Source organism: Cibotium barometz, chromosome 12, assembly GCF_041138505.1.
Source record: "Cibotium barometz isolate CiBa-2024 chromosome 12, ASM4113850v1, whole genome shotgun sequence".
Classification (NCBI taxonomy): domain Eukaryota; kingdom Viridiplantae; phylum Streptophyta; class Polypodiopsida; order Cyatheales; family Cibotiaceae; genus Cibotium; species Cibotium barometz.
The window spans coordinates 35913022-35985110 of NC_141057.1; positions in this window are offsets into that span (position 1 = coordinate 35913022).

The window sequence follows — 72089 nt, forward strand, 5'->3', positions numbered from 1 at the left end:
ACATCAATCTATTAGGGTTTTCTCTCATGTGTGTGTGCTCTCTCATTATCTATCTTTTATCATGGTATCAGAGCCTGGTGCTCTCTATTAGGGTTTTGTGAGTGAGCAAAGAAGAGGGAAAATTCTGTTTTGGAGCTATCCATTGGAGCTTGGAGCTTGGAGCAAAGAGAAGCTTGGAGCACACACCTACTCAACAGATCTGAAAGCTAAGGACCACGGGTAAGAAAAGCTAAACACCCTTGAGCGGATTACAGGTGATTTGACACAAGAAAAGAAAGATTTGAGTTGCCCAAAGTAAGTGGAAATTCTAGTTTTTTCAAGCTTTAATGGAAAACTTGAGAGCTTGATTGAAAGAGGCAAATGCATGTAATAGGTGAAGGACACATGTATGTGGCATTGGTGAATGGAATAGCAACTCTTATGCAAGCCCTTGATTGATTTGGAGCAAATCTATGCATTGAACAAGAGGGAAAATCACTGTTGGAAGCCTCACAAAAATAGAGAATACAAGCCACAAATTGGAGCCATTGGAGGGTCACTCTATGCACATTGAAGTGATTAGTTCATAGCGCAATCTCTTATATCTCCCCCCAAACACTTGCCACATTCAACCAAGGTTGAAAATCAGTGCAGAAATCCATGATGGAGTAGAAAAATCATATGAAGCTCAAATGGATGTATAGCTTGCATAATAAGCTTAGCAATTGGTCCCCACATGTGTATGTACCTTTGGATAGAACCCAAAAGCTCCCATTTGGCTGTAATGAAGCAAAAGGAGCTAGATTAAGTAGGATTAACAGGTTTGTTAACTGTGATTAGTGAACAAAGAGCTTCACAATCATCAATTACTCTCTCCACTTTCCTAATTGGGCTAATTCCTCGCATATACGGAGTTAGAGGACATTGATACGAAGCCAATAGTACATGGCCCTAAGATTTGGATGCATATCGAATGAATTGGAAGCGGATTAGTGCCAATAATTAATACTTTATAGGTTTCGGACCAAAACATGGAGCTATTTTAGGCATATAATTAGTACTTGATGACCTCGGATGATGTTCATATGCAACATGGAGGATGTATGGATGTCAATTCATATCTTCTACACTTGATTTGATCATTTCCCAGTGATTTAGATGATTGGAAAGCTAGGAAAAACCCATCACAATAGGGCATAGTGGACTATTCGTACATAGTTGAGCTCAAATGCTACGTGGGTGATCTTGTATGTATAATACAAGCTAATTGAAGAGTTTTGGAAAGTGGAGGACTATTTCAAATACATTTCTTAGATTTTGTGAGTAGCGCCAAGTTGTTTTCAACTTTTGCAAACAGTGTTTTTGAGTCCAAGAAGTTATTGTCATAAAAATTGTGGGATGCATGGACATCATTGGTGCTGAGGTATATGTATGTATGTGTATGTCTGAGTTGATTGTTGGAAATCCTTAGTGAACATTGTGTAAAGTAAAATGAGTGACAATCTTGATAAAATTTTTGGTGAGAAGCTTGATAGACACAACTTCCGCATTTGGAACTACTCTATGACAAATTTCCAAGGCAAAGGACTATGGGGCTTGGTGTTAGGTGAGGAGACGGAGCCAAGGGTTCCATGCAACACCCGCCCAACTTACAGCACATTGGAATTGGACAGAGAGGGCCTTAAAAGTGTTGCATTATTTCTCAAATTGTGTAACAAACACCATGTTATGCCGCCATATATAGGACACACGTATGCATGGGATACTTTGGTGAAGTTGTATGATACAACTATAGCACTAAAGAAGATGTAATTGAAGTAGAAAATACATGGTGTGACTCGCAACAATAGAAGCATAAATGATTATGTGTAGGAGATCAAAGAATGTGATGATGCACTATCATCTATTGGTTCCCCCATGGATGACGATGATTTGGTAGCCATTACATTGAATGGCTTGGGTAAGGAGTACAAGGCATTTGAAACCTCTATCAGGGTTAGAGGTGGGGACTCCCCATATTTTGATGAGTTGATTTCATTACTTATTGTGGAGGAGATGAAACTTGGTTTAGGTTCTTCATCTAGCACCAATGAACATGCACGAGATCAAGCATTTTATACTTATTAAGGTGTTAGAGGCTAGGGGAGATTCAATCCGAGAGGACGTACAAGTGGACATGATTGGCAGAATAGGCCACCACAGTCTCAATAGAATTTTCAGCCATCATTCGGTGCTAGAGGTGGTCGTGGTTATGCACCTTAAAGAGGTCGAGGTAATGCTCATGGAAGAGGTCGTTGGAAAGGCCAACAATCATCTATGCAGCATGTGGATTGTCACAATTGTGGAAAGTTTGGTCACATGGCTCATGATTATTATCATAAACCGAATGATTTGAGAGGGGGTAGAGTACATGGTGGTAATTTTGCATCCAGTAGTCATGATGGTAGTGCAAATCATTTGTTTTCAACAATGAAGCATGTAGTGGGTTCTATGATGACACATGGAGACAATGATGATACATGGTATATGAATTTAGGAGCGTCAAATCACATGACTTGCCATGGTGAGTGGTTTGAGCACATGAAACCAATGGATGAAAAAGGATATATGGAGACAGGTGATGACACTCAACATGATATCACTCATGTTGGGAGTGTGCCATTGGTGATGCATAATGGCGAGGTGAAGTCTATGTTAGGTGTTTTGTATGTGCCTTCCATTACAAAGAGTTTGGCTTCTATTGGTCAAATGGTTGATCAAGGATTGCAGGTATGATTCAACGAGCATGGTTGCTTTGTTTTGAAGACTTTAAGAATGGCTGTAGAGTTATTGCCTAGGGCAAGAAGGAAGGCAGGTTATTCAAAGTGGATGTAGGAATTTCAGAGTTAAAACTGGCTATGTTTTCTAAAAACCATAATGTGGTCCAAGATATTAAGATGTGGCACAAATGTATTGGGCATGTGAACATAAAAAAGTTGAAGAATATGCAATCAAGAGGCATAGTTGGTGGGCTTCTTCCCAGATTCAAATATGATGGAAGTATGCATGTATGTGATGCTTGCCAATTTGGAAAGCAAGCAAGGTTTCCATTCCCTAGAGAAGGCAACATGAGTAGCATGCCACTTGAGATTGTTTATAGTGATGTATGGGGGCCTGCACAAAGTCCATCCATTAGTGGCAGCAGGTACTATGTAACCTTCGTTGATGATTATAGCAGGATGACTTGGATCTATTTTCTCAAAGAGAAGAGAAGTGTTAGCAAAGTTCATGGATTTTAAAGCATTTGTAGGAAAAGCAATATGGTTGTTGGATCAAATGCTTGAGGACAGATGGAGGTGGTGAATACACCTCACATGCATTTGAGGACTTCTTGAGGACAGATGGAGGTGGTGAATACACCTCACATGCATTTGAGGACTTCTTGAGGAGGAAGAATGGCATTAGAAGGGGCCTCACATGCAAGTACACTCTCGGCAAAATGGTGTTGCTGAGAGGAAAAATAGGGTCATTGGTGATGTGGCTAGGAAAATGTTAAATGAGAAGAGCATGCCAAACTTTTATTGGGCAGAAGCATGTGCCACAGCAATGTATTTGCTTAACAAGACACCTACAACTACCATACATGAAAGTACGCCAGAGATGTGTCTTATTGGATATAGGTCAGATACTGGGTATCTAAAAGTGTTTGGTAGCATTTCTTATGTGAATGTGCCAGATGAGAAGAGGAAGAAAATTGATCCAATGGCAAAAAAGTGCATCCTTTTTGGATATACACAGGATCGTAAAGCATACAAATGTTACAATCTCGATACGAGGTAAGTGCTCATTTCATGAGATGTGGTGTTTGATGAGCTTGCTAGTTGGTACAAAGCAAAAGATGAGGATGCCAGTGATGATGATGTGCATGTGGACTTGCCACAAGCAAGTTCTACTTCTATGTCTGGGCCACAAGAGTCAAGTGGTAGCATTGTACGTCCATGGTCAGGGTGTTTGAGGCATGATAGTGGAAGCACTAGTAGTAGCGCTATGGACAAAGGAAAGAAGAAAGTTGAAGGTATTGGCACATTATTAAAGGATATGAGTCATCTAGTTCGGAGAGTTTGGATGAGGAACTTGGCATACCAGTCTTACGCACACTAGTAGGTGCGAAGTAAGAGAGATATGTACCTCCGCATACTAGAGTGACGGGTGTACAAAGTGATTCACAAGCTTTACGGAGATCACAAAGAGTCAGGTATTCAGTTGACACGTGGTTTTGCTATGCACTATGCATATATGACCTCTTTGGTAAAGCATGTGGAACCTACATGCTATGCAAAAGCTATTGGAAAGCATGTATGGGAAAAGGCAATGGATGAGGAGATGGACGCATTGGTTCATAATGATACTTGGGATTTGGTCACCTTACCACAAGGCAAGAATTTCATTGATTGCTGTAAATGGGTTCATAAGGTGAAATGCAAGTTAGATGACTTGATTGAGCATCATGAAGCATGGTTGGTTTGCTAAGGGTTATGCATAGACCCAAGGCTTGGATTATGATGAGACATTTAGTCCAGTGGTGAAGATGGGAACTGTGAGGTCAGTTATTACCATGGCTGCAGTGAATGGTTGGGAAATTCATGAAATGGATGTCAAGAATGCATTTCTAAATGGCGATGCAAGAGGAAGTCTTTATGGAGCAGCCAGAGGGTTATGTACACCCAAGGTACCCCACTCATGTATGCAGGTTGAAGAAAGCACTTTATGGGATGAAATAAGCACCTCATGCTTGGAGTGATAAGATAAGACGATATCTTATCTCTATTGGTTTTCAGGTTTCTATGGTAAATTCTTCACTATATGTGAAGAAGACAGATCATGGGATTGTTGTGGTTGTCATCTATGTGGATGACTTGATTCTGATAGGTGATCATGCTATAGATATTATGCATGTCAAGAAGGCATTGTGGACAGTTTGATATGAAATACTTGGGTGATTTGAGGTATTTTCTTGGCATTGAAGTGGTCAAATATCATGGAGGAATATGGCTAGTCCAGCGTCAATATGCCTTGGATATGTTGGCTAGATATGGGATGACTGGGTGTGTAAACCCATGAGTACACCATTGGAGCAAAATGTGAAGTTGAGGGCTAATTTTGGTGAAGAGTTAGAAGATCCATCTATGTACAGGAAGATGGTTGGCAGCCTCATTTACTTGACTATTACATGGCCAGACTTGAATTATGATGTGGGGATAGTGAGTTAGTTTATGCAAAGTCCTAGGAAGCCTCATTTGGACGCAGTGAGATGGATCATGTGTTATGTAAAGACCATTGCACGTTATGGTCTTCTTTATGAGCATGGTAAAGGCTTAGATGTATATGGCTACACAGATGCAGATTGGGCAGGTAGCTCTTATGAGTGACAGGATATCTACTAGTGGTTATGCCTTTACATTTGGGAGTGTTGTGGTGAGTTGGAATAGCAAGAAGCATCCCACTGTTGCTTTATTGAGTACAAAGGCTGAGTACAGAGGAGCAGCCATAGTTGCATGTGAAGGAGTGTGGTTAAAGAAACTCCTAGGCTGATTTGGGTGAGCCTATTGAGGGCAAGGTTGTCATACACTATGACTACATGAGCAACATACAGTTGGCCAATAATCCAGTTTTTCATGCGCGGATCAAACATATAGAGGTCCACTATCACTTTGTCAGGAAGAAAGTGTTGGATGGTGCAATGGGTTTGAAGTATGTGATGACTGAAGAGCAGGTTGCCGACATATTTACGAAGCCACTTGGGAGAGAGAAGTTTGAGTACTTCCGTACCATGTTGGAAAGATATGCAATGAGCTTGAGGGGGAGTGTTGATAGCCCAAGCTCATCTTCATCTATGGCTGTACATCATGAGCGTGAGACGGGCTGCTGAGATTACAAGCTCGATGATAGCTAGAGCCAAGCACGATATGTGCTGGCATGGTAGACAACAACATGTGTGTGACAATAAATGGCTACGTCCAGCTGGCCACAGTGGAGTAAGTCAAAACATCAACTACGTTCGAGCAAGCCTAGAGTTCGAGCGATGCTTTTTTGAAACGTTGTGTAAAACTCTATTCGTAAAATTGATTTTTACATATTGTCTTCACATAAACAAAAACATAGGATGATCATTGGTCCTTTCCATTCACTCATGGAAGTTTTGAATATGTATTCAATAAAGATTAATCCTCAAAAGGAACAAAAGATTAATCCTCAAAAGGAACAAAAGTTTTGAATACATATTCAATAAAGATTAATCCTCAAAAGGAACAAAAGCAAGTCATTATGGGATAGACCATGTGCTCTGGATATTCCATGTACTCAATATAATAACACTCCATGCTAGTTCTAGCTCAATATTCCATGTAGTACTCAATATTCCAAAAGATTCAAACATCCTTAAAACACCTCATCACTGTCTTCACACTCGTCATCCACCCACTATTAGACTACAAATGCGTGAATGTTCCTTGCTTTGTTGATCATATCACTTGTCTCTCACCATGGCTCTCTAGCCATTCCTTCCGCATACGTAGGCGAAACACTACAAGAGCGACAAAATTCAAAGAAGAATAAGTTTATATTGGAAATCAAGGAATACAATGACCAAGAATATAATGATGTTAAGTCAACCATTCTCTTGTACCGCAATCACAAGGAAAATCAATCATCTAGGTTTAGGGAAAAAATATGCCATGACAAGAGCCATTTTTAAATCCACCATAAATAAAGCATGTCACGAGACAATGTACATAGTACTGCAAAATAAAAGTAAAGTGTCTCACTAATCATAAAAGGGATTAGAAGTGGGATTTGTTGAATAATCATCCTCCCCAACCTCTTTGTCATCCTTATGAGTTCTCTTGCCAACAAGGGATGCTTGCACTAGTGGTAACACATGTGTATCCATTATGAGTGCATCCACATTAAAAGAATAAGTGTATCCACATCATGTGTATCCATTATGAGTGCATCCACATGTGTATCCATTATCATTACACATGAGTGCATCCACATCATGTGTATCCATTATGAGTGCATCCACATGTGTATCCATTATGAGTGCATCCACATTATGAGTGCATCCACATTGAAAGAATAACAAGATCTACCACTAGCTTGACATGACTTCATGAGAGGGCTTGTGTCGCAACCCATCTGCAGAGGACTAGACCTCTCAGCACACATAGCAAACTCAAAATCATAGAAACAAAACCACATGAGCGCTCTAGTGTGCCCCTAGCACCCTGAAGTGGTGCACTCATAGATGAGAGCCCATGAGTCTGCTACGCCTCTGGCATGTAGTGGGTCCACATGTCATCGCTCGCTTGCACATGATGCATCTCAAATAGGGAAAGGCTCTCGGTGGGTCCACATGCATCGCTCGCCGCCCATGAATATGGGCGGCGTGGCTCCACTGTGACATGTAAACACCAACATAGAAGTACAAAGCTGCACAAGAGCAGACACTTCATGTAATACTGAAATTTATTCCAATAGAAACCATTTTCAATAATAGAGATGAAGCGGATGTACGTACTAGCATGTCCTCCCCATAATGTTTAACAAAGCCATACTCGTTCTTGTCCAACACCACCACTCTTCTCATCATGTGGAGGTCTTGGACTTTGACGTACCTCTCGATCCATGTCAAGTAAGGACCTGGCAATGTAGCATAGTATTTAAGATCATCATATAAACCAAGAAAAGAGGCATACACTTTGATGATGGGCAGCAGGTTTAATTTTCTTAGACTTTCCCACTGTAACCAGTAATTGTTTAACAATGTATTGTTTTATAAATTAAAGTTTAAAGAGGAGTGTGTGAGTATCTGTATTCTAAAGCAAAAGTTAAGAAAGGTATTCAATTATGGGTGGGGAACAAGCCCTTGGTTAGAGGCTGTGAAAGAGAATGTGTAAATGTGAAAGAACCTGTGAAAAGGTGAGAACGAGGTAGAGGAGGTCGTGGACGCGGCCAAGGAGGTGGCTGAACAGGTAATCAGAATTATGGCCAGTAGCAGCAACAACAACAGTCCCAAAATTCACAACAATAATAACACGCAGGTGGAAGAGGCCAATTCAGAGGCAGGGGGAGTCAAAGAGGTCATGGAAATTGGCAAAGGCAGTATAATGATACACATGGATGTGGTAAGCCTAGACATGCACGCAGGCAGATTGTTATAAGAAGCAGGCTGACATGCAAAATGGAAAATTGCAGCAAAACAACTATGCATCCTCGAGAAGAAATAATGAGGATAATAAAAGGTTGTTTGTTATGCAGCATGTCGTTAATGCCATGTCTGAAAATGTTGAAGCAACACATAAAGATAATGTATGGTATGTTGATTCAGGTGCTTCGAACCACATGACAAGTCATGGGGGTGGGGAGTGGGTTAAGGAGATGAAAAACCTTGAAAGACCAGGTTTTGTGGAAACAGGGGATGACACTGCTCATCCAATTGCCCATGTTGGAGATGTGCCATTGTGTATGCAGGATGGCAAAGTGAAGTACCTTATAGATGTACTTCATGTTCTGAACATAACAAAGAATCTGGTTTCAGTTGGCTAGATGATTGAGAGGGTTTGCAGGTTTGGTTTAGCCCTGATAGGGTTGTTATGTTGAAGACTTTAAAGACAAGTGCAGGTTGGTTGCAAAAGGCAACAGAGTGGGCAGAATGTTTCCATTGAATGTAAACATGCTTGAAGTGAGTGCTGCGATGTTTGCAAATGGTTGCAAACACAAACATTTGGCATAAAAGAATTTGCAGAGAATGAAGTCTATGCAGACGAAAGGAATTGTGACAGGGCTGCCAAAGTTTAAAGTTGAAGGTATGCAGAAAATATGTGAAGCATGCCAATTTGGAAAGCAAACAAAGCATGTATTTCCACGTGATAGAAATGCAAGCAGAAATGCACTAGATGTTGTGCATTTAGATGTATGGGGTCCTACGAAGACCATGTCTATGGGAGGCTGCAAGTATTATGCTGCAAGTATTATGTGACATTTATTGATGACCACACAAGGAAAGTGTGGGTATACTTCATGAAGGAGAAGGATGAGGTGTTCACTCATTTTCAGAATTTCAGAGTTATGGTTGAAAAGCAAACAGGGAAATATGTAAAGTGCCTAAGGTCAAATGGAGGGGGAGAGTACTTCTCCAATGAGTTCTCTGAATTTTTTAAGAAGAATGGTATTCGGAGACAGTTTACATGTAGATACACTCCGTAGCAAAATGGAGTTGCTAAGCGAAAAAAGAGGCACATTGCTGAGATTGCGCGAGCATTGATGGGAGAGAAGAATATGCCGCATATCTATTGGGTTGAGGCTGTTTCTACAGCAGTTTACATCATGAACAGGACTCCAACTGCAGCCATACATGATGTAACTCCAGAGGAGAGGTTTACTGGCAGAAAACTTGATTTGTCTCATCTAAAAGTCTTTGGATGCATTGCATATGTGCATGTGCCAGATGAGCTGAGAACTAAGCTGGATCCAAAAGCTGAAAAATGTGTGTTTATTGGGTATTCCCTTGAGCAAAAGGGATACAGGTGTTATAACCCTGCTACACGTGAGTTGAGGGGGTAAGCAGGGATGTTGTTTTTTGATGAGATGAGCAGTTGGTATGCTACTGGAAAAGAAGCTGTTGGGGCTGATGTGAGTGGAAATGTGGTTGCACAGAATGCAAGTAGCAATCACAGTCTTTGAGTGGACCAGGAGAGTCCTCATCTAGTGGTTCAGTTGATAGACCATGGAGTGGCAGGCTACGTCATAATACCAGTCCTGCAAATGTGATTAGTACATCACATAAAGGCAAAGAGAAAGTGGTTGAGCCCCTTAGTATGCCTGACATTTCTGTAGGGCATTCTCATGTTGATGGAGAGTCTAGTGGCTCAGAGATGAGCCTTGATGAGGATCTTGGGATACCAGCTATATGAGAAAACCTGGTGTAAAGAAGGCTATGGAAGCCATGAATGCAAAGCTGCAAAGATCTGGGAGAGTGAAGAATCCTGTGCAGAGGTTTACCTATGATGGTTATGTGGCACATCACTATGCATACATGGCAAAAGTTGTACAGGTTGTAGATCCCACATGCATTGATGAGGCTGTTGGAAATGTGTGTTGGGAGAAAGCTATGGATGAGGAGATGGATGCACTATATGGAAATGAGACTTGGGATTTACTGCAATTGCATGAAGGTAAGAAAGCCATTAGATGCAAGTGGGTGTACAAAGTAAAACATAACAATGATGGAAGCATAAGCAGGTACAAGGCTAGATTGGTAGCCAAAGGATATGCGCATACATGTGGCATTGATTATGAGGAAACTTTTAGCCCAGTTGCCAAGATGGCAACAGTGAGAGTTATGATAGAGCAGTGGCTACGTCAAAGCAATGGTCTTTACATCAGATGGATGTAAAGAATGCATTCTTGCATGGGGATTTATAGGAAGAGGTGTATATGTTGTAGCCACTTGGTTATGAGGATGTGAGTCACCCCGAGCATGTTTGCAAGTTGAAGAAAGCCTTGTATGGCTTAAAACAAGCACCAAGAGCATGGTCTGACAAGATTTCTGAATATCTTGTCACTATTGGCTTTCATGTAGCCAATGCAAATTTCTCGCTATATGTGAGACACAGTGATAGAGGGGTTGTGCTTGTTGTCATCTATGTAGATGACCTGATCATTACGGGGACCATGATGCAGAGATCTTTGATGTAAAGATCTTGCTTAGACAGAAGTTTGAGATGAAGGATCTGGGAGAGCTCAGATATTTCTTGGGCATTGAGGTGATTAGGTCACCACATGGTATTAGATTACTGCAGAGACAGTATGGCTTGGACATGTTGTCCAAGTATGGTATGACAGTCTGTAAGCCTATCTCAGAGTGCCATTGGATCAGAATGGCAAGTTGAGTGCAGATTCAGGAGAGATTTTGGAGGATCCTACTATGTATAGGCGCATAGTAGGAAGCTTGATCTACATGACGATCACCAGGCCAGATTTGAGCTATGCTGTTGGGTTTGTGAGTCAGTTTATGTAGGTTCCTTGAAAGTCGCATTTGGATGCATTGAAACGCATACTGAGGTATGTGAGGTCTATTTTGCATTGTGGACTATTTTATGAAACTGGGACAGAGATATGTGTACATGGGTACATAGATGGATACATAGATGGGTACATAGATGTGTACATGGGTACACAGATGGGTACATAGATGGGTACATAGATGTGTACATGGGTACACAGATGGGTACATAGATGCTGATTGGGCTGGTAGTATCTCAGATAGAAGATCTACTAGTGGCTTCATGTTTTCTTTGGAGAGTGCTGCTGTGACTTGGAGCAGCAAGAAGCAGCCTATGATTGCTCTATCCAGTACAGAGGTCGAGTACAGAGGTGCTGCTATGGCGGCATGTGAGGTAGCTTGTTGAGAAAGCTACTTGCAGATTTGGGTCTATCAGTGGATAGACAAGTTGTCATTTTATGTGACAACATTAGCAGTATACAAATGGCCAGGAACCCAGTTTTTCATGCTTGCACGAAGCATATAGAGGTCCACTACCATTTTGTTAGAGAGAAGGTTTTAGCAGGAGACATTGACCTTGTTTATGTCAGCACACAGGATCAGGTCGCTGACATCTTCACCAAAGCATTGGGTACAGAGAAGCTCCGCAGATTCAGGGCTTTGCTTGGTGTACATGAGATGGAGTTGAGCTCGAGGGGGAGTGTTGAGATATCGAGCTCATCTAGTGAGGCGGTGGACAATGATGACCGGCCTGGGGGAGGCCCCACACTTACACCACTGGCATGGTTGGTGAGATCATGGGTGATATGTGGCCAGTGGGATGACAGGCTGTGTGACAGCCATTCTAGAGACTGGCATAGTTATAGCGCCAGCTCATTTAGTTGGGTTCACACTATAGAGAACCCTAGTATGTATTTTGTTGAGTACCTTTTCATATTGTGTGTACTCTTATCTTTGTATATGGTGTGTTGAGTGTTGTGTGAAGAAGATTTTCAGCCTCTCACCTTGTGTGTTCTCTTTTAGGGTTTTGTGAGTGTGTGTGTGCTTGCAAGAGCTCAAGCTCTCTTCTCCCTTGCATCTTTTCACTTTTGGAATCGTGGGCCGAGGTACTTCATCATCCGAGCAGACCAAATTGGGAACCTCACCATCGATTTAAAGCGGGTTCACTGGATCGAGAAGTTGAAGATGGTCTGCTTATTTTGGTTCATGGGTACTCCAAGACCCGACAACTATGTGACCATAGAGGGGAATTGTATACCACACAAATGTTGGGTATATGACCAAGTAATGCAAGTCTTACCCCTGCTGCTGAGACAGGGTAGTTGTTATGGAACACAATACAATCCAGAGTCTACCTTCCCTACCATTTGTCTTCTGTATCCTAGAAACCATGGCGGAACCCCCATATTTCACCTACATGGATTGATTGAGTCTTATGCCTTAGTTTGGCCTAGGAGTCTCTTTTATGATGAATTAAAACTAAATACATTAGTCTCAAATCCTTGTAATTAATCTTATCCTTGTAAATATTTGAATTGAGAAATAAAGTGATTTCAAGGTTTTACTTTTAAAATCATAAGCATAGTGTAAAGTATGAATCTCGTGATCCTAAATTTAATCTTGTGATGATGGCCAAGACGATCGGCCTCCTCTCCCCAATGCTCTATACACAAATACCAAGGAGAAGAAGCTCCTACTCAAACAAATGCAACCTTCCTCCTTTAATAAGGGGGAAGGTTCAAAAAATTGAGAAGGATGCCGAAGTATGGATTGAAGCAATGGATGATTATTTCTCAGCTTCCGGTACTAGAGCGACAAACCAATCCATGTTTCTACATAGTTTCGCCTCACTAAGGATGCTAATCTCTGGTGGAAGAAATGGTGCCGCGATAAGGGAGTCACCGAACACTTCCAAACCTAGGATGACATCAAACAAGCTGTGAAGGAACGGTATCTACCCCCATCTCATGAATTTATCAAGATAAATGAGTTCTTTAGCCAAGCAGCTCATTTTAATCGTGGAAGAATACTACTCTAAGGTCATCACTCTCCAGAAGTATGCCCCATCCATGACCACCTCCCAACAAGTGGCTTGCTTCTGCCAAGGCTTGAATGAACCTTTGGATTCCCACCTTGAAGCAATGAGGCCAAGTAAATTGCAAGATGCTCTCATACGAGTCAAACCTCTTGTGAAGGAGATGAAGTCTGGCAAAGCTAGGCCCCAGAAGAGATCTCACTTTGAATTAAACCCTAAGGATCGGTCTTATAAGAAGCCCCAACAAAATGCCCCCTACTACAACCAAGGTCAACAAACAAACTCCTTTGTTCCCCGCTCGTATGCTGCTTCTTTTAGAGAGGTCCTTGTGTGTTTTCATTGCAATGAGCTGGGACACTTTAAGGATAATTGCCCCAAGCTAGCAACATCCTTTCCTCAAAGTGGTCGAGCAAATCAGGGCTGGGGAACCCCCATCCACCAAGGTGCAAGAGGTGGTGGACGTGATAGAGGTCGCGGAGTAGTTGCTCGTGCCACCTCTGCTATGAATGAAGAACCAACTTTGGAAATGGCTGAAGAATAGTGTGAAATGGCTGAAGAATAGTGTGCCACCATCCATGCAGGGGTAGAACATCAAGGTCCTAATTAGCAATTTGGTTTTATTCAAACCCCAACCACTCATCATGGTAAGCCATTCCAGATTTTGATTGATTGCGGCAGTACCCATTTATTTCTTTCTCTAAGGTGTTTACAAAAATTAAACCTGGGTCAAAAACCAGCTTCTACGAAATGGTTGTAGAGTTATCTAGTGGGAAGGAAGTAGTATCTCACCACTCTGTAGGAAACCTTGACTTTGAATTGGGTAGTGAACAAACTCATGGCCATTTTAGGGTCTTACCATTAGGTAATTATGATGGGATCCTTGGGATGGACTAGTGAATCACAAAAAATGCTAGTATTCCCTGTAACCATGGGAGTATCACTTTTAAAAATGAGCACAACCAAGTATTATTAGTTCAGTGGAAGAAAAGTAAACCAAAGTCTAGGGTAGTCAAAGGAAAACATCTTCTCTAGGGAGCACGTAAGGGACAACAAGTTTTCCTAGTTAAGCTCAACAAATCTGCTGAACCTAGTAAAGAATCAGAACCATCTTAGCTCTAAGAATTCTTTAACATCTTTCTTGATGAGCTTCTAAGGGCTACCACCTCCTCAAGAAGCCGATCATGAAATTGAGCTAATTCCCGATGCTCAACTGTCTCAAAAACACCCTATAAGATGTCTCTCCCTAAAGCTCATGGAGCAACTTTCCCAATTCATTGAGCAAGGATTTGTACACCCCAACAACTCCTTGGGGAGCACCCATTCTTTTCCAAAAGAAGAAGGATGGCACTCTTTGTCTTTGCATTGATTATTATCGGGGGCTAAATCAAGTCACTGCATTGATTATTGGGGGCTAAATCAAGTCACTGTCAAGAACAAGTATCCTATCCCTCGCATTGACGAGCTTCATGGGGCCAAGCTTTTCTATGTGTAGAGTTATGCAATTACTGCATAGAGATAAATTCTATGCTAAGAAAAGTAAATGTACCTTCTTACTCACTAGATTGAGTATCTTGGATTCATTGTTTCCCAAGATGGTATCTCAATAGATCCCACCAAGGTCAAGGATATATTGGAATGGCCACCCCCTAATTCAGTCCGCAAAGTTCATGGATTTTTGGGAATCACAGGATGGTACAAGATTTTCATCAAAGATTACTCCATGGTAGCTACATCATCGACCGATCTTCTTAAAAAGGATTGCAAAATAGTGTGGTTTCCAATCCATCAAGTTAGCTTTGATCAACTTAAAGCCATCATTACCTCAGCGTCAGTCTTGAAACTCCTTGATTTCACCAAGGAATTTGAGGTGGTTACTGATGCCAGTAGTCTAGCACTTGGTGGTGTATTAACCCAAGAAGGAACACCGGTGGCTTATACTTCTTGCAAGCAATATGAGGCCATGTATGCCACCCATGATTTGGAACTCTTAGCAGTTGTTCATTGCCTTAAGTTATGTAGACATTACCTCCCCTAGGGCGCAGGTTCCAGCTTGTAACCAACCACAAGAGTCTAAAGTGGATCTTCACCCATCCTAACCTCAATATGAGGCATAGAAGATGGGTTGAAATCCTATAAGAATATGACTTCAACATCAAATTCTATCCCTGGGGGAAGGATAATGTGGTAGTAGATGAACTTAGCCATAAATCTTTCTTGAGTGCAATTTTAATGCCAAATGATCCCATAATGGTCAAGGTGAAAGAAGTCTCATTTCATGATCCTGATTACCAAAGGATGGTAAAAATAGTCGAAGAAGGGAAAACTTCAGAGAAAGAGAAAAATTTAATCAAGGGTTACTACACCCATGATGGGTGCCTCTTCTTCAATCATAGGCTATGTATTCCTAAGGATCCTGTCGTAGAAGCTAATCCTCTACGAAGCTCGTGATAGCTTAGGGCACCCAGGCTATGCAAAGACCTTGAATGCTCTAAGGGGAGGAGCTATCATTGGGCAGGCTTGAAAATTGATATCCTTCAATACTTGAAGAAGCAATGTCTCTCATGTCAAACGATCAAAGCTGAAAGAGTCAAGATGCTTGGGAAGCTTCAACCCTTGGATATCCCCCAAATGAAGTGGGAATGCATTATTATGGATTTTTTAACAAGTCTCCCCACTGTACAAAGATGATATGATTCCATTTTTGTGGTGGTGGACTTGCTCGTCACCAAAGTAGCTCATCTTATACTGGCAAAGAAAACCTTCAAAGCTTCTGATGTTTCCTGATTATTCATCAAGGAGGTCTTCAAGCTTCATGGTTTAGCAAAAAGGATAGTTAGCGATTGGGACTCTGACTTCACTTTAAAGTTCTAGCAGTCCTTATTTCAAGCCTTGGGTACTCAGCTTTGCTTCACAGTATAGCTTATCATCCAGAGACCGATGGCCAGACTGAGAGAGTTAACCACGTAATTGAAGACATTCTTAGAGCATATTGTGGGTGGGGCCAAGAAGATGGATTTAATACCTTTCTCTAGTATAATTTTCCTATAATACATCTTATCACCAGAGCATAGGGATGTCACTATTTAAAGCACTCTATGGGCGGGAATGCTTATCTCCTCTAAATTTCTCTCAACCAACCTTAAGAGTCAAAGCCTCCAAAAAAATTCTCGAGGAGATGGAAGAGCAAACCAAGGCTATCCAGAAAGATATTAAAGCTGCTCAAAATTGGCAAAAGCATTATGCCGACACAAGGAGGTCTGAAAGGATCTTCAAGGAAGGAGACAAAATTCTTCTACGGGTGCGACCCAAGCATAGCTCTCTGTCACTTGGGAAATATAAGAAGCTCAACCCAAGATGTTGTGGACCCTATACAGTGTCTGGGCAGAAGTGCCTATAAGCTGCAGCTCCCAGCCCATATTAAGGTCCATAATGTATTTCATGTAAGCTTATTAAAACCTTATGTACCCAGTCTCGATCATATTCTTGATGATGAGAAAGTTGTAATCCCAACTCAAGGAGTCCTTGAGTTGCAGCCTAGTAGGATCATAGATTCTAGAGAAAGGAAACTCCATAATAGAACTCTTATAGAACATATGGTGCAATGGAAGGACTAACTTGAAGAGGATGCAACTTGGGAAGATATAGCTACACTCTTTAGAGATTACAGCGAATTCATGACGAGATGAGGACATCTCAATTTCTTTAAGGGGGGAAGGATGTAACATGCCCATCTTCAATAATAATATATGTCCATTTAATAGAGGAATTTATGGTTTGTTTTATAGTGTAAAAATCATCAATTTTAATAATCAAGCTATTTCCATTTGGAATCTTAAAATTATGAGTCTAAATTTGGAATCTATGCACAATTTTACCCTTTATAGGATTTATAGCACTCAAAACAGATACCGAAATAAGCCTCTACGTAAATTTTTCGTTAAAGTATGGTAAACTTCCAACCTTAATAAATGCATGTTTGGGTGTCCGATGGACGAATGGACTGCACCCCTATGACTTGGAAAACACCTCAGACAATTTCACCTAAATTTGTTTTTGTAGCCTGGCGCACTAGCACGCATGTTGAGACTGACGTCCCAAAAAAGGGGTCCTTGCTCCAAAAAGATATCGTACACATACTCGAGCACCCATATAACGGTCGTGTAAGGACCAAAGGCCGGCCACCCTAGTGTATGGTCCCCACTAGCCACCACATGGACACCCATGTGACCATTGGCCTAGAAGGTATATGTGTACCCCACCTTTGGCCCGCGTACATTCACCATCTCTTTCCCCAGACTCATGCAGCTACAAACTAGTGTACTTTCACCATACATCGTCCTTTGTACCCTGCTTTCTCTCTCTTTCCCTGCACTCATGCCCATACCAACCCTTATTTAAACCCTCAGTACCCGTCATGGCTGACACTCGTCGATACTCTAGAGCAGAGACTGTACCCGACAGGCCGTACCCAACAACCCATCTCCCATCAAGACCTCTTCAGCCTATCTTCAAGAAGAAGGCTCTGTAAAATTTTCTTCCATAAGCTGTTATGTGCTACCACACCTCCAAGAGGGAACTCAATGCATTCACCTAAAGGAAGAGCAAAACAGAACACAACTGTCGTAGGGCACTTACCAATGCTTCAAACTTGAGTCCCTTGAGGCCTCCAAGCTCACTTGTTAAGCTCCAGACCTCCAAGCTGTCAACCGTAGAGTCGCTCACACCGTCGCATAAGGCAATCACTCTCTCTCATTCTCCCACACAAGCATGAATTAGAAGAGACACAAATGCTAGAATTCTCTCTCGCAATCTCTCTCAAGACACAAAGAAGATCTCTCAATAGCACAAAGGGGGATTGTGTCTTTTCATTATGAGAAAATGCCGTATATACAATTGGCCCTTATTCACACTTGGGCACCCAAAACTTACTTAACTAAGGCCTTGGGGTGGCCAATATCTCATAATGTACAACTTTTATAGTGCCTTTTCATGACACTTATTAATGTCCTCAATTGGAGGAGCATACTTGTTAATCCAAAATGGGATTAACATCCCCCCCCTACGTGATGTAGGTTCTGTCCTCAGAACCTGTTACCAAGGTCTAAAGACGTGGTCTCACCGAACTCATGATGGTAGAAGTTTCGGTGTGACTGAAGCTTTTTGAGGGTTCTTCTGAATGCTGAGTGTGAACGCCAGAACCGTGTATCCACCATGTCTTCGAACGTGACATGCATGTATGCCAGAAGACACCGTAGACGATGGTAATATATCATCATATTCCTATCAGATGGGCCTTGATTCATGTCGACTTGCAGTTGTTCAGCTTCATATCCATCATAGGGCTCTTTGGATTGATCAATCAAGACCACGAGCAATTTCAAAAATCAAACACTGGCCACGATTGCTGGGTCCGGGATACGGCACCATGCCTATATCCAAGTAAGCATCTATTTCCTTTGCTCCCATATGCCTATAAAGGTTGCTGGCATGAAGACTGGGAAATTGTAACAGACATGGGAGTCATTGTAAGATTCCTCCCCTCCAGCTTTTGAGGTGTGCAGGTGTAAGAACCTCCCCTTCTGATCTTATAATTATTCCCCTCTCTGAAATAAAAGAAAGATCCTGTTTTACCCTATTTTAGCCTAGAGAGAGAAAATGTCTAGAGGGAGATAATTCAAAATTGAGATATTTTTGGATATAAAAATCCTCCGTGTCTAAAATGGTTTCCCTTGAAATAAAAATTCAAAAAGAACTTTCCAATGTGCAATTGGAATTACTTGAAAATAGGTATAAAGGACCCTAGCCTAAGGGTCCAAATTTTTAAAATTTTTTGGATTATGGTCCAATTTAGGTTCCTATGGGCCAATAGGATCAATCCAAGTGTAGGGAGGAGATAAATTGAAGAATAAAAGAACCCCCCCCCCCAAAAAAAGAGTAAATGCTCACATAAGATGAAGAGTGGACTAAGGACCAAAGAAAAGAATTAAAAAGTTGAATTTTGACACCTCAGTGTGGGGATCTCCCCTCATGAAGTAGGCGCCTTTTTCTCATCATTATCCCCAATTTTTAATCAATAAAATGAGATATTTTCCTCTCTCCTATTTCAAAACTAGATCCAAAAAGTAAGCTGAACTGACCCAAAAATGGTCAAAAATTGACCAAACTGATCTGGAAAATTCTAGAATCAATTTCTTTGGTTAGAGGCTCACTTTTTCCTATAAATAGAAGCCTCCCCCTTTGTAAAAGCTTAAAGGGGTTTATGCATTATTACTCTACTCCTGTCTTCAGCCATCTACATTGAATTTTTTAATAATTCAATTGTTTTTGGCCTAATCCTCTCCAAAGTGAATTGGTGGCCACTATTGCTTCAAACAATAGTAGAACCCTCAATCCCTCAAGCCAAAGGAGAGCTTACAAGCTCCATGTAAGCTAATTTTCTTACTTTGTTTACGAATTTTAATGAAAAATATATGGTTTTCTTGATTTTTATGTTTTGCAAATGCCACCCCCTTCTCTTCTTTACATTCCAACCTTTCTTAATCCTAGAAAGATTAACTAAGTGATTAATTAAACTCTTTTTATTGTTTACTCTCTTGAATTTAGAAAATTATGTAGATTAGAGTTCTATAATTCTAAATTGGGTTAATTAAGTTAAATAAAGAAAGATAAAAATGAGAAATGGTCACCCATACAAAGGAGATTATGGCAAAATTTTCCAAAATTTTGTGAAAAAGAAAGTTTTTTTTATGTTATTCCAAAAGAGTAATTTCCACCATTTTTACATCTAAAAGAAATATTCTAATTACTCCATGTACATATTCACCTATGAATATGCATGGATATCATTGATATTAATTATTAAATTTGATTTCTATGCATATAAAGATGCATAATGGAAATTTTTATTACAAAAGTGTTATTCTTATTAAATTTGATTTTTATGCATAGAAAGATGCATAAAGAAAAATTTTTTAATTATAAAAGTGTTATTCTTATTAAATTTGATTTCTATGCATAGAAAGATGCATAATGGAATTTTTTTAATTAAAAAAGTGTTATTCTTATTAAATTTAATTTTTATGCATAGAAAGATGCATAAAGGAAATTTTTTTAATTATAAAAGTGTTATTCTTATTAAATTTGATTTCTATGCATAGAAAGATGCATAATGGATTTTTTTAAATTACAAAAGTGTTACTCTTATTAAATTTGATTTTTATGTATAGAAAGATGCATAAAGGAATTTTTGTTCATTATAAAAGTGTTATTTGTATTAAATTTGGTTTCTATGCATAGAAAGATGCATAAAGGAATTTTTATTATTATAAAAGTGTTATTCTTATTAAATTTGATTTCTATGCATAGAAAGATGCATAATGGAATTTTTATTATTACAAAAGTGTTATTCTTATTAAATTTGATTTTTATGCATAGAAAGATGCATAAAGGATTTTTTTTATTATAAAAGTGTTATTCTTATTAAATTTAATTTCTATGCATCGAAAGATGCATAATGGATTTTTTTAATTACAAAAGTGTTATTCTTATTAAATTTGATTTTTATGCATAGAAAGATGCATAAAGGAATTTTTTTCATTATAAAAGTGTTATTTGTATTAAATTTGGTTTCTATGCATAGAAAGATGCATAAAGGAATTTTTTTATTATAAAAGTGTTATTCTTATTAAATTTGATTTCTATGCATAGAAAGATGCATAATGGAATTTTTATTATTACAAAAGTGTTATTCTTATTAAATTTGATTTTTATGCATAGAAAGATGCATTAAGGATTTTTATTATTATAAAAGTGTTATTCTTATTAAATTTGATTTCTATGCATCGAAAGATGCATAATGGATTTTTTTTATTACAAAAGTGTTATTCTTATTAAATTTAATTTTTATGCATAGAAAGATGCATAAAGGAATTTTTTATTATAAAAGTGTTATTCTTGTTTAATTTGATTTCTATACATAGAAAGATGCATAATGGAAATTTTTTTATTACAAAAGTGTTATTCTTATTAAATTTGATTTTTATGCATAGAAAGATGCATAATGGAATTTTGTATTACAAAAGTGTTATTCTTATTAAATTTGATTTTTATGCATAGAAAGATGCATAAAGGAATTTGTTTTATTATAAAAGTGTTATTCTTATTAAATTTGGTTTCTATGCATAGAAAGATGCATAATGAAATTTTTTTTATTACAAAAGTGTTATTCTTATTAAATTTGATTTTTAAGCATAGAAAGATGCATAAAGGAAATTTTTTTAATTATAAAAGTGTTATTCTTATTTAATTTGATTTCTATACATAGAAAGATGCATAATGGAATTTTTTTATTACAAAAGTGTTATTCTTATTAAATTTGATTTTTATTCATAGACAGATGCATAAAAGAATTTTTTTAATTATAAAAGTGTTATTCTTATTAAATTTGATTTCTATGCATAGAAAAGATGCATAATGGAAATTTTTATTACAAAAGTGTTATTCTTATTAAATTTGATTTTTATGCATAGAAAGATGCATAAAGGAATGCTTTTTTATAAAAGTGTTATTCTTATTAAATTTGATTTTTATGTAGAAAGATGCATAATGGAATTTTTTTCATTACAAAACTGTTATTCTTATTAAATTTGATTTTTATGCATAAATAGATACATAAAGAAATTCTTTTTATTTTAAAAGTGTTATTCCTATTAAATTTGATTTTTTGTATAAATAGATGCATAAAAGGATTTTTTAAGTGTTATTGCCATTGAATTTGATTTTTATGCATAAAGAATTTTTATATCAAAATTAGAATTCTCTTAAATTCTATGTTTAAACTCTATGAGTTTTTTATAAATGAATAATTAAATACTCTAAGAGAGAAATTTCTATCGTTTTATATTCACACGGATTGTAAAAAGAAAATTCAGGAAATCTATTGAGATCAAAATATTCAGATAAATGATTAATTTATTCCTCATTGGAATTCGTAACTAATTTAGAAATGAGTTAAGTGAATATTCAAAGAAAGAAATTCAGTAAAATAGTAACTGAATTATCAAACCTTTTCGAGAAAGATAGTTCAAGAAAAATCTTATCCGACTCGAACCTTGAATCAGACTATGACCAAGACCAAACTTTTTCGTCAGTTTTGAGGAAAGAAGGTGTGACCAGTTTAGAAAAATACACTCAAAACTCCCGCCAAATCTGAAACTAAGTTTGAGACCCTTCAAATTGATCTGTGGATCAAGGTTATAGAAATCGAGGAATTTTGGTATGAAATTTAGATTTTCGATCAAGAAGTTTTGGGGATACTGATTCAAGAAATACTCCTTGTATTCAAAAGAAAATCAAACTGAAAACTCGCATAGAAACCCTGTTTTCTTAAAGGACTGTCTTACGTCAGAATGCTGGAGGGGGCAGAGGGGTCTCATAGCTCATCTTCGTGCCACTAGACTCTCCATCAACAAAAGAATGCCCTATAGAATTATCAGGCATACCAAGAGACTTAACCACTTTCTCTTTACCTTAATGTGATGTCATATGAATCGGGATGTAAATGAATGATATGGGATGTGAATGGATGATATGTGATGTGAATGAATGTGATGTGATGTGAATCGGGATGATGTGAATGAATGAGATGTGATGACATGTGAATCAGATAGATGTGAATGGATGTGGTGTGAATCAGATAGATGTGAATGGATGTGTATGTGAATCAGATAGATGTGAATGGATGTGTATGTGATGACATGTGAATTAGATAGATGTGAATGGATGTGTATGTGATGAAAATGGATGTGAATGTGTATGTGAAGAATGGATGTGGATGTGGATGTGTATGTGATGAAAATGGATGTAAATGTGTATGTGAAGAATGGATGTGGATGTGTACGTGAAGAATGGATGTGAATGTATATGGGAAGAATGGATGTGGATGTGTATGTGAAGAATGGATGTGGATGTATGTGAAAGAATGGACGTGGATGTGTATGTGAAAGAATGGATGTGGATGTATGTGAAAGAATGGATGTGTATGTGTATGTGAAAGAATGGATGTGGATGTGTATGTGAAAAAATGTGATGTGATGTGACATGAATATATGTGGATGTGAAGTGATAGATATGAATGTATGGATAGATGTGGGTAGTCGTACATATGAACGATTGGATGAATGTGGATGAATGAGATGAGATGTGGATAAATGTGATGTCATGTGAGATGAGATGTGGATAGATGTGATGTGATGTTATGTGGATAGAATGTATGTGATGGGATGGTGATGAGAATGAATGTGATGTGATGGATGTGAATGGATGGAGGTGATGTGATGTGAAATGGATAGATGTGAGTGAATGAGATACGATGTGAATGAATGAGATGTGATGTCATGTGAATCGGGATGTGAATGAATGATATGGGATGTGAATGGATGAGATGTGAATCGGGATGTGAATGAATGAGATGTGATGTGAAATGGATGTGATGTGAGTCGGGATAGATGTGAATGAATGAGATGTGAGTCAGGATAGATGTGAATGAATGAGATGTGAGGTGAAATGGATGTGATGTGGATCGGGGTAGATATGAATGGATGAGATGTGAATGAATGTGATGTGATGAGATGTGGATATGGGTAGATGCGAGTGGATGAGATCTGATGAGGATAAATGAGGAAAGATGTGATGAGATGAAAATGATGTGATTGGATGAGAATGGAAATACATATGAAATGGATGTGGATTAAATAATGTGGATTGATGTGGAACAATGTGGAAAGACAAGACTTCATTATAGAAATTGTATTTATGACCTGTTTTTAAATGACTGTTTTATGTCAAGAATGCTAGGGAAGCATTTTGACCGTCTTGTGAATGAGGTCGTGGAGACCTAACTGATAAAGTTGCAATAGCTGACGGAGAGTCAACGGAGGATGTCTCGCGTAGCAAGGTCGGCCGAGGTCTTGACCAGCCTTGGTTCGATTTAAATGGTGAGCTTCCGGTACGGTGGATGAGGGACTAAGGAAGCGGCCTATGAGTGAAGCACTAGGTGACCTATGAAGGATCCTAGAGGGTGCTGACCATACGGTGCTCGAGCTCTGGGTCACCGAAGATACCCACATATGCATCGTGGAAGATATTGGAGCAAGGAGTAAGAGTTGTTTTCTGAATTCAGGCATGGATCTGGTTGATTGACCTTGCTGGACCTCAACGGATGAGTCCATGGCTCTTTTATATGGATCTGTTGGTTGATCTTGCTGATCTTCAACAGAGATTCTATTTTGATTTTTATAAGTGAATATATTGCCGGGTACTATGAGCTAGGAACTATCGAAAAGGCCCCTGAGTAGACAGGGGGTGAGCGTTCTGGTTGCCAATGATGCCATAGGTATACCGATGAAGGATTAAAGATAGCTGAATCTGTGAAAAAGGCAATTTCATATTGGGTGTGTAAGTGGTGTGACTAGTTTTAAGTTTGCATGAATATTCGACTAGGGGGCCTGGGAACTCTTTGTCCTGGTACCCAGGACAAAACCTAACCAAATTCTTAATTTGATCCCATCACTATAGTGGTTGGACGGTTGGCTAACCCACGGGCTGGACTGATGGATCTCTAAAATGAGACTCAATTCTGCTATGGTACGATAGATGAAGTAAATCCCGGATAAAAATTGTTCTATGGAAAAGAATCAACGGCTGTGCCTCTCAATGAGGAAAAAAGCGTTGGTCTCTATGATCCAAGTGCAAGTCTTTTCCTTGATTTGACTATCTCCGCACAGAGCTCCGTGTCGATGTTCTTTGGAAGAATCTGTGCCATTCTTCCTAGGCCCACTTTCTCTAGCTTTTATTTTACCTCTATCTCTTCTAGGATTTGGAGGCACTCCGGGCTATGATATTGCAATGCTACCTTTCCATGGACCGTATGGATCTCCTTGCTGATGATGGCCCCAATGAAGGCTTGGGCATATGGGCCCAAGTAGTTCATCTTTGGTCCTCGTGTCGGTTTCTTCTTCTGATTCACCGGGGAGCCTGTAGCGCTGGCCTGGGTGACTGCGGGGGTCTCTATGGCTTCAATGTCTGAGGCCGACATTTGTACATGAAAACAAAATTAGTCTCCAGACTGGGAGGTACCACTCCGTTTCTTTTTTTTTCTTTTTCTTCTTTTTGTTATGGTAAAATGGTTAGTTGAGATGAGAAGTGTGTTAGTGTAGGAGCAATAAACAAGGTGTGTTAATTGAACAGGTTAATGATGTGGCGTGAAGGCGTAGGATTTTGGTAGTCCCATGAACCTGCAGGTCATGTGAAAGGGATTTCTGTGAGATGGAATCCCATGAGAGTTTGTCATGTGAAAGGGAGTCCGTGAGACAGAATCCCATGAGATTTTGTTACGTGAAAGGGAGTTCCATGAGATGGAATCCTATGAGATTTTGTTACGTGAAAGTTAAAGACATGTGAAAGGGATTTTTGTGAGACGGAGTCCCGTGAGATTGTTACATGAAAGGGAGTTCCGTGAGACGGAATCCCGTGAGATTTTGTTACGTGAAAGTTAAAGATGTGAAAGGGATTTTCGTGAGACGGAATCACGGGAGAGTTTGTCACGTGAAAGCGAGTTCTGTGAGATGGAATCCTGAGATTTTGTTAGGTGAAAGGGAGTTCCGTGAAACTACAATTTTGTGGCAGTTCCATGAAACTGCAGGTTTTTATATTGTTTACGTTTTTATGTTTTTGTTTTTATCCAAAGTGATGATACCCCGCAACAACAAGCAGAGTTTTTAAAACAACATGGAAATCGTGTGATGATACTGCCGATGCTTTTTAGAGTGCACGATATTGATCAATTATAATGAAGGATAAAAGATAAAATAAAGAAAAAAGAAAAAAGAATAAGAAAAGAAAACAATGAAGGGACCAAGCTCCCACCTTAATGTGCGAATGTCGATTCGAGTTGGAGGAAATGGGGGATGCGATGCACAATCGAGATGAAGAGCAAATTGTGTTGGAGCACACAATGCAAAATGACGAAAAAGGAAATATTTTTGAATTTATAGCGCAGTCGTCAGACTGGGCGGCTACCTTAATGATGAATGCCACATGGCATCTTACAATTGGCCTGTGATGAGAAGTAACTGTTTCATGACGTGAAACATTTTGGACCAGTTCATAGCATGAATTGTTTTGAACTAGTTCACGACGCGAATCTTTTTGGATTGGATCACGGTGTGAACCCTTGAGGATTAGCTCATGGCGTGAACCTTTGAGGATTGGCTCACGGCGTGAACTTTTTTGGATCATGAGTGTACAAGATCAATTGATACCTTCTATTTTTTATTTTTTTTGTTCATGCTCAGTCATTCAAACATGCATTAAATGAGTGAATGATACCTCGTTTTACCTTGTATCCATTGTGCGACAAATGGATACCTTCATCTTTCATTGCCATGAAAACCATGGTGACACCTTGGCACTTCTGGGTAGGTGTCGTTGTAGGCGTTTTAGCTCTATGTGGGAGTTTTTGATTCTTCCTTCCACCCAACTGAATAATGTTATTACTGGGTCCTGTGTGGTTGGGGGATTTTATCCGTATCCCTTTGCTGAACTTCTTTGTTTCTTCCTTTAGGGTCCTTGTCCATCTCCTTGATCGAAGTGGTTTTACTGACATTGTTTTGGCACCCCTCAACCCATCTTGTTGAGTTGTCTTCTTCCTCCATACCAATGTTTGCGCAGTTTGAGCATTGGTTTTAGTTGGGAGTTGGTGCTGCATGCGTTTACTACCCTTTCCTTTGTTACCTGAGTAGTTTGTGATAGGGGCCACTAGGTGGGGTTTGGGAACCCATACTGTCGTATTGCCTTGGTAGTATGCTTGTGCCAGTAGTGGGGATGACTCCGTCGGTCCTTGCTAGGGAACTCAAAGACAATCGACACAAACGCTATGGTTGGGGGAGAAGGGAGCGTGGATCCTCTCAGGGAAGTATACCCACCAAGGATGAGTCGACCTCACTGGCTAGACATGCAAGACCTATGCTCTACACTGTCTACCGTGCTCTCCGACCACCACCTAGCACCGCAGTACCCCTACAAGAAGTACCCCTACAAGCTTCTCACTCACACCACACACACCACACACACCTCACTCACACAAAGAGATAGAAAAAACACCAAATAGAGCACAACACTACAATCACAATACCAAAAAGGAATGCTACAAGGGAGACTCCGCTCCCGATAGAGAAACTATGCTAGAACTCAGGGTGATACACGAGAGAGTGTCCTCTTCTTTGAGAGTGTGTCCCTGACTGTCTATATGCTGCCGAGAGAGTGCTCCGCTTAACTCCTCCTCCTTCGGTGTCCTCGTCCTCGGGTGGTACTCAAAAGGATCTCTCCTCCCTACCTTGGGAAAGGGAGACGGGAAAGGAAGATGGTGCTTAGGATCTCGAAGAGGATCTCTCCGTGCCTTGGGAAAGGGAGAGGGGTGTTGCCTCCATGAGTGCCATCGGAGTTGGCCATGCACGTATGAGATGTCGAAGAGACCAGCGGTCAGAGGGGTCAAAGAGCATTGGCGGTCGGAGGGCACCGGCGGTGATGGTGGTTGGAGTCATCGGAGGGCACCGGCGGTCGGAGCCATCACCGGGGGTCTGAGTGGTCGGAGCACACTGGCATCGTAGTGGTCCGAGCAGTCGGAGGAGGGCACTGGCAGCAGTCGGAGTGGTTGGAGCACACCGGCGGTGACGATGGTCGGAGCGGTTGGAGGGCACCGGCAGTCGGAGTGGTCGGAGCACACCGGCGGAGGTGACGGCGGTCGGAGCGGTCGGAGGGCACCGGTGGTCGGAGTGGTCAAAGTAGTCGCGGTGGAGTGTGGAGAAACTGGCTTCCCATCCATAAGTCGCGCACTACTACTCAATTCACCGTCCAGGTGGTAAATGCCAAGAAAACATAGGTGAGCCTTTGGGAAAAACATCCGACAAGTAAGCAAGAGTGCCAGGCATACCTCAGACAATGATACTTTGAGGAAAACCTTTTGGAGAGATACAAATGGAGAGATACAAAATAAATAAAAATGAATCAACTAGGCTCCAAGGCAACTTTATCCAGCTAGCTATAGAAAAAAATTGATTGAACCGAGAGCTCCTGGGCACTTCATCTAGCAAGCTATCACTTAACTGTATTACCACTGGCATCCCCCCGGGCAACTTCAGGCACGAAGTCCAGGCATACAAAGATACAAAATGAAACCTGGCCATGGCCAATATATAAAATATTGCATTTCATCAACAGAGAAAGATCCACTTCTCCTAAGCATCAGTAGCATGTGCCAAGGTAGCCTCCCACACAGAACTTTTGCTTCGTCAATACTGCTCATAAACTGCCCGCAACGACGGAGATGGCCATACCAAGGGCTTTGCAGTCCAAGGGTTGAGAAGAGCTGCACATGCACATGTTGTGTTATGGTACTGCATTATGGTATTGCAGAAGGGATGAAGAAGGGGTGTTCCCTTGAGAGTTTCTCTCCAACCTAGCTGCACCCCATGCAAAGAGCTCTTTAACACATTTAGATGATCCTCTATGTGCTACAAAATGCAATGATGTGCTTCCAAAACCATAGCCGCTTCCACTAGATCTTGTAGGTGTTGCATACATGAGAGATGCCTTACTTAAAAGCAAGCAAACTACTGTGTAGAATGACTGGACCGAGCTATAAGTGTAGAGGTGAAGCTCCACATGTTTGTGCCACTATGGGCATCTAGACAACATCCAAAACTTGTTGGACACAATCAAAGTGGCCGCTCTTTACTGCATAATGGAGGCATGTCCTCCCATTGGGAGCATCAAACACGAGGATATCAGCTCCCCATGCCACAAACCGCTCAATGCAAAATACCCTTCCATTTTTATAAGCAAGCATGAGAGGCATCTGTCTATGACGATTCATTGCATTCAACGACACACCCTTCTCTAACAGCAACAAAAGTACCTTAGATTGGCCATGTGAGGCAGCATAATGCAAAGGTGAGAGGTGGCTGCTTCGAGAGAGAGTGCCGGTGGGGAGTGACGAGAGGGGGGACGGGTGAGAGGGAGAGAAGGGGGTGGTGAGTGCGGGGAGTGAAGAGAGGGGGTGGTCGGTGGGGTGAGGGAGATAAGGGGAGGGGGGGTGACGGTGAGGGGGAGAGAGTGGGGTGAGGGAGATAAGGGGGGGGGAGGGGGTGGGGGTGGTAGGTGGAGTGAGGGAGAGGGTGGTCGGTGGGGGGGGCAAAGATAAGGGAGGAAAGAGAGTGAGAGAAAACTTTTGGGTTTTTTTTCTTGTTTTTTTAAAAAATAAAAATAAAAGAGGAGGCATATACTCCATGGCCCCTTCCAATTACTTTAGTGACTTGATCCTTTATGCTACCTTCAACCACGCACTTGGCCCACAAGAGTTTTGGACCTTGCAAAGCAACCTTTGCCCTACTCCTCAAAATGCTTGGGTCCACAAGAGTATTGACGCTTGGAAGCAACCTTCGCTACTCCTCAAAATGCTTGGGTATGCTGTTGGGCATCATATGTTGAGGTGAACAATGGCCTGACAATCTTTGAGAACCAATCATAAGCAAGCATAAGTACCTCTAGCAACAATCTCAATCCCAATAGCGATCTATTTGAGGGGGGTTCGGGGGCTGCGAGGGAGTGGGGGGAGTGAAGAGAGGGGGGTTTGGTGGCTACGCACAGGGGGGAGTGGGCGGGTGGTGAGGTGGCAAAAGTGAGAGAAGAGGGGGGGGTTGCCGGCTGTGCATGGCGGGAGTGGGGCCGGTGAGGTACTTTTTTGGGGCTAATTGGGATTTTTTTTTTGGCCTTGATTCTTGTCGGATCCATGGACTTTCTACAGTAGTCAAGTGCTTTCCATTTCATCGTAGCTCAAAACCCTAGTCACCACAACTCTAAACCCTAGAAAGCCATAGCTCAAAATCCATGGCAAAAAAGGGGGGCTTTGCGGGGGAGTGGGTGACGGTAGGAGAGAGAGGGAGAGAGGCTGCAGGGGTTGGTCAGTGAGGAGGATGGGTGAGAGTGAGGGAGAGGAGGTGGGGTCGGTGATAGAGAGGGGCTGGGGGTTGCCAGCACAAGAGGGGGGGCGACGGGTGAAACGGGTGAAAGGGGGGGTTGGGAGGTGGGGTTGGTGAGAGGGGGGCGGGCTGGTGAGTGAGGGTCAGGGTTGGTGAGGTGAGGGAGGGAGAGAAGGCTGTGCGGTGGGGTTGGGTGAGTGAGGAAGGGGGTAGGGGGTGGTGAGGTGGTGAGTTGAAAGGGGTGTCGGTGGTAGAGGGAGTGGTCGGTGGGGTGAGGGAGAGAGGGGTTGGTCGGTGGCGTGAGGGAGAGGGAGAGAGAGAGGGGGATGAGGGGGAGAGGTTGGTCGGTTGAGGGAGAGGGAGAGAGAGAGAGAGACATGGGGTGGGGAGTGGTTGGTGGGGTGAGGGAGATTTGTTTGGTTTTTTTTTGGGTTTTTTTGAAAATTTTTGGAGACAGCCGGCAAGGGGGGAGCACGGGTGAGCGACCAAAAAGGGGGGGAGGTGGTGAAGGTCAATGGGGTGAGGAAAGGGGGGGGTCAGGCTGGGCACGAGGGAGGTGGGTCGGGTGAGAGGGAGCCAAGAGAGAGAGAGAGAGAGAGGGCTAGGTGGTCAGTGAGGTGAGGGAGAGAGGGGGTGAGACGGGTGAGAGCTTGGTCAGTGTGACGGGGGCAGGTGGTCGGTGGGGAGAGAGAGAGAGTGAGGGAGAGGGTGTCAGTGGTGGGGAGAGAGAGGGTCGGTGGGGTGACAGGTAGGGTTTTTTTTTCTGGGTGACACAAAGGGGGTGAAGGAGAAGAGAGAGGAGGGGGGCACCGGCAAGAGAGAGAGCGCTAGAGAGAAAGAGAGAGGGGGTGGCATGGGCGAGGGGGGGAGAGAGAGAGAGAGAGAGAGAGAGAGAGAGAGAGAGAGAGAGATGGAGGGGGGCCGCGAGGGTGCTCGGGTTGGTCAGTGAGGGGGGAAAGAGAGGGTTGAGCACTGGGGGTGAAGGTGAGCGATAGATAAGGGGGGTTAAGGTTCGGTGAGGTGAGGGTTGCAGGAGGTGGGGTCGGTTAAGAGAGGGAGAGGGTGGTCAATGAGAGAGGGGGCACGGGTGAGTGAGCAAGGAGGGCTCGTCAGTGAGGAATGACGCGAGGGGGAGAGAGTTGTGGCAGTGCGGGGGGAGAGAAGTAAGGGGGGGTAGGGTGGTTGGTCGATGGGAGACAAGTGAGGGATTGGGCATGTAAGATTCCTCCTCAGCTTGAATAATGAATAAGCCTTTATCTCAAGGTACATGATGTATTCCATGTCAATTTGCTTAAGAAATATGTACCCAGCCCGAGTCACATGCTTGATGATGAACAATTAATTTCTCCGACTCAAGGCAAGATGGTACTCCAACCTGAGGAAATCCTTGATGTTTGGGAGAAGATTCTCAGGAGCAGAGTCCTCAGAGAATTCTTAGTAAAGTGGAAGTTCTTCCCTCTAGAAGACACCACCTGGGATAAAGAAGAAGAGTTGGCAAAGGATTACCCCCACTTTACGAGATGAGGACATCTCGCATTTTTCAAGTGGGAGAGGATGTAAGATTCCTCCTCAGCCTGAATAATGAATAAGCCTTACCTCAATACCATGTAATCATTCCCTCTTTCTGAATACAAGAAAATATTATTTTTCTTTGTTTTTGCCTAGTGAGATGAAAATTTCTAGAGAGTGGTAATTCAATATTGGGATATATAAATTCTACAAATATCAAAAATATGTTTCCTTGAAACAAAAAATCAAAATAAAATTTCTAAGGTGCAATTGAAATTAATTAAAAATTATTTAAAAGACCTTAGCCTACGGGTCAAGATTTTCTGAAAATTTTAGATTATGGTCCAATTAAGGTACTTATAAACCAATAAGATTAATCCAAGTGTTGGGATGAGATAAATCCAATGAAAAAAAGAAAATCCCCAAAAATGAGTAAATGCCCACATAAGATGAAGAGTTCACTAAGTACAAGATTTATTGGTTGAAAATTATGAAATATTACTAAAAAAATGAGATATTTTAGAGTAATAATTCATTTTTGACACCTTGGTAAGGAAAGGGGGAGCCTTCAAGGAGGCACCTATTTCACATGTGTGGAGGAGTTTTAAACTAAAAAATAACAAGATATTTTTATCTTTTCTCTCTGCTGGATAAAACCAAATCAAAAAGGCAGCCAAACTGATTCAAATCTTGTCCAAATTCAGCCAAACTAAAGCTGGAAAATTCTTGAACTCAGTTGGACTCAGTTAGTGGCCTCCCTAACCTATAAATAGACCCTCATTCTTTTGTATTATCATCTGTGAACTAAACTATGTCGGTATTACTCTAAAATAAGCATATTTTCTATTATCCTCTAAAAATCCTCTACAGATTAGAGAGATTGGAGCTTCTCTCTCTCTTCAACCTTCTTTGGAGTCTTCATCAACATACTAAACTAATTGATTGGTTGGGGGCCTCTCCTTAGACTAAAAAATCAAGCAAAATAAGAGGTAAAGTGTGACTTTATGGTCTTTTTCTTAATCTCTAAATGTTTCTCACTTCTCAACCCCTCTCAAGCTTGAGAAGTATTCAATTGAATGGCTCTTTAATGTAATTGAAGCTCTCTAATGAATTTTAGTGATTAAACACATAAAGTTTCCATTTATACTTAAATTAAAATTTTTAAAGCATATCTCTCTCTCCTTCAAAGAATGGTCATTCCTATGACCTATTCTATATTCAAATGATGCTTCTCATGAAGCAATTCTCAAATCTAAAAGTAAATTCTATGCTTGTCAAACTAGAAGGCAAAGAAGTGGCCTTTTAATGCTTTTATGCTATTTTAATTATGAAAAACTTAGGAATCAAGTCCATAATTGGATATTGATCCAAATGATAGTTATTCTATCATATTGTATTACTAAAACTTTATACTATCAAACTTATTGAAAATTATCAGTATAATAGCAGCGAAGCTATGGCAAAATTTCTAAAAAATTAACACATAAATCATTTTCATACATAATATGAAAAGAGGACTTCCTACCATACTCTAGGATTAATCATCCTAGGTTAATTGAATAATTCTCATCATAATCATGGAAAATTGATTTTTATGTTTATACATAAATAGTTAATTAGAAAAAAGGAGAATTTCTAGTAATTCATTTTTATGATAAAAGAGAAATTCCCATGACAATAGAAATCCATGTATTCCAATGAGGAAGGAGAAAATTTTGGAATACTAAAATAATGGATATTTTATTTAAAAATTAAAGAAGAAATTTAGCTAAATTTATTTTTATACATAGATAAATTTAAATAATGAAAGAGGAATTCAACCATTTAAATGAGAAAAAATGGAATTTCAAGTGTAAAGGAATTAATGGAGATTTTTATTTAATTTTTAAGAGAAATTTTAGTTAAATTTATCCTTTTTCATAGATAAATTTAAATGATGAAAGAGGAATTCCCACCATAATTGGAATTCAACCATTTAAATGAGAAAAGTGAAATTTCTAGTGTAAAGGAATTAATGGAGATTTTTATTTAAATTTTAAGAGAAAATTTAGTTAAATTTATCTTTTTGCATAGATAAATTTAAATGATGAAAGAAGAATTCCCACCATATTTGGAATTCAATCATTTGAATGAGAAAAGTGGAATTTCTAGTTTAATGGATATTTTAATGTAATTTTTAAGAAGAATTTTAGATAGATTTAATTTATGGTAAAAGAGGAATTCCCATGATAATTGGATTGCACTCATTAAATGAGAAAAAGAGAGATTTTAAGTTTATACAAAAAAAAAGGTATTGGTATTTAGTTAAAAGAAGAATTTTTATGATAATTAAGAAAAGGTGGATTTGAATTAAATCTTAGTGTCAAAAGATGAATTTCCACCATAATTGTACCTAATGAATTAAGGTCGAGAAATTATGTGGCATAAAGAATACCTTTGGATATTTTAATTGGAAAAATCACTAAATTGATATTTACCCAAAATTAGATGTTTATCTGAAGGGAATCCTTGTTAAAACTAAACCGAATGAATTTGGTTAGACTACAAGAGGGACGGACAGTAACCCTACTTGTCCATCTCTCGATCTGAAACTTTGTGACCAATTCTAGTTCCTAAATACAAAGAATAGACTACCGGAACTAAACTAGTTTTTCCTTTGACCGAACTCAGTAAGAATCTAGTTGGACAAATAGACAAAATGATGGGTAGATTACCCTCATGACAGATCAAGGATCCTCATTATGAAACTGAGAATTATGGAAAAAGGGGTTTTACGGAACCAATCTCAAACTGAGAATTTTACTTACATTGGAACCTCTGTTTTTCATTTAAAGGACTGTTTTACGCCGCCAAAATGTTGGAGGAAGCATTTGGCATATGTTTTACTAAGAGGAGGTTTGTTGGAAAAGCTGGCGGGGAGTCGTCAAACAAGGGACGTCGCTCGTTGCTCGCGACAAAGGCTGCCGAGGTCTTGACCAGCCTCGGTACGGTTAAAATGGTGCGCTTCCGATATGATGGGTGAGGACCGACGAAACGGTCCCTGAGTGAAGTGCTAGGACACCTAAGGAGGATCCTAGAGGGTTCTGACCAGGCGATGCTTGGGCTCGCGGTTGCTAGGACACCCATGCGTACGTCGAGGAAGATTCGGATGGACTAAAAGGAAAGATTTTTGGGAACCAAATTTTGATACTGGATCTCATTGGTTGGCCAGTTCGTCTTCAACAGAGAGTCCAGAGGACACATTTTGTAATACAATGGACTCAAAATCATGGAAGATGATGATCAGAAAAATTATGATTTCTATTGATGGATTGTTTTAAAGCTAGCAAAATCTGTATAAATGGCAATTTCATATTGGGTGTATACGTGGTATGCCTACCTAAATTTTTGCATGGTTCGCCGGCTAGGGAGCCTGGGAACTCTTTTCCTCGTCGGTACCTGGGTGCAAAAACACAACCAAATATTTGTAAAGGAATCTCACCAATACAGTGGTCGGTGGTTGGCTAACCCATGGGCCGGATGGGGTTAGGCTAGATCGGAGGATTCCTGTGAAGATATCAAAATAAAAATTTTATAATATATCATTTTGGCAGAATCATGAGACGAGGAAACCATGGCCGTCAGCTAGACCCTCTCTCTGAAGATGAAGATCTTAACCTCGACGTTCGCAAGGCTCTTCACAGAACTCAGCCAGGACCCTTCAAAGGTGAAGGGGAGAACCTGGGCGAGGATGTGGAGAAATGGGATGAAGCTATGGAAGAGTATTTTGATGTCACCAGGGCTACAATGAAAGGAGAAAAATGGCTCTTGCCGCCAGGCTGAAAATAGTGAAAACAGCTAGGGTGGCATGGAGGAACCATTGTGACACCAACCATCTAGACAGAAATACTCAGTCTTGGAACGACCTTAAAACCTATTTGAGGAAGAGATTTTGTTCCCTTGGATTCTTCGAAAAACCGAAATGAATGAATTTTTAGAACTAAATCAGGGGAGCATCGAAGAATATCACCAAGCATTTGCTCTTCTACTCAAATATTCACCACCTCTAGATGAAGAGCAACTCATGGTGGCCAGGTTCATTCAAGGAATGAATGAACCCTTAGACACACTGGTCAAAATGCCAAGCCAGTGTCCATGGCAGAAGCTGTCAGAATGGTGAAGGACTTTGCCAAATCTTTCATCGTAAAAGTTCCGCCAAAGCCAGCTCCCTCATCCTTCAAAAGATTTCAGACACCGGGAAGTTCTTCCAACTTTCTGCCTCCAAAGAGACACCAAGGTCCCAACCTGAATGTGGAGACGGGAAGCTTCAGGAATGAAGGAAGACCTTTTCCTCGAAGTACATTCTTAGGAACTCTGGCCTTTTCAAGAATGCAAAGGGAAGAGCTTCGAAGCGAGAATAGATGCTTCGGATCCTCTGTTTTTCATTTAAAGGAGTGTTTTATGCCAGAATGCTAGAGGAAGCATTTGGCATATGTTTTACTAAGAGGAGGTTCGTTGGAACAGCTGGCAGCAGGGAGTCGTCAAGGGACGTCGCTCGTGACAAAGCCTGCCGAGGTCTTGACTAGCCTCGGTACGGTTAAAATGGTGTGCTTCCGATACGACGATGGGCGAGGACCGACGAAGCGGTCCCTGAGTGAAGTGCTAGGACACCTAACGAGGATCCTAGAGGGTTCTGACCAGGCGATACACAGGCTCGCGGTTGCTAGGACACCCATGCGTACGTCGAGGAAGATTAGGATGGACTAAAAGGAAAGATTTTTGGGAACCAAATTTTGATACTGGATCTCGTTGGTTGGCCAGCTGGTCTTCAACGGAGAGTTCAGAGGACACATTTTGTAATACAATGGACACAGAATTATGAAAGATGATGATCAGAAAAATTATGATTTATATTGATGGATTGTTTTAAAGCCAGCCGAATCTGTTATAAATGGCAATTTCATATTGGGTGTGTACGTGGTATGCCTACCTTAAATTTTTCATGAATCGCTGGCTAGGGGGCCTAGGAACTCTTTTTCTTGGTACCCGTGCAAAAACACAACCAAATCTTTATAAAGGAATCCCACCAATACAGTGGTCGGGTGGTTGGCTAACCCATGGGTCAGATGGGGTTAGGCTAGATAGGAGGATTCTTGTAAAACAACTAGATATGATTAGTTACGTTAATTAGAATAAATCCTGAGAAGACCTTGTTCTGTGGGAGGGGATCAACGGCTGTGCCTCGTAAAAGACGAAAAAAGCGGTGATTCCATGGACCAAGTGCAAGTCTCTTTTTGATTTGACCAGTGACTTCAAGTTCGGTCAAATCAGTTTAACTAGCTAAGACTTTGACTCGTTAGAATAATTTTCCCGTTAGAAGATTTTCCCATGGTGGAATCGCCCGTGCCTTTCAGGCGAGGGGAGTTTTTCCGGGCTCGGTTTCGGAGGCCGCAGGGAAGACCGACGCCGCTTCCGCCGCCCGTCGGGTACCCCAGAGGGGGCAGGGGATCTCATAGCTGGTATTAGAGCTTTGTTGAAAGCTAATAAGTAGTTTTTAGGGTAGTATGTCCACGCCTCTTGCAACCAACGTGCGATGCTGAGGCAGAATCTCTCATTGGCCATGATTCTGATGAAGCTGAAAGTGATACATGGTGTCATTTTATATCACTCGAGGCCTTGAAATTTCAGACTTTCTTGTCAAATCTACAGACTCCTTAGTCGATTTATTCCTAAGGAGAAGATACTAGCTCCCTTGGCAGTAAGGGAACATTTGTATCAGGGTATGTCTATAGCCTAGTACCGTCGTCTTATGCGTCTCCCGAGAGGATTTTGACTTCTGGAGCCGAGATGCTCTATGTACATATTGCAACTTTTATATAAATAAAGAAATGTTTTCTGGAGAAAAATTCCCTGTTGTATAAGTGATTGTTTATGGACGAACTGATAAAGAAAAATCTGTACCGGACATATGTCATAGATCTCCAATAAGATCATTTATCTTGTTTAAGAAATTATTTCCGAACCTCGGATCTCGTGGACGATATCAAAATAAAAATTTAATAATATATCATTTTGGCAGAATCATGATATAAGGAAACCGTGGACAGCAGCCAGACCCTCTCTCTAAAGATGAAGATCTTAACCCCAACGTTCGCAAGGCTCTTCACAGAACTCAGCCAGGACCCTTCAAAGGTGAAGTGGAGAACCTGGGCGAGCCTGTTGAGAAATGGGTGGAAGCTATGGAAGAGTATTTTGATTCATCGGCTACAATGAAAGGAGCAAAATGGCTCTTGCCAGGATGAAAATAGTGGAAACAGCCAGGGTGGCATGGAGGAACCATTGTGACACCAACCATCTGGATAGAAATACTCAGTCCTGGAGGAACGACCTTAAAACTTATTTGAGAAAGAGATTTTGTCCCCCTGGATTCTTCGAAACCAAAATGAATGAATTTTTAGAACTAAATTAGGGGAGCAAAACCATCGAAGAATATCACCAGGCATTTGCTCTTCTACTCAAATATTCACCCCCTCTAGATGAAGAGCAACTCATGGGGCCAAGTTCATTTGGGGAATGAACTAACCCTTAGACACACTGGTCAAAATGCCAAGCCAGTGTCCATGGGTGGCAGAAGCTGTCAGAATGGCGAAGGACTTTGCCAAAGCTTTCATCGTAAAGGTCCCGCCAAAGCCAGCTCCCTCATCCTTCAAAAGATTTCAGACACTGGGAAGTTCTTCCAACTTTCCACCTCCAAAGAGACACCAAGGTCCCAACCAGAATGTGGAGACGGGAAGCTTCAAGAATGAAGGAAGACCTTTTCCTCGAAGTACATTCTCAAGAACTCCGGCCGTCTCAAGAATGCAAAGGGAAGAGCTTCGAAGCGAGAACAGATGCTTCGGCGCGGATGTCAGGGATTTGGGCACCAGCTCAAGGATTGCCCATCTCCTTCTGTGGACCAAGGAAGCCAGGGTCCAAGAATTCAAAGACACACTCCTTCATATCAGTCCAATCAGGGTACCTCGCACCAAAATCAGGGTAACCCTAGAAGAGTGCCAGCTCAGCCTGCAGCCTCCATGCAAAGCAATCTCCGAACTCCCTCCCAGAATTGGAACAACCAAAGAGAGAGAGTTTCACCTCTCAAACTGCAGCAGCCAGAGCTGTCACTATAGCTGAAGAAGTGGAGGAGGAAGAGAAAGGACAAATCTATCCACCAATGGAGCATCAGGGGAATAAGATCAAATCTTATTCCTCCAAACTCCAGCAGACTACCAAGGTAAGTAATTCAAGCTTTTGATTGATTCACGCAGTACTCGTTCTTTTATTTCCCCAGGATGTCTGTGTAAATTAGTCCTAAATAAAAAATCAGGGAAACCTATGCAAGTGGAATTGGCCACCAGTGGAAAGATTCTTTCACACACTTTGAGACAGACCTTATTCAGTTTAGCCTAGATGGGAACGTAACAGAGTGCCAGTTCAGAGTCCTACCCCTTGGGAATCTATGATGGAATCCTTCGAATGGATTGGCTCCAAAAGAATCAGGCTGACATTCATCGTCACAAAGGAACCATCTCTTTTCTTGACCTTCACAGGAATAAAGTTCAAGGGATAGGAATTTCTGGATCCCCAGTACTACAATTAGTCAAGGCTTCCAAATTATTAAAAGGGCTCAGAAAGAGGCAAGCTGTGCATGTCGTTAAAATGAATAGACATAAAATGCAAGGCTAAAGAACCAGAGTGGTTAAGTGAGTATGCAGATGTGTTTCCTGAAGAGCTGACTGAGATGCCTCCGTCTCGTGAAGTAGATCATGAGATGGAACTAACCCCGGGAGCTCAGCCAATAGCCCAGCGTGCATACAAAATGCCACTCCCTGAAGCCATAGAACTTAAGGAGCAGTTAAGACAACAACTAGAGCAGGGATTTGTCAGACCCAGTGTCTCACCTTGGGGTGCGCCCGTTCAATTTCAAAGGAAGAAAGATGAAACGTTAAGACTCTCTATTGACTACAGAGGACTGAATCAATTAACAATTAAAAATAACTATCCTATTCCTAGGATTGATGAACTTCTGGATTGGTTAAGTGGGACCCAAATGTTCACAAAGATAGATCTCAAATCTGGGTACTACCTGATCAGAATCAAGGAGCAGGACATCCCAAAGACAGCATTCAATACTCGCTATGGGCATATGAGTTCACAGTCATGCCATTTGGATTGACTAATGCCCCGACGACATTTAATCGTCTTATGCAAGATATTCTCAGAGAATACTTGGATGGTTTTGTTCTTGTTTTCTTTGATGATATCTTGGTATACTCAAAGAATGCTGCAGATCATGAAGATCATGTGCGCAAGGTCCTGGAAATCCTAAGGAAACACCAACTCTTTGCAAAAAAGAGCAAGTGTTCTTTCTCTATCGACTAGGTGGAATACTTGGGATTCATAGTATCAAAGGATGGGATTTCTCCTGACCCTGCAAAGATCCAAAGAGTCGCAAAATGGCCGAAACCCAAGATAATAAAGGAAGGTAGAGGATTCCTAGGATTAACCGGATGGTATAGGATCTTTATACCTAAGTATGCTCAAATAGCATCCCCTTTAACTAACCTTCTCAAGAAGAGTACACTTTTTCAGTGGACTGCAATGTGTCAGAGTGCCTTTGACAAACTAAAGACAGCCTTAGTAACCAAGCGTGTCCTTAAATTGCCAGATTTTACCAAACCCTTTGAGGTAGTTACTGATGCCAATGGGTTTGCCTTAGGCAGTGCTGTTATGCAGGAAGGTCATGGATTGGCCTATGAATCCAGAAAACTTAGAACACATGAGAGAAATTATGCCGTCCATGACTTGGAGTTACTCTCAGGACTGTATGCTCTGAAGTTATGGAGACATTATCTTTTGGGACAAAGGTTCACCTTGATGAGACAGATCATCAAATTCTGAAGTGGATCTTCACCCAAAGGGATCTCAACATGCGTCAAAGGAGATGGAAGCAGACCCTGCAAGAATTTGATTTTGAAATTAAGTATCAGCCGGGGAAAGAAAATGTGGTTGCAGATGTGCTTAGCAAAAAAGCCTCCTTGCTTGCAATTACAGTGGTGTCCAATCCATTGATTAGTGAAGCAAAGGAGAAAATCATGCAGGACAAATTCTTTGCCCCTATTGCTACCCTTATGATGTAGGAAAGCAAGACTCCTCAGGAAATGAGTCAAGTTCTTGGGTACAAATTGGATGAAGGATGCATGTATTATAATAATCGACTATGTATCCCCAATGATGAGGGAATAAAGGGAAGAATTCTGAGAGAAGCCCATGATAGCATGATAGCTGGACATCTAGGGTTTATAGAAACCTATATGTCTGTGAAGAAAAGCTTCTTTTGGCCAGGACTCAAAAAGGATGTACTTGATCATGTGTGAAAATGCTTAATGTGTCAGAGAGTCAAGGCAGAGAGAGTCAAGATGTGTGAAAATGCTTAATGTGTCAGAGAGTCAAGGCAGAGAGAGTCAAGATGCCAAGTAAACTGTAGCCTCTAGACATTCCACAGATGAAGTGGGAATGTATCAGTATTATGGACTTTGTCACTGGATTACCTTGAGTGTAATAATCAGGTTAAAACTCCATTTTTGTGGTAGTTGACAGACTAACCAAAGTTACCCATCTGATTCCAGTGAAAGAAACATACACTGCAATGGGTGTTGCCAGAGTTTTCCTTAAAGAAATCTTTAGATTGCACGGCTTACCCAGGAGGATAGTAAGTGACAGAGATCCCAAATTCGCATCAAAATTTTGGACTGCATTCTTCAAAGCAGTAGGAACTTTCTTGGATCTCAGCAATGCCTATCACCCTGAAATAGATGGCCAAACTGAAAGAGTGAATCACATAATTGAAGATATCCTTTGGTCATGCTGCGGCACGGAACCCAAGAAGTCGTTAAGCCATTTGCATTTGCTTACAATGCTTCTTATCATCGAAGCATTGGGATGAGTCCTTTCAAAGCTTTGTATGGACAAGATTACCTTACACCGTTGACTTGGTCTGACCCATCAGAGTCAAAATGTCTAGACAAATGCTTGATGACATTGACCATTGGTCATGCTGCGGCACGGAACCCAAGAAGTGTTTAAGCCATTTGCATTTGCTTACAATGCTTCTTATCATCGAAGCATTGGGATGAGTCCTTTCAAAGCTTTGTATGGACAAGATTGCCTTACGCCGTTGACTTGGTCTGACCCATTGATCAGAGTCGAAATGTCTAGACAAATGCTTGATGACATGGACCAGCAAATGCAATTAATCCATAAAGATATAAAGGCAGCCCAAGACAAGCAAAAGCAATATGCAGATAAAAAGAGATCACAGAGAGAGTTTGAAGAATCAGATATGGTCTTCATTCGAGTACGACCAAAAAGAAGTTGCTTATCTTTAGGGAAGTACAAGAAGCTCTCTCCCAGATACTGTGGGCCTTATGCTGTTATAAAGAAAGTGGGCGATCTAGCCTACAAACTTCTTCTGCCTCCCCATCTCAAGGTACATGATGTATTCCATGTCAGTTTGCTTAAGAAATATGTACCCAGCCCGAGTCACATGCTTGATGACGAATAATTAATTTCTCCGACTCAAGGCCAGATGGTACTCCAACTTGAGGAAATCCTTAACGTTCAGGAGAAGATTCTCATCAGGAGCAAAGTCCTCAGAGAATTCTTAGTCAGGTGGAAGTTCTTCCCTCTAGAAGACGCCACCTGGGAGAAAGAAGAAGAGTTGGTGAGGATTACCCCCACTTTGCAAGATGAGGACATCTCGCGTTTTTCAAGTGGGAGAGGATGCAATATTCCTTCTCAGGCCTGAATAATGAATAAGCCTTTACCTCAATACCCTATAATCATTCCCTATTTTTGAATACAAGAAAATATTATTTTTCCTTGTTTTTGCCTAGTGAGATGAGAATTTCTAGAGAGTGGTAATTCAATATTGGGATATTTTTAGATATATAAATTCTACAAATATAAAAAATATGTTTCCTTGAAACAGAAAATCAAAATAAATTTTCCAAGGTGTAAGTGGAATTAATTAAAAATGATTTAAAAGACCTTAGCCTAAGGATCAAGATTTTTTTAAAATTTTTTATTATGGTCCAGTTAAGGTTTCTATGGACCAATAAGATTAATCCAAGTGTTGGAATGAGATAAATCCAATAAATAAAAGAAAATACCAAAAAATAAGTAAATGCCCACATAAGTATAAGATTTATTAGTTAAAATTTATGAAATATTACTAAAAAAATGAGATATTTTGGAGTAGTCATTCGTTTTTGACACCTTGGTAAGGAAAGGGGGAGCCTTCAAGGAGGCACCTATTTCACATGTGTGGAGGAGTTTTAAACTAAAAAATAATAAGATATTTTTATCTCTCCTCTCTCCTGGATCAAACCAAATCAAAAAGGGAGCCAAACTGGTCCAAAACTTATCCAAATTCAGCCAAACTAAAGCTGGAAAATTCTAGAACTCAGTTGGACTCAGTTAGTGGCCTCCCTCACCTACAAATAGACCCTCATTCTTTTGTGTTATCATCTGCGAACTAAACTATGCCGGTATTACTCTAAAATAAGCATATTTTCTATTATCCTTTAAAAATCCTCTACACATTAGAGAGATTGGAGCTTCTCTCTCTCTTCAACCTTCTTTGGAGTCTTCATCAACATACTAAACCAATTGATTGGTTGGGGGCCTCTCCTTAGACTAAAGAATCAAGCAAAATAAGAGGTAAAGTGTGACTTTATGGTCTTTTTCTTAATCTCTAAATGTTTCTCACTTCTCAACCCCTCTCAAGCTTGAGAAGTATTCAATTGAATGGCTCTTTAATGTAATTGAAGGTCTCTGATGATTTTTAGTGATTAAACACATAAAGTTTCCATTTATACTTAAATTAAAATATTTTTTAAGCATATCTCTCTCTCCCCCAAAGAATGGTCATTCCTATGACCTATTCTATATTCAAATGACGCTTCTCATGAAGCAATTCTCAAATCTAAAAGTAAATTTCGGATGGACTAAAAGGAAAGATTTTTGGGAACCAAATTTTGATACTAGATCTCGTTGGTTGGCCAGCTCGTCCTTAACAACGGAGAGTCCAGAGGACACATTTTGTAATGCAATGGACTCAGAATTATGGAAGATGATGATTAGAAAAATTATGATTTCTATTGATGGATTGTTTTAAAGCCAGCCGAATATGTTGATGGATTATTTTAAAGCCTGCCGAATCTGTTTTGATGGATTGTTTTAAAGCCAGCCGAATCTGTTATAAATAGAATTTTCGTATTGGGTGTGTACGTGGTATGCCTACCTTAATTTTTGCATGAATCGCCAGCTAGGGGGCCTGGGAACTCTTTTCCTCGATACCCAGGCAAAAACACAATTTTCCCGACCTCACCTAGTCACAAGACATAACTGCATTCGCCTTCGAGCATCTCATCTCTTCCGCTACAACTCGAACAATCCGAGTCAGACTCGCATTCCATTTCGAGAATCTATATTTTCCTGACCCAGTGGAGAGACGATAGCACAAGTGGTTTACAGGGCAGTATGTCCACGCCTCTTGCGACCAGCATGCGATGCTAAGGCAGAATCTCTCATTGGCATGATTCTGATGAAGCTGAAAGTGATACATGGTGTCATTTTATATCACTCAAGGCCTTGAAATTTCAGACTTTCCGGCCTAATCTAGAGACTCCTTAGTCGCTTTATTCCTAAGGAGAAGATACTAGGGCAGTAAGGGAACATTTGTATCAGGGCATGTCTATAGCCCAGTAGCGTCGTCTTTTGCATCTCCCGAGGAGATTTTGACTTCTGGAGCCGAGCTGCTCTATGTACATATTGCAACTTTTATATAAATAAAGAAATGTTTTCTGGAGAATGCTGGAGGAAGCATTTGGCATATGTTTTACTAAGAGGAGGTTTGTTGGAACAGCTGGTGGGGAGTCATCAAGGGACATCGCTCGCGATAAAGCTTGCCGAGGTCTTGATTAGCCTCGGTACGGTTAAAATGGTGCGCTTCCGATATGATGGGCGAGGAGCGACAAAGCGGTCCCTAAGTGAAGTGCTAGGACACCTAAGGAGGATCCTAGAGGGTTCTGACCAGGCGATGCACGGGCTCGCGGTTGCTAGGACACCCATGCGTACGTCCAAAAAGATTCGGATGGACTAAAAGAAAAGATTTTTGAGAACCAAATTTTGATACTGGATCTCGTTGGTTGGCCAGCTGGTCTTCAACAGAGAGTCCGGAGGACACATTTTGTAATACAATGGACTCAGAATTTATCAACAAGCACTAAAGGTTTGTAATTGTGTGATAAAATTCATATAATTTGATATTCAAACTGAAATTCGTAAATTGGTAATTGGGTCTTCAGATGGAAGTACCGCAATTGTATGGAGTCCCTGACTTGCTTCAGGCCTAGACATGATGGTATTTACCTTATAGTTCCAAGAACCACGACTACCCGTATATACCGAGGGTATAACTGCAGCTCTTTACTGGCAGTATATACGAGTAAATCTAAGACTTGAAATTATAAATATTAATACTATCTAGATGATGAATTCGAACGTGGTTGATATGATTTTTAAATTTTGGTTGAGAACTGATGAGTTGATTTGGATTCTGATTAAAAAAATGATGATTCTTAAAATTTGGTTGAAATGTAATAAGCTGAGCGAAACCACAATGAGGATGAATGGGACGAGTCCCTGTGATGATGTTCTTAACTGGAATGACGTTAATGACTTTAGCCAATCACTATGAGATTAGTGGATTGTGCTGGCAGATTGCTACTGTTAACTTTTGTCCAATGGATCAAGTTAAGGGCTGATAAATTAAAAATCTGAAAAATTGAAATCCCCATGAAGGACTGTTCAGATGGAAAAAAATTAGTCTGATGGACCATTATTGTGTTAAAGATATGAATGAGGTATTCTGAATGAATTATTAACTGATAATACGTTCTATATAAGTATCTTTATCCCTTGATTCTGTGGGGAGCCGACCTATTTAGAGAACCCCGAAATTAGTTGAATCAAAATTCGGGTTGAATCATAAATAAAGAGACTTTTTAACAAGAATTTTCGTATTGATAGGAACATTGACCGAGGTCGTTGTGGTAGAAATGTTAACCCCCAACTCGATGAAGAAGAGCTCGACCTGGATGTTCGTAAAACTCTTCATAGTTCGTAGCCTAGACCTTTCAAGGGTGAAGGGGAAAACTTGGGCGAGGTTGTGGAGAAGTGGATCGAATCAAAGGAAGAATACTTCGATGTCACCGGGTACAATGAGAAGAGCAAAATGGCTCTTGCAAGGCTGAAGATAGTGGAGACAACTAGAGTGGCATGGAGAAACCACTGCGAGACAAACCGTCTCAACCGAAATACCCAAACCTGGACCGATCTCAAGGCTTACCACAGAAAGAGATTTTGTCCCCTAGGCTTTCTTGAAACTAAGATGAATGAGTTCTTAGAACTAAAGCAAGAAAGCCGGACAATTGAAGAGTACCATCAGGCTTTTGCCTTCTCCTTAAATATTCCCTTCAATTGGATGAAGAGCAGTTGATGGCCAGGTTCATTCGGGGAATGAACGAGCCATTGGATACTCTAGTCAAGAATGCCAAACCTATTTCCATGGCCGAAGCAGTTCGGATGGCGAAGGATTTCGCCAAAGCCTTGTCAAAGTCCCGCCAAAGCCAGCACCATCACCTTTCAAAAGGTTTTTATTCCCAGAAGATGATTCCAACCTTCCTCCGCCTAAGAGATATCAGGGTCAAACCCAGGATATGGGAAGTTCCAGAATGGAAGAAATGTCCTTTTCCCGAAACTCAATGACCTGGAATTCAACTTTAGAAGTTCCACCCTTGAACAAGAGAGTGAAATGCTATAGCTGTCAAGGATTTGGACATCGCAGTATGGATTGCCCAACTCCTTTTGGATCGAGGTTTTCAAGGCAGGGAAATCAGGGATCAAGATTCCAAACTCCAGTCCCTTCCTTCCAGAGTAATCAGGGTTCTATCCACCAAAATCAGGAAAATCCCAGAGGTAGACCCTCTATCCAACCTGCAGTTTCAATCCAAAGTAATGCAAGACCTTCACCTAAGAATAGGGGAAGTCAAAGAGAGTTGTTCCCAAATCGACCGTCCACTTCCAAGGCAGTAACGCTGAAAGTGATTGTTCCACCTGTGAGATGAGGACATCTCGCGTTTTTTAAGTGGGGTAGAGTGTAAGATTCCTCCCCATCCTCTCAGGATGTCCAGTATCTTTCCCTGTAATCAAATCCCTCTTCAGAAATATAAAAGATCTTATTTCTACCAGTTTTAACCTAGAGAGAGAAAATCTTCTAGAGAGTGGTAATTCAGTTTTTAAATATTTTTGGATGGAAAAATATCTCTTCTTATTAAAATAAGTTCCCCCAAAACAGAAGTCCAAAAAGATTTTTAGAAGGTGCATTAGAAATTAAGTATAATCTGTTCAAAAGGTATTATCTTGGGGGTGAAGATTTTTTCAAAATTTTAAATTAAGGTTCCTTTGGACCAATAAGATTCATCCAAATGTGTGGAGGAGATAAATGGAAGAAATAAAAGAAAAATCCCCCAAAAATGAGCAAATACTCACATAATATGAAGAGTTGACTAAGGATAAGGTTAATAGTTAAAAAAGAGAGATATTTAGGTGAAATGATGCATTTTTGACACCTCTGCATGGGGGAATTTTCCTCATGAAGGAGGCGCCTATTTCACATGCTTGAATGAGTTTTAAACTCCCAAATAATGAGATATTTTTATCTCTCCTCTCTCCTGTTTCAACTAGATCCAAAAAGAGCAAAACTGACCCAAAAATGGTAAAAATTTGACAAAACTGATTTGGAAAATTCTAGAATCAGTTGGCTTGGTTAAAAGCTCACTTTTTCTTATAAATAGAAGCCTTCCCCTCTGTTGAAACTCAATAGTGTTTTTGCACTGTTACCCTGCCTCTCCCAAGTGCCAAAAACAGTGAATTTTACTCATAATTCATTAGTTTTTGACCTTCCCTCTTCCAAAAGTTTGGTGGCCACTCTTGTTTCAAACAAGAGTAGAACCCTCAAACCGTCAAGCCAAAGGAAAGCTCTCAAATTCATTAGTAAGTTGGAGATTCTTCTCTTTTCCATCCATTTTATGGTTTTTTAATGGTTTTTTATGATTTTTGTCTTCTCTAAATTGCAAATGATGTTATGCCTCATTGAAAAAAGGCATTCCCCTCTCTTCTTTAGTAAATCCAACCATTCTTATCCTAGATGAATGATTAATGAATAAAATCAAGTTTTCATAATGTTTCTGTTTGATTGTTTACTTTAGAATGATTTAAATACTCTTGGTAAACTTCTAGTTATTTTTAGTAAGTTAAAAATTAAAAAATGGCTAGCCATACAAAGGAGGTTATGGCAAAATTTTCTAAAAATTTATGAAATAAACTTCATCTTTTATTAATCAAAAAGAGTAATCCCCATTGTTAGAGTATTCTAAAGGTGTCATTTTTATTCATGCATAGAAAGATACATATTGATAATTTTTTATAAATGAATGATTTTCAATAGAATTAAATTCTATGAAAGATACTTATTGATAATTTTTATTATGAAAGTGTTACTTTCTCACTATGGATTTTTATGCATAAAAGTATATTTTTTTTATTACAAAAGAGTTACTTTCATCATATTGATTTTTATGCATAAAAGTATGCATAAAAGAATATTTTTTAATTTATAAAAGTGTGACTTTTATCATTATTGATTTTTATGCATAAAAGTATGCATAAAAGAATATTTTTTTATTTATAAAAGTGTTAATTTTATCATTATTGATTTCCATGCATAAAAGTATGCATAAAAGAATTTTTTTTAATTATAAAAGTGTTACTTTTATCATAAATGATTTGTATGCATAAACATATGCATAAAAGATATTCTTATATATATTAAAAGTGTGATTTTCAGCATTAGATGCATAAAAAAAATTCTTTTATATCAAAAGAGTGATTTTCATCATAAATGATTTGTATGCATAAATATATGCATAAAAGATATTTTTATATATATTAAAAGTGTGATTTTCATCATAAATAATTTTATGCATAAATTAGATGCATAAAAGAAATTCTTTTATATTAAAAGAGTGATTTTCATCATAAATGAATTGTATGCATAAACATATGCATAAAAGATATTTTTATATTAAAAGTGTGATTTTCATCATAAATGGATTTTATGCATAAATTAGATGCATAAGAGAAATTCTTTTATTCTAAAAGTGTAATTCCTACTAAATTGGATTTATGCATGGAAATATGCATAAAGAATTTATTTTTAATCCAAAAGTGTTATTCTCATCAATTTTGATTTTATGCATAGAAATATGCATAAAGAAATCTATTTTTAGTTCAAAAGAGTTATTTTCATCAATTTTGATTTTAGGCATAAGAAGAAGCATAAAAGATTGAATTTTAAATTCAAAAGTGTCATTCTCATTTAAAATGAATTTATGCATAGGAAGATGCATAAAAGATTGATTTTTATTTCGAAAGTGTTATTCTCCTTAAAATGGAATTTATGCATAAATAGATGCGTAAAGAAATCTTATATCAAAAATAAGAATTCTCTTGTATTCTATAAATAGATATGAGAATGTGAAATAAATCAGATAGATGAAAATAAACGAAGAATGGATGTAGTTATGGATGTGAATGTATGGATGTAGATGTATGAATGTGAATGTATGGATGTGGATGTGGATGTATGAATGTGGATGTGAAAATGGATGTATGGATATAGATGTGGATGTGAAAATGGATGTATAGATGTAGATATAGATGTGAATGTATGGATGTGGATGTATGAATGTGAATGTGGATGTGTGGATGTGGAAATGGAAGTGTGGATGTGGATGTGAAAATGGATGTATGGATGTAGATGTGAATGTGGATGTATGAATGTGGATGTAGATGTATGAATGTGAATGTGTGGATGTGGATGTGGATGTATGAATGTAAATGTGGATGTGTGGATAAGGAAATTGAAGTGTGGATGTATGAATGTGGATGTGGATGTATGAATGTGGATGTGGAAATGGATGTATGGATGTAGATGTGAATGTGGATGTATGAATATGAATGTGGATGCAGATGTATGAATGTGAATGTGTGGATGTGGATGTGGATGTGGATGTATGAATGTGAATGCGGATGTGTGGATGTGGAAATGGAAGTGTGGATGTATGAATGTGGATGTGGATGTATGAATGTGGATGTGGAAATGGATGTATGGATGTAGATGTGAATGTGGATGTATGAATATGAATGTGGATGTGGATGTATGAATGTGAATGTGGATGTAGATGTGGATGTGGATGTATGAATGTGGATGTGAAAATGGATGTATGCATGTGGATGTGAATGTGGAAATGGATGTATGGATGTGGATGTGGATGTGGATGTATGCATGTGGAAGTGGGTGTATGGATGTGGATATGGATATGTATGTATGAATGCGGATGTAGAAGTGGATGTATGGATGTGGAAGTACGAATGTGGATGTGTATGTGGAATAATGAATGCGAATGTGTATGTGAAATAATGTGACGTCAATATGAGTCAACGGCGGATGAGATGTGATGGCATGTGAATTGGGATGTGAATAAATGATATGTGATGTGAATGAATCTGATGTGATGAGATGGAAAATGATGTGATTGGATAAGAATGAGTACACATATGAATGGAATGTGGAATAAGTAATGTGGATTGATGAGGATTGATGAGGGATAATGTGGAAAGTTGAGAGTTCATTATAGAAACTATATTTGTAAACTGTTTGTAAATGATTGTTTTATGTCAAGAATGCTCGGGAAGCATTTTGACCGTCTTGTGATTAAGGTCATGGAGACCTAACTGATAAAGTTACAAGTGCTGACGGAGAGTCAATGGAGGACGTCTCGCGTAGCAAGGTCAGCCGAGGTCTTGACCAGCCTCGGTTCGATTTAAATGGTGAGCTTCCGGTACGGTGGATGAGGGACCAAGGAAGCGGCCTATGAGTGAAGCGCTAGGTGACCTGCGAAGGATCCTAGAGGGTGCTGACCATACGGTGCTCGGGCTCTGGGTTGCCGAAGATACCCACACATGCGTCGTGGAAGATATTGGAACAAGGAGTAAGAGTTGTTTTCTGAAACCGAGTATGGATCTGGTTGATTGATCTTGCTGGTCCTCAACTGATAAGACCATAGCTCTCTTATATGGATCTGTTGATTGATCTTGCTGATCTTCAACGAGGATTCCATCTTGACTTTTATAAGTGAATATTTGCCGGGTACTATGAGCTAGGAACTATCGAAAAGGCCCCTGAGTGAGCAGGTGGTGAGCGTTCTGGTTGCCAATGATGCCATAGATACTCCAATAAAGAAATGATTGGAAATTAAGATTCAACTGGATACTTGGAAGTTTATGATCAGTAACACTATGATTTCATTAAATGACTGATTTAAATACATTTGAATCTGGGAAAAAGGCGATTTCATATTGGGTGTGTAAGTGGTGTGACTAGTTTTATGTTTGCATGATGAACATCTGGCTAGGGGACGTGGGAACTCTTTTCCCTGGTACCCAGGACAAAACCTAACCAAATTCCTAATTGGATCCTATCACTACAGTGGTTGGGTGGTTGGCTAACCCATGGGACTAGATGGGGTTAGGCTGGACTGATGGATCCGTAAAATGAGACTCAATTTCTATTGTGGTACGCTAGATGAAGTAAATCCCGGATAGTAATTGTTCTATGGAAAAAGGAATCAATGGCTGTGCCTCTCGATGGGGAAAAAAGCATTGATCTCTATGATCCAAGTGCAAGTTTCTTCCTTGATCTGTCCAATTGACTTTAGGTTCGGTTGGATTAGTTTGGTCAGTAATGACCCTGACTACGTTAGAGTAAAATTTTATCCTGGAGGAATCGCCTGTGCTTTCCGGGCAAGGGAAGTTTTTCTAAGTTCGGTTTTGGAAGAACCGAGGAATTAGTCACCTGTTCGGAGATCCGTGGGCGAGGCCCCGAGTGTAGGACCCTATCCCACGCAAGATGTGCTACTTCCACTGCTAGCACCCAAAATCCGTTGCGCGGTGGGGATAGGGGATCTTACAGTTGGTATCAAAGCAATTTGGTTAATGAGGATCAACCGAGAAGCCAAATATGTCAAAAATTTATCATAAACCACTAAAAGTTGTAATTGTATGATAAAATTCATACAATTTGATATTCAAACTGAAATTCGTAAATTGGTAATTGGGTCTTCAGATGGAAGTACCGCAATTGTATGGAATCCCTGACTTGCTTCAGGCCTAGACATGATGGTATTTACCTTATAGTTCCAAGAACCATGACTACTCGTATATACCGAGGGTATAACTGCAGCTCTTTACTGGCAATATATACGAGTAAATCTAAGACTTGAAATTATAAGTATTAATACTATCTAGATGATGATTTCGAATGTGGTTGATATGATTAATACTATCTAGATGATGATTTCGAATGTGGTTGATATGATTTTTAAATTCTGGTTGAGAACTGATGAGTTGATTTGGATTCTGATTGAAAAAAATGATGATTCCTAAAATTTGGTTGAAATGTAATAAGCTGAGCGAAACCACAATGAGGATGAATGAGACGAGTCCCTGTGATGATGTTCTTAACTGGAATGACGTTAATGACTTCAGCCAATCACTATGAGATTAGTGGATTGTGCTGGCAGATTGCTACTGTTAACTTTTGTCCAATGGATCAAGTTAAGGGCTGATAAATTAAAAATCTAAAAAATTGAAATCCCCATGAAGGACTGTTCAGATGGAAAAAAATTAGTGTGATGGACCATTACTGTGTTAAAGATATGAATGAGGTATTCTGAATGAATTATTAACTGATAATGCGTTCTATATGAGTATCTTTATCCCTTGATTCTGTGGGGAGCCGACCTATTTAGAGAACCCCGGAATTAGTTGAATCAAAATTCGGGTTGAATCATAAATAAAGAGACTTAACAAGAATTTTCGTATTGATAGGAACATGGACCGAGGTCGTCGTGGTAGAAATGTTAACCCCCAACTCGATGAAGAAGAGCTTGACCTGGATGTTTGTAAAACTCTTCATAGTTCGCAGCCTGGACCTTTCAAGGGTGAAGGGGAAAACTATGGCGAGGCTGTGGAGAAGTGGATCGAATCAATGGAAGAATACTCATCGGGTACAATGAGAAGAGCAAAATGGCTCTTGCAAGGCTGAAGATGGTGGAGATAGCTAGAGTGGTATGGAGAAACCACTACGAGACAAACCGTCTCAACCGAAATACCCAAACCTGGACCAATCTCAAGGCTTACCTCGGAAAGAGATTTTGTCCCCTAGGCTTTCTTGAAACTAAGATGAATGAGTTCTTGGAACTAAAGCAAGAAAGCCGGACAATTGAAGAGTACCATCAGGTTTTTGCCCTTCTCCTTAAATATTCCCCTCAATTGGATGAAGAGCAGCTGATGGCCAGGTTCATTCGGGGAATGAACGAGCCATTGGATACTCTAGTCAAGAATGCCAAACCTATTTCCATGGCCGAAGCAGTTCGGATGGCGAAGGATTTCGCCAAAGCCTTTGATGTCAAAGTCCCGCCAAAGCCAGCACCATCACCTTTCAAAAGGTTTTTATTCCCAGAAGATGATTCCAACCTTCCTCCGCCTAAGAGATATCAGGGTCAAACCCAGGATATGGGAAGTTCCAGAATGGAAGAAATGTCCTTTTCCCGAAACTCAATCACCTGGAATTCAACTTTAGAAGTTCCACCCTTGAACAAGAGAGTGAAATGCTATAGCTGTCAAGGATTTAAACATTGCAGTATGGATTGCCCAACTCCTTTTGGATCGAGGTTTTCAGGGCAGGGAAATCAGGGATCAAGATTCCAGACTCCAGCCCCTTCCTTCCCCCCTTCCTTCCAGAGTAATCAGGGTTCTATCCGCCAAAATCAGGGAAATCCCAGAGGTAGACCCTCTATCCAACCTACAGTTTCAATCCAAAGTAATGCAAGACCTCCACCTCAGAATAGGGGAAGTCAAAGAGAGTGGTTCCCAAATCGGCCGTCCACTTCCAAGGCAGTAACGCTAGAAGTGATTGAAGAAGAAGAAGATGATGAAATAGATCATACTCCACCTGCGAGATGAGGACATCTCGCGTTTTTTAAGTGGGGTAGAATGTAAGATTCCTCCCCAGCCTCTCAGGATGTCCAGTATCTTCCCCTGTAATCAAATCCCTCTTCAGAAATATAAAAGATCTTGTTTCTACCAGTTTTGACCTAGAGAGAGAAAATCTTCTAGAGAGTGGTAATTCAGTTTTGAAATATTTTTGGATGGAAAAATATCTCTTATTATTAAAATAAGTTCCCCCGAAACAGAAGTCCAAAAAGATTTTTAGAAGGTGCATTAGAAATTAAGTATAATCTGTTCAAGAGGCATTATCCTGGGGAGTGAAGATTTTTTTAAAATTTTAAATTAAGGTTCCTATGGACCAATAAGATTCATCCAAATGTGCGGAGGAGATAAATGGAAGAAATAAAAGAAAAATCCCCCAAAAATGAGTAAATACTCACATAAGATGAAGAGTTGACTAAGGATAAGGTTAATAGTTAAAAAAGAGAGATATTTAGGTAAAATGATGCATTTTTGACACCTCTGCATGGGGGAATTTCCCTCATGAAGGAGGTGCCTATTTCACATGCTTGAATGAGTTTTAAACTCCCAAATAATGAGATATTTTTATCTCTCCTCTCTCCTGTTTCAACTAGATCCAAAAAGTGAGCAAAACTGACCCAAAAATGGTCAAAAATTGACAAAACTGATCTGGAAAATTCTAGAATCAGTTGGCTTGGTTAAAAGCTCACTTTTTCCTATAAATAGAAGCCTTCCTCTTTGTTGAAACTCAATAGTGTTTTTGCACTGTTACCCTGCCTCTCCCAAGTGCCAAAAACAGTGAATTTTACTCATAATTCATTAGTTTTTGACCTTCCCTCTTCCAAAAGTTTGGTGGCCACTCTTGTTTCAAACAAGAGTAGAACCCTCAAACCGTCAAGCCAAAGGAAAGCTCTCAAATTCATTAGTAAGTTGGAGATTCTTCTCTTTTCCATTCATTTTATGGTTTTTTAATGGTTTTTTTATGATTTTTGTCTTCTCTAAATTGCAAATGATGTTATGCCTCATTGAAAAAAGGCATTCCCCTCTCTTCTTTAGTAAATCCAACCATTCTTATCCTAGATGAATGATTAATGAATAAAATCAACTTTTCATAATGTTTCTCTTTGATTGTTTACATTAGAATGATTTAAATACTCTTGGTAAACTTCTAATTAATTTTAGTAAGTTAAAAATTGAAAAATGGCCAGCCATACAAAGGAGGTTATGGCAAAATTTTCTAAAAATTTATGAAATAAACTTCATCTTTTATTAATCAAAAAGAGTAATCCCCATTGTTAGAGTATTCTAAAAGTGTCATTTTCATTCATGCATAGAAAGATGCATATTGATTAATTTTTATAAATGAATGATTTTCAATAGAATTAAATTCTATGAAAGATACTTATTGATAATTTTTATTATGAAAGGGTTACTTTCTTCATTATGAATTTTTATGCATAAAAGTATATTTTTTTATTACAAAAGAGTTACTTTCATCATATTGATTTTTATGCATAAAAGAATATTTTTTTATTTATAAAAGTGTTACTTTTATCATTATTGATTTCTATGCATAAAAGTATGCATAAAAGAATATTTTTTAATTTAGTGTTACTTTTATCATAAATGATTTGTATGCATAAACATATGCATAAAAGATATTTTTTTATATATTAAAAGTTTGATTTTCATCATAAATGATTTTATGCATAAATTAGATGCATAAAAGAAATTCTTTTATATCAAAAGAGTGATTTTCATCATAAATGATTTGTATGCATAAGAGATATTTTTTTTATATATTAAAAGTGTGATTTTCATCATAAATGATTTTATGCAAAAATTAGATGCATAAAGAAATTCTTTTATATTAAAAGAGTGATTTTCATCATAAATGAACTGTATGCATAAACATATGCATAAAAGATATTTTTAATATTAAAAGTGTGATTTTCATCATAAATGGATTTTATGCATAAATTAGATGCATAAGAGAAATTCTTTTATTCTAAAAGTGTAATTCCTACTAAATTGGATTTATGCATGGAAAGATGCATAAAGAATTTATTTTTAATCCAAAAGTGTTATTCTCATCAATTTTGATTTTATGCATAGAAAGATGCATAAAGAAATCTATTTTTAGTTCAAAAGAGTGACTTCAGGTTCAGTCAAATTAGTTTAACTAGCTCTAAGACCAGCGTGCGATGCTGAGGCAGAATCTCTCATTGGCATGATTCTGATGAAGCTGAAAGTGATACATGGTGTCATTTTATATCACTCCAAGCCTTGAAATTTCAGACTTTCCAGCCTAATCTAGAGACTCCTTAGTCGAATTTTTCCTAAGGAGAAGATACTAGGGCAGTAAGGGAACATTTGTATCAGGGCATGTCTATAGCCCAGTAGCGTCGTCTTTTGCATCTCCCGAGGAGATTTTGACTTCTGGAGCCGAGCTGTTCTATGTACATATTGCAACTTTTATATAAATAAAGAAATGTTTTCTGGAGAATGCTGGAGGAAGCATTTGGCATATGTTTTACTAAGAGGAGGTTCGTTGGAACGGCTGGCGGGGAGTCATCAAGGGATGTCGCTCACGATAAAGCTTGCCGAGGTCTTGATTAGCCTCAGTACGGTTAAAATGGTGCGCTTTCGATATGATGGGCGAGGAGCGACAAAGCGGTCCCTAAGTGAAGTGCTAGGACACCTAAGGAGGATCCTAGAGGGTTCTGACCAGGCGATGCACGAACTTGCGGTTGCTAAGACACCCATGCGTATGTCCAAAAAGATTCGGATGGACTAAAAGGAAAGATTTTTGAGAACCAAATTTTGATAATGGATCTCGTTGGTTGGCCAGCTGGTCTTCACCAGAGAGTCCAGAGGACACATTTTGTAATACAATGGACTCAGAATTTATCAAGAAGCACTAAAAGGTTGTAATTGTGTGATAAAATTCATATAATTTGATATTCAAACTGAAATTCGTAAATTGGTAATTGGGTCTTCAGATGGAAGTACGGCAATTGTATGGAATCCCTGACTTGCTTCAGGCCTAGACATGATGGTATTTACCTTATAGTTCCAAGAACCATGACTACTCGTATATATCGAGGGTATAACTGCAGCTCTTTACTGGCAGTATATACGAGTAAATCTAAGACTTGAAATTATAAGTATTAATACTATCTAGATGATGAATTCGAATGTGGTTGATATGATTTTTAAATTCTGGTTGAGAACTGATGAGTTGATTTGGATTCTGATTGAAAAAAATGATGATTCCTAAAATTTGGTTGAAATGTAATAAGCTGAGCGAAACCACAATGAGGATGAATGGGACGAGTCCCTGTGATGATGTTCTTAACTGGAATGACGTTAATGACTTCAGCCAATCACTATGAGATTAGTGGATTGTGCTGGCAGATTGCTACTGTTAACTTTTGTCCAATGGATCAAGTTAAGGGCTGATAAATTAAAAATCTGAAAAATTAAAATCCCCATGAAGGACTGTTCAGATGGAAAAAATTAGTCTGATGGACCATTATTGTGTTAAAGATATGAATGAGGTATTCTGAATGAATTATTAATTGATAATGCATTCTATATAAGTATCTTTATCCCTTGATTCTGTGGGGAGCCGACCTATTTAGAGAACCCCGAAATTAGTTGAATCAAAATTCGGGTTGAATCATAAATAAAGAGACTTTTTAACAAGAATTTTCGTATTGATAGGAACATGGACCGAGGTCGTTGTGGTAGAAATGTTAACCCCCAACTCGATGAAGAAGAGCTCGACCTGGATGTTCGTAAAACTCTTCATAGTTCGTAGCCTAGACCTTTCAAGGTTGAAGGGGAAAACTTGGGCGAGGCTGTGGAGAAGTGGATCGAATCAAAGGAAGAATACTTCGATGTCACCGGGTACAATGAGAAGAGCAAAATGGCTCTTGCAAGGCTGAAGATAGTGGAGACAACTAGAGTGGCATGGAGAAACCACTGCGAGACAAACCGTCTCAACCGAAATACCCAAACCTGGACCAATCTCAAGGCTTACCACAGAAAGAGATTTTGTCCCCTAGGCTTTCTTGAAACTAAGATGAATGAGTTCTTAGAACTAAAGCAAGAAAGCCGGACAATTGAAGAGTACCATCAGGCTTTTGCCTTCTCCTTAAATATTCCCTTCAATTGGATGAAGAGGAGTTGATGGCCAGGTTCATTCTCGGGGAATGAACGAGCCATTGGATACTCTAGTCAAGAATGCCAAACCTATTTCCATGGCCGAAGCAGTTCGGATGGCGAAGGATTTCGCCAAAGCCTTGTCAAAGTCCCGCCAAAGCCAGCACCATCACCTTTCAAAAGGTTTTTATTCCCAGAAGATGATTCCAACCTTCCTCCGCCTAAGAGATATCAGGGTCAAACCCAGGATATGGGAAGTTCCAGAATGGAAGAAATGTCCTTTTCCCGAAACTCAATCACCTGGAATTCAACTTTAGAAGTTCCACCCTTGAACAAGAAAGTGAAATGCTATAGCTGTCAAGGATTTGGACATCGCAGTATCGATTGCCCAACTCCTTTTGGATCGAGGTTTTCAAGGCAGGGAAATCAGGGATCAAGATTCCAGACTCCAGTTCCTTCCTTCCAGAGTAATCAGGGTTCTATCCGCCAAAATCAGAAAAATCCCAGAGGTAGACCCTCTATCCAACCTGCAGTTTCAATCCAAAGTAATGCAAGACCTCCACCTAAGAATAGGGGAAGTCAAAGAGAGTTGTTCCCAAATCGGCCGTCCACTTCCAAGGCAGTAACGCTGGAAGTGATTGAAGAAGAAGAAGATGATGAAATAGATCATACTCCACCTGCGAGATGAGGACATCTCGCGTTTTTTAAGTGGGGTAGAATGTAAGATTCCTCCCCAGTCTTTCAGGATGTCCAGTATCTTCCCCTGTAATCAAATCCCTCTTCAGAAATATAAAAGATCTTGTTTACCAGTTTTGACCTAGAGAGAGAAAATCTTCTAGAGAGTGGTAATTCAGTTTTTAAATATTTTTGGATGGAAAAATATCTCTTCTTATTAAAATAAGTTCCCCCAAAATAGAAGTCCAAAAAGATTTTTAGAAGGTGCATTAGAAATTAAATATAATCTGTTCAAGAGGTATTATCCTGGGGGTGAAGATTTTTTCAAAATTTTAAATTAAGGTTCCTTTGGACCAATAAGATTCATCCAAATGTGTGGAGGAGATAAATGGAAGAAATAAAATAAAAATCTCCCAAAAATGAGCAAATACTCACATAAGATGAAGAGTTGACTAAGGACAAGGTTAATAGTTAAAAAAGAGAGATATTTAGGTGAAATGATGCATTTTTGACACCTCTGCACGGAGGAATTTCCCTCATGAAGCCTCGAGGCGCCTATTTCACATGCTTGAATGAGTTTTAAACTCCCAAATAATGAGATATTTTTATCTCTCCTCTCTCTTGTTTCAACTAGATCCAAAAAGTGAGCAAAACTGACCCAAAAATGGTCAAAAATTGACAAAACTGATCTGGAAAAATCTAGAATCAGTTGGCTTGGTTAAAAGCTCACTTTTTCTTATAAATAGAAGCCTTCCCTCTGTTGAAACTCAATAGTGTTTTTGCACTGTTACCCTGCCTCTCCCAAGTGCCAAAAACAATGAATTTTACTCATAATTCATTAGTTTTTGACCTTCCCTCTTCCAAAAGTTTGGTGGCCACTTTTGTTTTAAACAAGAGTAGAACCCTCAAACCGTCAAGCCAAAGAAAAGCTCTCAAATTCATTAGTAAGTTGGAGATTCTTCTCTTTTCCATTCATTTTATGGTTTTTTATGATTTTTGTCTTCTCTAAATTGCAAATGATGTTATGCCTCATTGAAAAAAGGCATTCCCCTCTCTTCTTTAGTAAATCCAACCATTCTTATCCTAGATGAATGATTAATGAATAAAATCAACTTTTCATAATGTTTCTCTTTGATTGTTTACATTAGAATGATTTAAATACTCTTGGTAAACTTCTAATTAATTTTAGTAAGTTAAAAATTAAAAAATGGCCAGCCATACAAAGGAGGTTATGGCAAAATTTTCTAAAAATTTGTGAAATAAACTTCATCTTTTATTAATCAAAAAGAGTAATCCCCATTGTTAGAGTATTCTAAAAGTGTCATTTTCATTCATGCATAGAAAGATACATATTGATAATTTTTATAAATGAATGATTTTCAATAGAATTAAATTCTATGAAAGATACTTATTGAAAATTTTTATTATGAAAGTGTTACTTTCTCATTATGGATTTTTATGCATAAAAGTATATTTTTTTATTACAAAAGAGTTACTTTCATCATATTGATTTTATGCATAAAGTATGCATAAAAGAATATTTTTTTATTTATAAAAGTGTTACTTTTATCATTATTGATTTCTATGCATAAAAGTATGCATAAAAGAATATTTTTTTATTTATAAAAGTGTTACTTTTATCATTATTGATTTCTATGCATAAAATTATGCATAAAAGAATATTTTTTTTATTTATAAAAGTGTTACTTTTATCATAAATGATTTGTATGCATAAACATATGCATAAAAGATATTTTTATATATATTAAAAGTGTGATTTTCATCATAAATAATTTTATGCATAAATTAGATGCATAAAATAAATTCCTTTATATCAAAAGAGTGATTTTCATCATAAATGATTTGTATGCATAAATATATGCATAAAAGATATTTTTATATATATTAAAAGTGTGATTTTCATCATAAATGATTTTATGCATAAATTAGATGCATAAAAGAAATTCTTTTATATTAAAAGAGTTATTTTCATCATAAATGAATTGTATGCATAAACATATGCATAAAAGATATTTTTTATATTAAAAGTGTGATTTTCATCATAAATGGATTTTATGCATAAATTAGATGCATAAGAGAAATTCTTTTATTCTAAAAGTGTAATTCTTACTAATTTGGATTTATGAATGGAAAGATGCATAAAGAATTTATTTTTAATCCAAAAGTGTTATTCTCATCAATTTTGATTTTATGCATAGAAAGATGCATAAAGAAATCTATTTTTAGTTCAAAAGAGCTATTTTCATCAATTTTGATTTTAGGCATAAGAAGAAGCATAAAAGATTGAATTTTAAATTCGAAAGTGTCATTCTCATTTAAAATGAATTTATGCATAGGAAGATGCATAAAAGATTGATTTTTATTTCGAAAGTGTTATTCTCCTTAAAATGGAATTTATGCATAAATAGATGCGTAAAGAAATCTTATATCAAAAATAAGAATTCTCTTGTATTCTACAAATAGATATGAGAATGTGAAATAAATCAGATAGATGAAAATGAATGAAGAATGGATGTAGTTATGGATGTGAATGTATGGATGTAGATGTATGAATGTGAATGTATGGATGTGGATGTGGATGTGAAAATGGATGTATGGATGTAGATGTGGATGTGGATGTATGAATGTGGATGTGAAAATGGATGTATAGATGTAGATATAGATGTGAATGTATGGATGTGGATGTGGATGTATGAATGTGAATGTGGATGTGTGGATTTGAAAATGGAAGTGTGGATGTGGATGTGAAAATGGATGTATGGATGTAGATGTGAATGTGGATATATGAATATGAATGTGGATGTAGATGTATGAATGTGAATGTGTGGATGTGGATGTGGATGTATGAATGTGAATGTGGATGTGTGGATAAGGAAATGGAAGTGTGGATGTATGAATGTGGATGTGGATGTATGAATGTGGATGTGAAAATGGATGTATGGATGTAGATGTGAATGTGGATGTATGAGTATGAATGTGGATGTAGATGTATGAATGTGAATGTGTGGATGTGGATGTGGATGTGGATGTGGATGTGGATGTGGATGTGGATGTGTGGATGTGGAAATCGAAGTGTGGATGTATAAATGTGGATGTATAAATGTGGATGTGGATGTATGAATGTGGATGTGGAAATGGATGTATGGTTGTAGATGTGAATGTGGATGTATGAATATGAATGTGGATGTGGATGTGGATGTATGAATGTGAATGTGGATGTGGATGTATGAATGTGGATGTGAAAATGGATGTATGGATGTGGATGTGAATGTGGAAATGGATGTATGGATGTGGATGTGGATGTGGATTTATGCATGTGGAAGTGGGTGTATGGATGTGGATATGGATATGTATGTATGAATGCGGATGTAGAAGTGGATGTACGAATGTGGATGTGTATGTGGAATAATGAATGCGAATGTGTATGTGAAATAATGTGACGTCGATATGAGTCAACGGATGAGATGTGATGGCATGTGAATTGGGATGTGAATAAATGATATGTGATGTGAATGAATAAATAAATGATATGTGATGTGAATAAATGATATGTGATGTGAATTGGGATGATGAATAAATGATATGTGATGTGATGTGATGGCATGTGAATTGGGATGTGAATAAATGATATGTGATGTGAATGAATCTGATGTGATGAGATGGAAAATGATGTGATTGGATAAGAATGAGTACACATATGAATGGAATGTGGAATAAGTAATGTGGATTGATGAGGATTGATGAGAGATAATGTGGAAAGATGAGAGTTCATTATAGAAACTGTATTTGTAAACTGTTTGTAAATGATTGTTTTATGTCAAGAATGCTCGGGAAGCATTTTGACCGTCTTGTGATTAAGGTCATGGATAAAGTTACAAGTGCTGACGGAGAGTCAATGGAGGATGTCTCGTGTAGCAAGGTCAGCCGAGGTCTTGACCAGCCTCGGTTCGATTTAAATGGTGAGCTTCCGGTACGGTGGATGAGGGACCAAGGAAGCAGCCTATGAGTGAAGCGCTAGGTGACCTGCGAAGGATCCTAGAGGGTGCTGACCATACGGTGCTCAGGCTCTGGGTTGCCGAAGATACCCACACATGCGTCGTGGAAGATATTGGAACAAGGAGTAAGAGTTGTTTTCTAAAACAGAGTATAGATCTGGTTGATTGATCTTGCTGGTCCTCAACTGATAAGACCATAGCTCTCTTATATGGATCTGTTGATTGATCTTGCTGATCTTCAACGAGGATTCCATCTTGACTTTTATAAGTGAATATTTGTCGGGTACTATGAGCTAGGAACTATCAAAAAGGACCCTCAGTGAGCAGGTGGTGAGCGTTCTGGTTGCCAATGATGCCATAGATACTCCAATAAAGAAATGATTGGAAATTAAGATTCAACTGGATGCTTGGAAGTTTATGATCAGTAACACTATGATTTCATTAAATGACTGATTTAAATACATTTGAATCTGGGAAAAAGGCGATTTCATATTGGGTGTGTAAGTGGTGTGACTAGTTTTATGTTTGCATGATGAACATCTGGCTAGGGGACCTAGGAACTCTTTTCCCTGGTACCCGGGACAAAACCTAACCAAATTCCTAATTGGATCCTATCACTACAGTGGTTGGGTGGTTGGCTAACCCATGGGACTAGATGGGGTTAGGCTGGACTGATGGATCCGTAAAATGAGACTCAATTTCTATTGTGGTACGCTAGATGAAGTAAATCCCGGATAGTAATTGTTCTATGGAAAAAGGAATCAATGGCTGTGCCTCTCGATGGAAAAAAAAAGCGTTGATCTCTATGATCCAAGTGCAAGTTTCTTCCTTGATCTGACCAAGTGACTTTAGGTTCGGTTGGATCAGTTTGGTCAATAATGACCCTGACTACGTTAGAGTAAAATTTTATCCTGGAGGAATCGCCTGTGCTTTTCGGGAAAGGGAAGTTTTTCTAAGTTCGGTTTTGGAAGAACCGAGGAATTCATCACCTGTCCGAAGATCCGTGGGCGAGGCCCCGAGTGTAGGACCCTGCCCCACGCAAGATGTGCTACTTCCGCTGCTAGCACCCAAAATCCATTGCGCGGTGGGGACGGGGGATCTTACAGTTGGTATCAAAGCAATTTGGTTAATGAGGATCAACCGAGAAGCCAAATATGTCAAAAAATTATCAAGAAGCACTAAAAGGTTGTAATTGTATGATAAAATTCATACAATTTGATATTCAAACTGAAATTCATAAATTGGTAATTGGGTCTTCAGATGGAAGTACCGCAATTGTATGGAATCCCTGACTTGCTTCAAGCCTAGACATGATGGTATTTACCTTATAGTTCCAATAACCATGACTACTCATATATACCGAGGGTATAACTGTAGCTCTTTACTGGCACTATATACGAGTAAATCTAAGACTTGAAATTATAAGTATTAATACTATCTAGATGATGATTTCGAATGTGGTTGATATGATTTTTAAATTGTAGTTGAGAACTGATGAGTTGATTTGGATTCTGATTGAAAAAAATGATGATTCCTAAAATTTGGTTGAAATGTAATAAGCTGAGTGAAACCACAACGAGGATGAATGGGACGAGTCCCTGTGATGATGTTCTTAATTGGAATGACGTTAATGACTTCAGCCAATCACTATGAGATTAGTGGATTGTGTTGGCAGATTGCTACTGTTAACTTTTGTCCAATGCATCAAGTTAAAAGGATGATAAATTAAAAATCTGAAAAATTGAAATCCCCATGAAGGACTGTTCAGATGGAAAAAAATTAGTCTGATGGACCATTACTGTGTTAAAGATATGAATGAGGTATTCTGAATGAATTATTAACTGATAATGCGTTCTATATGAGTATCTTTATCCCTTGATTCTGTGGGGAGCCGACCTATTTAGAGAACCCCGGAATTAGTTGAATCACAATTCGGGTTGAATCATAAATAAAGAGACTTAACAAGAATTTTCGTATTGATAGGAACATGGACCGAGGTCGTCGTGGTAGACATGTTAACTCCCAACTCGATGAAGAAGAGCTCGACCTGGATGTTTGTAAAACTCTTCATAGTTCGCAGCCTGGACCTTTCAAGGGTGAAGGGGAAAACTTGGGCGAGGCTGTGGAGAAGTGGATCGAATCAATGGAAGAGTACTTCGATGTCACTAGGTACAATGAGAAGAGCAAAATGGCTCTTGCAAGGCTGAAGATAGTGGAGACAACTAGAGTGGCATGGAGAAACCACTGCGAGACAAACCGTCTCAACCGAAATACCCAAACTTGGACCGATCTCAAGGCTTACGTCAGAAAGAGATTTTGTCCCCCAGGCTTTCTTGAAACTAAGATGAATGAGTTCTTGGAACTAAAGCAAGAAAGTCAAGCAATTGAAGAGTACCATCAGGCTTTTGCCCTTCTCCTTACATATTCCCCTCAATTGGATGAAGAGCAGCTGATGGCCAGGTTCATTCGGGGAATGAACGAGCCATTGGATACTCTAGTCAAGAATGCCAAACCTATTTCCATGGCCGAAGCAGTTCGGATGGTGAAGGATTTCGCCAAAGCCTTTGATGTCAAAGTCCTGCCAAAGCCAGCACCATCACCTTTCAAAAGGTTTTTATTCCCAGAAGATGATTCCAACCTTCCTCCGCCTAAGAGATATCAGGGTCAAACCCAGGATATGGGAAGTTCCAGAATGGAAGAAATGTCCTTTTCCCGAAACTCAATCACCTGGAATTCAACTTTAAAAGTTCCACCCTTGAATAAGAGAGTGAAATGCTTTAGCCATCAAGGATTTGGACATCGCAGTATGGATTGCCCAACTCCTTTTGGATCGAGGTTTTCAGGGCAGGGAAATCAGGGATCAAGATTCCAGACTCCAGCCCCTTCCTTCCAGAGTAGTCAGGGTTCTATCCGCCAAAATCAGGGAAATCCCAGAGGTAGACCCTCTATCCAACCTGCAATTTCAATCCAAAGTAATGCAAGACCTCCACCTCAGAATAGGGGAAGTCAAAGAGAGTGGTTCCCAAATCGGCCGTCCACTTCCAAGGCAGTAACGCTGGAAGTGATTGAAGAAGAAGAAGAAGATGAAATAGATCATACTCCACCTGCGAGATGAGGACATCTCGCGGTTTTTAAGTGGGGTAGAATGTAAGATTCCTCCCCAGCCTCTCAGGATGTCCAGTATCTTCCCCTGTAATCAAATCCCTCTTCAGAAATATAAAAGACCTTGTTTCTACCAGTTTTGACCTAGAGAGAGAAAATCTTCTAGAGAGTGGTAATTCAGTTTTTAAATATTTTTGGATGGAAAAATATCTCTTCTTATTAAAATAAGTTCCCCCGAAACAGAAGTCCAAAAAGATTTTTAGAAGGTGCATTAGAAATTAAGTATAATCTGTTCAAGAGGCATTATCCTGGGGGTGAAGATTTTTTCAAAATTTTAAATTAAGGTTCCTATAGACAATAAGATTCATCCAAATGTGTGGAGGAGATAAATGGAAGAAATAAAAGAAAAATCTCCCAAAAATGAGTAAATACTCACATAAGATGAAGAGTTGACTAATGATAAGGTTAATAGTTAAAAAAGAGAGATATTTAGGTAAAATGATGCATTTTTGACACCTCTGCATGGGGGAATTCCCCTCATGAAGGAGGCGCCTATTTCACATGCTTGAAAGAGTTTTAAACTCCCAAATAATGAGATAATTTTATCTCTCCTCTCTCCTGTTTCAACTAGATCCAAAAAGTGAGCAAAACTGACCCAAAAATGGTCAAAAATTGACCAAACTGATCTGGAAAATTCTAGAATCAGTTGGCTTGGTTAAAAGCTTACTTTTTCCTATAAATAGAAGCCTTCCCCTTTATTGAAACTCAATAGTGTTTTTGCACTGTTACCCTGCCTCTCCCAAGTGCCAAAAACAGTGAATTTTACTCATAATTCATTAGTTTTTGACCTTCCCTCTTCCAAAAGTTTGGTGGCCACTCTTGTTTCAAACAAGAGTAGAACCCTCAAACCGTCAAGCCAAAGGAAAGCTCTCAAATTCATTAGTAAGTTGGAGATTCTTCTCTTTTCCATTCATTTTATGGTTTTTTAATGGTTTTTTTATGATTTTTGTCTTCTCTAAATTGCAAATGATGTTATGCCTCATTGAAAAAAGGCATTCCCCTCTCTTCTTTAGTAAATCCAACCATTCTTATTCTAGGTGAATGATTAATGAATAAAATCAAGTTTTCATAATGTTTCTCTTTGATTGTTTACTTTAGAATGATTTAAATACTCTTGGTAAACTTCTAATTAATTTTAGTACGTTAAAAATTGAAAAATGGCCAGCCATACAAAGGAGGTTATGGCAAAATTTTCTAAAAATTTATGAAATAAACTTCATCTTTTATTAATCAAAAAGAGTAATCCCCATTGTTAGAGAATTCTAAGAGTGTCATTTTCATTCATGCATAGAAAGATGCATATTGATTAATTTTTATAAATGAATGATTTTCAATAGAATTAAATTCTATGAAAGATACTTATTGATAATTTTTATTATGAAAGTGTTACTTTCTTCATTATGGATTTTTATGCATAAAAGTATATTTTTTTTTACAAAAGAGTTACTTTCATCATATTGATTTTTATGCATAAAAGAATATTTTTTTATTTATAAAAGTGTTACTTTTATCATTATTGATTTCTATGCATAAAAGTATGCATAAAAGAATATTTTTTTATTTAGTATTACTTTTATCATAAATGATTTGTATGCATAAACATATGCATAAAAGATATTTTTTATATATATTAAAAGTTTGATTTTCATCATAAATGATTTTATGCATAAATTAGATGCATAAAAGAAATTCTTTTATATCAATAGAGTGATTGCAATAAAGAAATTCTTTTATATTAAAAGAGTGATTTTCATCATAAATGAACTGTATGCATAAACATATGCATAAAAGATATTTTTTATATTAAAAGTGTGATTTTCATCATAAATGGATTTTATGCATAAATTAGATGCATAATAGAAATTCTTTTATTCTAAAAGTGTAATTCCTACTAAATTGGATTTATGCATGAAAAGATGCATAAAGAATTTATTTATAATCCAAAAGTGTTATTCTCATCAATTTTGATTTTATGCATAGAAAGATGCATAAGGAAATCTATTTTCAGTTCAAAAGAGTGACTTCAGGTTCAGTCAAATTAGTTTAACTAGCTAAGACCAGCGTGCGATGCCGAGGTAGAATCTCTCATTGGCATGATTCTGATGAAGCTGAAAGTGATACATGGTGTCATTTTATATCACTCCAGGCCTTGAAATTTCAGACTTTCTGGCCTAATCTAGAGACTCCTTAGTCGCTTTATTCCTAAGGAGAAGATACTAGGACAGTAAGGGAACATTTGTATCAGGGCATGTCTATAGCCCAGTAGCGTCGTATTTTGCATCTCCCGAGGAGATTTTGACTTCTGGAGCCGAGCTGCTCTATGTACATATTGCAACTTTTATATAAATAAAGAAATGTTTTCTGGAAAATGGTGGAGGAAGCATTTGGCATATGTTTTACTAAGAGGAGGTTCGTTGGAACAACTAGCGGGGAGTTATCAAGGGACGTCGCTCGCGATAAAGCTTGCCGAGGTCTTGATTAGCCTCGGTACGGTTAAAATGGTGCGCTTCCGATATGATGGGCGAGGAGAGACAAAGCGGTCCCTAAGTGAAGTGCTAGGATACCTAAGGAGGATCCTAGAGGGTTCTGACCAGGCGATGCACGGGCTCGCGGTTGCTAGGACACCCATGCGTACGTCCAAAAAGATTCGGATGGACTAAAAGGAATGATTTTTGAGAACCAAATTTTGATACTGGATCTCGTTGGTTGGCCAGCTGGTCTTCAACAGAGAGTCCAGAGGACACATTTTGTAATACAATGGACTCAGAATTTATCAAGAAGCACTAAAAGGTTGTAATTGTGTGATAAAATTCATATAATTTGATATTTAAACTGAAATTCGTAAATTGGTAATTGGGTCTTCAGATGGAAGTACCGCAATTGTATGGAATCCCTGACTTGCTTCAGGCCTAGACATGATGGTATTTACCTTATAGTTCCAAGAACCATGACTACTCGTATATACCGAGAGTATAACTGCAGCTCTTTACTGGCAGTATATACGAGTAAATCTAAGACTTGAAATTATAAGTATTAATACTATCTAGATGATGATTTTGAATGTGGTTGATATGATTTTTAAATTCTGGTTGAGAACTGATGAGTTGATTTGGAATCTGATTGAAAAAAATGATGATTCCTAAAATTTGGTTGAAATGTAATAAGCTGAGCAAAACCACAATGAGGATGAATGGGACGAGTCCCTGTGATAATGTTCTTAACTGGAATGACGTTAATGACTTCAGCCAATCACTATGAGATTAGTGGATTGTGCTGGCAGATTGCTACTGTTAACTTTTGTCCAATGGATCAAGTTAAGGGATGATAAATTAAAAATCTGAAAAATTGAAATCCCCATAAAGGACTGTTCAGATGGAAAAAAATTAGTCTGATGGACCATTACTGTGTTAAAGATATGAATGAGGTATTCTGAATGAATTATTAACTGATAATGCGTTCTATATGAGTATATTTATCCCTTGATTTTGTGGGGAGCCGACCTATTTAGAGAACCCCGGAATTATTTGAATCAAAATTCGAGTTGAATCATAAATAAAGAGACTTAACAAGAATTTTCGTATTGATAGGAACATGGACCGAGGTCGTCGTGGTAGAAATGTTAACCCCCAACTCGATGAAGAAGAGCTCGACCTGGATGTTTGTAAAACTCTTCATAGTTCGCAGCCTAGACCTTTCAAGGGTGAAGGGGAAAACTTGGGCGAGGCTGTGGAGAAGTGGATCGAATCAATGGAAGAATACTTCGATGTCACGGGTACAATGAGAAGAGTAAAATGGCTCTTACAAGGCTGAAGATAGTGGAGACAGCTAGAGTGGCATGGAGAAACCACTGCAAGACAGACCATCTCAACCAAAATACCCAAGCCTGGACCAATCTCAAGGCTTACCTCAGAAAGAGATTTTGTCCCCCAGGCTTTCTTGAAACTAAGATGAATGAGTTCTTGGAACTAAAGCAAGAAAGCCGGATAATTGAAGAGTACCATCAGGCTTTTGCCCTTCTCCTTAAATATTCCCCTCAATTGGATGAAGAGCAGCTGATGGTGGCCAGGTTCATTCGGGGAATGAACGAGCCATTGGATACTCTAGTCAAGAATGCCAAACCTATTTCCATGGCCGAAGCAGTTCGGATGGCGAAGGATTTCGCCAAAGCCTTTGATGTCAAAGTCCCGCCAAAGCTAGCACCATCACCTTTCAAAAGGTTTTTATTCCCAGAAGATGATTCCAACCTTCCTCCGCCTAAGAGATATCAGGGTCAAACCCAGGATATGGGAAGTTCCAAAATGAAAGAAATGTCCTTTTCCCGAAACTCAATCACCTGGAATTCAACTTTAGAAGTTCCACCCTTGAACAAGAGAGTGAAATACTATAGCTATCAAGGATTTGGACATCGTAGTATGGATTGCCCAACTCCTTTTGGATCGAGGTTTTCAAGGCAGGGAAATCAGGGATCAAGATTCCAGACTCCAGTCCCTTCCTTCCAGAGTAATCAGGGTTCTATCTGCCAAAATTAGGAGAATCCCAGAGGTAGACCCTCTATCCAACCTGCAGTTTCAATCGAAAGTAATGCAAGACCTCCACCTAAGAATAGGGGAAGTCAAAGAGAGTGGTTCCCAAATCGGCCGTCCACTTCCAAGGCAGTAACGCTGGAAGTGATTGAAGAAGAAGAAGAAGATGAAATAGATCATACTCCACCTGCGAGATGAGGACATCTCGCGTTTTCTAAGTGGGGTAGAATGTAAGATTCCTCCCCAACCTCTCAGGATGTCCAGTATCTTCCCTTGTAATCAAATCCCTCTTCAGAAATATAAAAGATCTTGTTTCTACCAGTTTTGACCTAGAGAGAGAAAATCTTCTAGAGAGTGGTAATTCAGTTTTTAAATATTTTTGGATGGAAAAATATCTCTTCTAGAGAGTGGTAATTAAGTTTTTAAATATTTTTGGATGGAAAAATATATCTTCTTATTAAAATAGGTTCCCCCAAAACAGAAGTCCAAAAAGATTTTTAGAAGGTGCATTAGAAATTAAGTATAATCTGTTCAAGAGGTATTATCCTGGGAGTGAAGATTTTTTTAAAATTTTAAATTAAGGTTCTTTTGGACCAATAAGATTTATCCAAATGTGTGGAGGAGATAAATGGAAGAAATAAAAGAAAGATCCCCCAAAAATGAGTAAATACTCACATAAGATGAAGAGTTGACTAAGGACAAGGTTAATAGTTAAAAAAGAGAGATATTTAGGTGAAATGATGCATTTTTGACACCTCTGTATGGGGGAATTTTCCTCATGAAGGAGGCGCCTATTTCACATGCTTGAATGAGTTTTAAACTCCCAAATAATGAGATATTTTTATCTCTCCTCTCTCCTGTTTCAACTAGATCCAAAAAGTGAGCAAAACTGACCCAAAATGGTCAAAAATTGACCAAACTGATTTGGAAAATTCGAGAATCAGTTGGCTTGGTTAAAAGCTCACTTTTTCCTATAAATAGAAGCCTTCCCCTTTGTTGAAACTCAATAGTGTTTTTGCACTGTTACCCTGCCTCTCCCAAGTGCCAAAAACAGTGAATTTTACTCATAATTCATTAGTTTTTGACCTTCCCCTTCCAAAAGTTTGGTGGCCACTCTTGTTTCAAACAAGAGTAGAACCCTCAAACCGTCAAGCCAAAGGAAAGCTCTCAAATTCATTAGTAAGTTGGAGATTCTTCTCTTTTCCATTCATTTTATGGTTTTTTATGATTTTTGTCTTCTCTAAATTGCAAATGATGTTATGCCTCATTGAGAAAGGCATTCCCCTCTCTTCTTTAGTAAATCCAACCATTCTTATCCTAGATGAATGATTAATGAATAAAATCAAGTTTTCATAATGTTTCTCTTTGATTGTTTACTTTAGAATGATTTAAATACTCTTGGTAAACTTCTAATTAATTTTAGTAAGTTAAAAATTGAAAAATGGCCAGCCATACAAAGGAGGTTATGGTAAAATTTTCTAAAAATTTGTGAAATAAACTTCATCTTTTATTAATCAAAAAGAGTAATCCCCATTGTTAAGGTATTCTAAAAGTGTCATTTTCATTCATGCATAGAAAGATGCATATTGATAAATTTTTATAAATGAATGATTTTCAATAGAATTAAATTCTATGAAAGATACTTATTGATAATTTTTATTATGAAAGTATTACTTTCTCATTATGGATTTTTATGCATAAAAGTAT